This window comes from Chelonus insularis, unplaced genomic scaffold, assembly GCF_013357705.1.
Source record: "Chelonus insularis isolate UGA/USDA-ARS -01 unplaced genomic scaffold, ASM1335770v1 contig_25_pilon, whole genome shotgun sequence".
Taxonomy (NCBI): domain Eukaryota; kingdom Metazoa; phylum Arthropoda; class Insecta; order Hymenoptera; family Braconidae; genus Chelonus; species Chelonus insularis.
The window spans coordinates 971127-1030228 of record NW_023276451.1 but is presented as its reverse complement, the minus strand read 5'-3'; the positions used below and the strand labels follow the sequence as shown (position 1 = coordinate 1030228).

General features: G+C 29.5%; 4 protein-coding genes across 14 annotated transcripts; 1 reads left to right on the top strand and 3 right to left on the bottom strand.

The window, feature by feature from the left end:
* Positions 1-1112: 1112 nt before the first annotated feature.
* On the bottom strand, positions 1113-17763 carry LOC118064863 (uncharacterized). 4 transcript variants are annotated; one of them, XM_035079761.1, is made up of 13 exons: positions 16814-17763; positions 16008-16418; positions 15754-15949; positions 15516-15680; positions 10126-10253; positions 9918-10043; positions 8523-8877; positions 8260-8431; positions 8061-8160; positions 7796-7982; positions 7578-7715; positions 7157-7414; positions 1113-6505 (listed from the first exon to the last, which is right to left on the bottom strand). In XM_035079761.1, exons 2-13 carry the CDS (start codon positions 16389-16391, stop codon positions 1725-1727), a joined length of 6990 nt encoding a protein of 2329 aa, XP_034935652.1. In that variant the 5' UTR covers positions 16392-16418; positions 16814-17763; the 3' UTR covers positions 1113-1724. The 4 variants fall into 4 exon arrangements, with proteins under 4 accessions (XP_034935652.1, XP_034935653.1, XP_034935654.1 ...); XM_035079762.1 differs by having other exon boundaries at positions 7808-7982; XM_035079763.1 differs by lacking the exon at positions 7578-7715 and having other exon boundaries at positions 7808-7982.
* Positions 17764-17913: 150 nt separating this feature from the next.
* LOC118064864 (uncharacterized) lies at positions 17914-20275 on the bottom strand. Of its 2 annotated transcripts, none has more exons than XM_035079766.1 (6): positions 19871-20275; positions 19488-19643; positions 19152-19370; positions 18856-19063; positions 18512-18766; positions 17914-18406 (listed from the first exon to the last, which is right to left on the bottom strand). In XM_035079766.1, exons 1-6 carry the CDS (start codon positions 19943-19945, stop codon positions 18315-18317), a joined length of 1005 nt encoding a protein of 334 aa, XP_034935657.1. In that variant the 5' UTR covers positions 19946-20275; the 3' UTR covers positions 17914-18314. The 2 variants fall into 2 exon arrangements, with proteins under 2 accessions (XP_034935657.1, XP_034935658.1); XM_035079767.1 differs by having other exon boundaries at positions 19736-20274.
* A 1864-nt stretch (positions 20276-22139) lies between these two features.
* On the top strand, positions 22140-26434 carry GlyS (glycogen [starch] synthase). Its single transcript, XM_035079750.1, has 11 exons — positions 22140-22368; positions 23037-23188; positions 23359-23543; positions 23718-23914; positions 24009-24201; positions 24293-24555; positions 24629-24976; positions 25085-25217; positions 25289-25675; positions 25818-26021; positions 26083-26434. Exons 2-11 carry the CDS (start codon positions 23050-23052, stop codon positions 26113-26115), a joined length of 2082 nt encoding a protein of 693 aa, XP_034935641.1. The 5' UTR covers positions 22140-22368; positions 23037-23049; the 3' UTR covers positions 26116-26434.
* A 1763-nt stretch (positions 26435-28197) lies between these two features.
* On the bottom strand, positions 28198-58861 carry Wdr62 (WD repeat domain 62). 7 transcript variants are annotated; one of them, XM_035079706.1, is made up of 19 exons: positions 58745-58861; positions 58593-58658; positions 53435-53586; positions 51217-51333; positions 45665-45756; positions 42051-42273; positions 37886-40186; positions 37353-37421; positions 37039-37152; positions 35540-36000; positions 35304-35454; positions 35128-35233; positions 32218-32352; positions 31848-31999; positions 31331-31538; positions 31134-31257; positions 30869-31053; positions 30692-30712; positions 28198-29788 (listed from the first exon to the last, which is right to left on the bottom strand). In XM_035079706.1, exons 4-19 carry the CDS (start codon positions 51283-51285, stop codon positions 29409-29411), a joined length of 4791 nt encoding a protein of 1596 aa, XP_034935597.1. In that variant the 5' UTR covers positions 51286-51333; positions 53435-53586; positions 58593-58658; positions 58745-58861; the 3' UTR covers positions 28198-29408. The 7 variants fall into 7 exon arrangements, with proteins under 7 accessions (XP_034935597.1, XP_034935592.1, XP_034935594.1 ...); XM_035079701.1 differs by lacking the exons at positions 32218-32352; positions 51217-51333 and having other exon boundaries at positions 32893-35233; XM_035079703.1 differs by lacking the exon at positions 51217-51333 and having other exon boundaries at positions 58593-58855.
* Between the last annotated feature and the right edge of the window lie 241 nt (positions 58862-59102).

Below are 59102 nucleotides of genomic sequence, written 5' to 3'. Positions count from 1 at the left end.
ATATTTTTCACAAATAAAATAAAATGTTACTTAACATTATTCTGCAAATAATAAACGGTTTGAAATAAAAAATTTTAGTTATGTAATAAGAGAGTTTATTGATGTGTATTTAAATATAAAATGTCAATGCAAGTAAACTAATTTAGAATATAAAAAGAAAGCTAACGTCAACAAAAAAGAATTATAGAGAATTTGATTAATTTTCTTTATGATGTAATTTGAAGATGATTTTTTTATAAAATTTGAATATTTTCAATGAAAAAATTGATTCAAAAAGTATAACAGAATCATTGAAAAAATTACTTTATTCAAATCTCTAATTAAAAATAATACACGTTATCTTTGACAGATAAAAAATCTAAACAATAATTTTATTGGTCATTTAATTAAAATATAAATAAAGTAAGATTTTATTATAATATTCAATAATTGAATATTCTTTGAATTACACAACAAATTGAATATATTGAATGAATTTTTTTTTTCAATTTTTATTTGATATATTTCTTCTCTTCTTTACAATCTTTTATATAATGCTATTATGTTCAAATATAATATATATATATGTATATATATATATATATTTTACAGTCTTATTCATTTTCACAAAATCAATAGTTAATTATAGAATCCTAAATATTTACAATAACAAAAAATGCCATTCATTTAATGTATATTAATTCTGCAGAATCCTCCATATATCTCTATTGATATATCTCTGAAATTTTCTCAAATTTATTATAATTAAATATATATACTATTATTAACAATCGCATAACCAACAATATCGTCTAGTATTCGATGCATTCTAATGTTAACCCAAGTCAAAAATGTTCAACACTCAATTAACACTTAAATTCGCAATCTATGGAACAATCTTAATACTTTCGGCACAATTTGATCAACATGATTATTGTTAAATTTTATTACATTACATTATTACAATAATATTTTATATTTAATATACAGTTTTTGTATAGTCTTTTCATGGGTTTGTATTCAATGTATTTATTTTTTATTTCAATTATATTCAATAATTGAAATTTTAATTTTTAATGAATATAATTTTTTAAACCTATATTATTCAAGTAGTAATTGAAAAAGTGCTTTAATAATTACAATACATAGTTTAATTAAAAAATAAAATTAAAACAGATATCATCCACTTGCAAAAAACAAATAATTTAGATGATATTTTACATAGAAGTACCAATTATTACTCCACAATCATTTTAATTACACCAATACTTAATTAAAAACGAGTGTACTACAATCAATGTAAATTTTACCGAAAAAATTGCAGTTATTTTCCATTGACTGTTCGATAGAAAAATTACAAGCCATTGTGTAACATTGAACGAAATTGAAAAAGATAGTTTGGAAAATTATAACTTGAGCGTTGTTTAATTATTATTGTTGTATCTCTAGTCGTGTTATTTATATTCAAATATGATAAAACACTCTGATTTATTACCACACTTTTAGTGGCATAACGACTTGTTATCTAGCAAGCCTTCAATTACCAGAATTACTGTTTAACAGAGAAAAATCAGATCATTTTTCAAATTACTGAATAGTATTTTACTCACTTGAAATATAATATTTATTCACATTGCATATAAACTTTATTAGAAGAATTTAAGAGATTAGGCCATTTGAAAGTTTTTATCAGCTTTGTGGTGAAAATCTTATGAATACAATGACTTTATTAATGACAATTAAAACTACGATCTCTTGGACTGATCAGAATCAAAACTAGTAGGTGAATAAAGACCTAACTTTAGTCCCAATTCTTTCGGCCTTCTCGTCGTATTTCTGATAGGAAAAGGATTAAACTGAGTCTTCGGACTTGGTGTGTCATTAAATTTTGCTCTACCAACTCTATTAGAATTCTCTAAAGGTTCCAAAGTCATAGAGGTTTTGCGATAGGTGATAGAGTCTCTGACTGGAACTTCTGTATATTTCAACGATCCATGCTTCTCTGTGAATTCTGGATGAGAAACTGATTCTGCTGGTCCTGCAGCTTGTAAACTTGGCGATAGTTTAGTAGTATAGGTGTTGATAGAGCCAAAGTCTCGGCTAGTGAACTGATAGTTTGGTGAGTGTGCTTGTGAATTTCGTCGTCGTAAAGGTACGTAAGATCCAACTTCACTTTCACTTTCAGATATTTGATAACTCTGCCGCTCGTAGTTATTCTCTGGGGTTTTAGGATAAACAAAATCTGTTGCGAGAACATTCTTTTGGCTAAAAGTATTAGATTTATCATAAGAGAATTCAGAAGGTGATGTCAAACTCTTGAGTACAGGAGATTTTTCAGAATAATACGAAACTCCTCGATCTAATTCAAGTAGTCCTGGTTGATAAGATTCAAGAGGGAAATTATTTTCATGGATTCGCTGACTGGGTAATGGCTCATCATCATATCTAACGCGAAATTCAAGTATTTCCTTTGATAAAATCTGTCTCTTTAAATCAATGTCATAAGTTCTTGAACTATTGGCAACATCATCATCAAATTCAAAGTCTGAACCAAGTGACTTTTTGTATGAGTGAACGGCAAATGGATTGTTGGAAGATTTATGAGATAAAATTCTTAAAGCTTGAAAATCGTATGGCTTATAGGAGGATGAGGAGGTGGAGCTATGAGGACATTCTAAAGGCGAGGTCTCAAATGGTTTTTCCGGCTTAGTAGGATATTCTAGTGAGGATAGTACTTCTGAAAAGGATAAAGACTCAGTCGTATAAGCATTTGGTGAAATCAACTTTTGTGTTATAGTGGACGGCGTAGTCACTGGAAAAACACGCGCAGACGATATCTTATCCAATTTTTCCAATTCACGATAAATGTCTATATCACTTTTCGGAGACAAGTTTTGCAGTTCGTATTTTGTCGAATTTACTCGAAAGTCGTGTGTACTTTCACTGTACTGTGGAAACTTTTCTGATTGAATAACAGAGTCTTGAATAGAACCAAGATCACTTCTTGTATCAATTGAATCGTTAGACGAGTTGTAAGAAAATACATTTGTTGAGATACTAGAAATATCTGGAGCTTCTAAATCACTTTGATTCTGACTCAAAGATTTTTCACAATAGCTCGGACATGCTGGCGATCGTCTGTCAAAATTCACTAATAATCTAGATAGTTCATCATTTATTTGTTTATCAATTAAAGCTTCTCTGGTATCTAAATAATCATCAACAATTATCTCATCGGTATCTACGGGATTTATTGGCAAATCATTATCATCTATAATAGAAAGTTTTAAAAGTTCATCGTTTATTTTAGCATCAAACTCTGAACCAGTTGTTGTCATTTGGTCGAAATCCTTAAAATTAATTCTAGCTAATTCTTCATTTATTTCATGCTCATTAAATCCCATCTTCTCTAAGATAGGACTGAAAATTTTTGATATCTCTTCATTAATTGGACTTATGGTTATTTCTTTTGATATTTCCTCTAAATCTGGAAGACATTTTTTTGCTTGACATGTAAGTATTTTATGCAGAATAGCTGAATTTTCTTGAATTATTTTTAATGCTCTATCATTACTACTTCTACGTCCATTTTCGCCTCTCTTACGTGGCTTTACTTTAGTCCAAACACCTAATTTTGCTTCCTTATCATCATCTGGTTCTCCATTTGCTTTTTTTTGAGTGTAATTTTTTAAAATACTATCACTATTCTCATCGATTTGAATCTTGGGTTCTACAACATATCCTTTTCGTCCATCAGTGATACTGATACTTGGAATATCTATTCTATACTTGGAAAATTGACTAGCAGAATCACTAAATGTATCCTGACGTCTTGCTTCTAAATTTTTCAAATCTTCCCAATCATATCCAGTTGCTCTTGTGATATTAGCATCTGTTGTTGATAGAGTTTCTGATGAAGAAGCTTCTAAATGCCTTAAATCTGCTAAAATATCACTACTTCGTTTTTTGTTAGAAAAGAAATCTTCAGCAGAAGCTGATAATTTCATTTCACCAAATCTTTTATCCAAACTACTACAGCTTCTTTCAACAGGCTTCGATTCAGTGTGCAATAAAAAATTATTAGTTTTACCGTCGTTATGAAAATCCGACAATTTCAAATGTTTTAAATGGATGTCAAATCCTTCTCTTTTTCCATCCATTGAGAAAGATTTATTTTTATCATCTCCAACAACAAATTCTTCCTGTATATTTTCGCTAAAATACTTTCTACTTTTTTTTTCTTTTTCATAATCTGTTTCTTTTTTACCTTGCTGTGTTTTTTTGCTCAATGTGGCAGCTAACTCTGCTTCAAATGGTCTTCCCGAGTCGTAATCATCGTCACTCTTGGATATTTTTATATCAGAAGTTTGTGAAAATGATGAACTGTTAATGTCTTTTAAATATAAACTTGGTTTTATAGAATTTTCAGAAGTAATATTCGAATATTTGACATCAAATTTATTCTCATTATCAACGCTGATTTTATAACTTGAATTACTTCCTCGGTTTGGAGAAGAAGATTTTTTGCTATTCGGATTAGAAATTGGATAGAAAGGAGAAATAACTGAAGTATTACCTGGTGATTCAGGTATATCATCAATCCCTCCATAATTACTCGTGTACTTGATAGAGTTGGCACTTATTGGTGATTGAAGTCCAGAACTAAATGACCTTTCAGAATATTTAGTTTTATTAGGACTGTTGTAAGAATCGCTAGAGCTACTGACTATTAACTTTGATGGACTTGGATCAGATTTATTTTTCAACGAATCAGTGCTTATAGAAGTGGATGGAGTAGATTTATCAAAAGATGGTCTCGTTATTTCAGATTGTGAGTCTCCTTGCAATCTTAGCTGTCGAATTTCTGAATCATTTGAAGCAAGTGTTAATGTTTTTGAAGTTGAACATGTGGAAGAGTGTTCAGACTTATCAGCGTCAAATTTACATGAATCCGGCCTCATTGGCGTTCGAGGACTCGTAGCCATACTGGAGACTTTTGAATCTGGTCCCATTGTCTCTCCAGAACTGAATGATACATTACTCTCCGGTGTTTTGGGGCTCCTCTTTTTATCCTGAAATACATTCAAATCTTGAGAATACGAATCTAATGTAAATGTATGATTTCTATCTTTTAAATCTTCAGATACAATTTTTTCTCTTCTTGAAAAATCTTCTTTCTCTTTATTTAAATGTATTATTCGATCAGAAGCCATGTCAAATTCTGATAGTCGAGTTGTTTTAAACTCTGGAGTTGTATCAGATCTACTTAATTCAGATACTGAATCAGATTTATAAAATTCTAATGTTCGATTAGGTCTTAGTAATTCTGGTAATGTATCAGCTTTTTTGAATTCTGGTATTCTATCAAATTTAATTACCTCTGGTTTATTATCAAATTTCTTTAATTCTAATATTCTTTCGGGTTTATTTAAGTGTAACGTTGAATCAGATTTATCTAGTTTTAATGTTTGATCAGATCTAATTACCTCTGGAGTTATATCTGCTTTATCCAAGTCTGAAATATGATCAAATTTATTTAACTTCAACTCTCGATCAGACTTATAATCTGAATCAATTAATTTACTAAGCTTTTGTTCAACGGTGACAGGAGAAATTGGCAAATGACCAATAACATATGAACATGGATAATAGGATCTTTTTTCATTACCAACATCCAATTCTGTTTCAGAAGTATTAGGATGTTTTATAGCACCATCAATTATGTCAGATTTTGACGAAATAGGAACTTTAGACGAAGTGCTTATTTCAAAATCTGATAAAAAGTTTGATGAATGTGATGAATATTTTAATTCCTCATTATCTGTCTTTTCTTTCAAGCTAATTATGGATGACTCTGTACTTAAACTTGGCTCAGCAGTCTTTTTAGTTTTTTCAACATTCACAGTTAATTCTGTAATGTCATCTTTTAGTAATTCTAACGATTTTTCTTTCAAATTTTCAAAATCATCATTAAATTTAACTTCATTATCTACTTTTGTTTCAAAATTATGTAAAAAATCGTCAGACATTGGTTTCACAATGCTCTTTTCAGCAGCTTGTTGAAAAGATTCATCTATTAGATCTTTCCCATCCTCATTCTCAAGTTCACTCTTTTCATCGAGTGACACATGAGAAATTTCAAGGCTATTATCATCAGCAGAAAGTCTTCTTATCTGATCAGTAATTTTAGCTATCGAAATTTCATCTAAATTTTCTTCACTCATTTCATCCGCCGTCTGTGTAGAATGTTGAGGGCAATCTTTAGAATTTTGTACTGAATGAATTAAAATTTTTCCAGGGATGGGAGATGATCCAGGTTGGGGACTCTTGTCATCATCAGAAGCCATAACGTAGTAATCAGATGTAGAAGTAGGTTCTTCACTATCACTAAGATGTTCAATTTCATCACAAAGCTCTGTAGAAGTGCTATCACTGTCACTGTCAATACTTTCTCTCCTTGATGATTTTGTGCTGGTTGGTAAATTTTCAGAGGATTGAAACGACTCTGACTCTCCCTCATCTGTCACTGAAACCATAACAAATCGATAAGTTTGGAGCAAAACAAACTATTTTCTACTTTAAATTAGAGTGCATGCTATAAAAATTATATAAAATGTATTAACACTTATTTTTAACAGTTGCAAAATCAGAAATGAGTTAAATAAGTTGTTAAAGTCACGATATTAACGATTATATCACTAAACTAGTGATATAGGCAATGCAATAATCAGACTCGACAACACGAGCGGACATTGACCTCTCCTACCACGCCTCTATCAATACTGGGTGAATTTCTAGTGTTTAGATAGTAAACTAGGAAACTTTCTATTACTTATCATGCAAGCTTCCGTAAAAGTTGTAGGACCACAACCTAAGCTATCGACCAACGTAAAAGCTCTACTCCGAGTTTCCAATTGGCAATCTCAACTTTACCAGCAATGGATAAATGAAGTTGCGGGAAAATTTTATGAAACTGTGTTTGTAATTTAAAAGTTTTATGAGAGTTCTTTATAGAAAAAAATAAACATAATAATGGATTATCAATAATTAAAAATTTAAACAAAGACACTTTTTTTATCGAAAGATTTATAAGTAACTAAGTTGTTTTCTAGTTGAATATGTAAATTATAAAATTAATCATTATTATTAAACTAATGCAATAGATTAAAATATTTACCAGCTGGTTCATTTTTCGGATCCTTTAATTTTTTCAAATCCTTCATGTCTTTCCAGTGAATCGTGATACCTTGTTTTTCTCGACGAGCCTGATTTTTAGAACCATGAAGCGAATTGATCCGTATTTTTTGGGGTATTGAACCCGGAGGAGGCCGTAGCTGTCTAGTTTTGGAGCTGACTAAAGCACTTTTTCCAACTAAGAGGTGGTTCATCGCTTGAGATGAGGAAGTTGAGACCATTGTCTGCCTCGCACACGCAGCTATAGAAAATTTATAATAATAAGTGATTTTTCTACATTTTCGAATAAATCTATAAATAATTTATATGGCAACCAATCAAAGTACTATGGGACTGCGATTATCTATAAATGGATTGATAGTTCATTGATTGAAATATTTGATTCTCAAGGGGTGATTTTTTACCAGAAAGAATTATATGAGCTTGTCGTTGACGCTCTCTTATCTTGGCATATTGTTTTTTTAAAGAACCAATGTCTAAAGCTATTTTTTCTCCTTCATTGGGATTAAGCATCTGTAAAGTATTTGATGCTGATCGACGATCTAAAATTAAACAGGGGATAAATTAAAAGGGAAGAAAATTCCTAAAAAGATGTAATTTAAAAAGAAAAAAGAATATTAACAATTGTGAAAACCTTTCTTAAACCGCTGCGGAACACCTAACACTGCCGTAGCAACAGCCATCTTTTCATCATCTTCAGTATCAGTATCTTCATCATCACTTAATTTTCTGGTCCAAGGAGTTATATTATATCTATGTTTTTCTCTTAAGTTCGTAATACCTTGTAAATTACCCATATTTACAATCGTCTGCATAAATAATATTTCACAAATTATGTATCAAAAAAAAAAGAAATTAGCTATTTACATAGAATTTTTTTCACCAACCTGTATCAAATTATTTGTGTCAGTAAACTCGAGCATCTCTTTCATCAAAACACCCATGATACTATAAAACTCATCAGCAGAAGTGACGGTCATGATTCGACTGAAAGATCAAAGTAACAAGACATCAATATAGTTTAGTGTAACTTAATTTCTAAATCTTTCAAAAGAGATAATATTGAAAAACTTCTCAAGTACGCACTCGGCAATCCCTTCCCAAATTGCCAGAGAAACTTTCAACAAAACTTCATCGCCTTCAAGAAAAATAAGATCCCAAACTCTCAAAACTGCATCTTGAGGTAAGCAGTGACAAAAAAGTGTAAGAAACCACTGCATGGTGAAGACATTTGTTAAAGGAGGTTCATAACTGCTTCCTATGATAGATAAATTATAAATTAGTTCAATACTTTTTTAAACTTTTTAGCCAACAGCATTTAACTAAGACGATAAATTAAAAATAAATACCTGTAGCTTTGTCTTTTATGTCAGATTGAAGAGATTCTAAATGTTTTGATAACTTAGGCAGCCTCTGTTTCAAAAGATCTCGAAAAACAGCCATATCAATAGATAATCCCCGGAGGTTATCAGCATAATATCCTTCTGGTAGGACTCCTTCGATGAGATAAATCATCACTTTCACTGCAGCTGCTTCATTTCTATCAATTACTTGAAGAACAAGAGCAGCAAGTACATTTAAACCTTGACAATAGCCAACAGCTTTATTCCATCGTGCATAACCCAATAATACACGACGCAGCACTGCTTGATTATCTCGGCCAGCTGCACCACAGAATAAACTGCATCCTGTTCTATGCAAATCCTGAAATAAAACAATAAATATGTAAATATTTTATTCAGAATTATCAAAGAATGAAACTAATTTTAATCGAAAATATAGTATGGTTTTCACTATTGAACTAAAAAAATCATTGACAATATTTTTTTATCATCTATAAAAAGTTCTTTTCATAAGAGGGAATACATTTTAACGATTATTTTTGATACAAATGTATTACTCTATTTTCTGAACAATGGGACATGTTGGATTCATCAAAATATATTAGAGATCTTAAAATCATCCGTTGATATTTCAAAATGTAAAGAAAGAAATCACATAACTTTATATTCGCAGTAAGTCTACAAATATGCAAAATGTTTGACGTGACTAGATAAATGAAATAAGAGCTAGTTGAGCATAATGAAAACTAATGTGGAAGTTAATCTCTTTCCCTTTGAATACTAAATAGAATTAATTGTTTAGGATGATACTGTAAAATTTATAGAAGCGTGTTACTGGATTGCATGGTAAACTCTACTACAAGTAATAAAACAAGTGTTGTATAACACGATAAAAATATATTGTACCTAGCAGGAACAATATCTATATACATTTCTAACATATACTTGACCTTTATTTTTGTAAAAATACAATACCATAAAAATATTATCCTTCAAAAAAAGTTCTATCGTGAATTCTTATTTATTTTCTTTATATTTTTTGAATCAACAATAACAATAAGCTAACATTAAAGTGGTTTTAATAAAATGCAAAAGATTTTCTTTGCAACTGGTTTGAAATTATTCTAATGCGATTATTGAATGAGGCTTCACTATTATTTCTTCGACTTACATTTCTCCTCCGAACTAAATTACATCTCAAATCAATATCTCATCTCCAACTTACATTTCACAAAATATTTCAATCAAGACATATTACATGACGTGACAATTACAAAAAATGAAGAAGAATAAAAATTTGTTCAAGTATGACCTGGTTATTTTAACCTCAAGACTTTATAAACTTAAAGAGAAGCTCTTGACCACTTTAGTGAAGAATCCTCATTAAGTTGAAGGGTTTACCTTGACGATTTGTATACCGAGCTCTTCGTCATCTGGATTTGTCCATTCATTGAAACAGAGTTTCTCTGCCTGTTTCCAGTCTACTCCACGTTGCTCTAAATGACGCTCAGCTAGTGTAAGCCACAGCTATATGCATATAAATATTATTATTATTCAAGTATTTAAAAGAATCAGCTGTTAATGAAACTTTGTTTTTTAAAGAACTTACTCTTTTACGAAACTCTTCAGGAATTCCTTCAGGAAGTCGTGCAACCATTCTCATAGCATCGAGCCATTGTCTGAATCCGCTTTCGCCTGGTTGAGGCATCAAACTGAAGCGCATTCTCATATCCTCACCTGTCAATAAATATTTCATTTTATTAAAATCAATTGAAAGCTTACCACTTATCTAGCTATATCTGTCACTACATATAAATTTGATTGACGTTATTTATGCTTAATGATCATTCTAATTAATTGATGTCTAGAGATACTCATTCGGTAAATTTAATTATCAAAAAAGAATTCAAATTCTAAAAAAACATCTATCAACTAGTGATGGTCAATGAATATACCATTAGTAATGTAATAAAATCGATTTTTCTGCTCTGCCAATTATCATATTTAATGAAAGTAGTATAAATATAGAATAAATATTTTCATATAAATAGATGACGGAAATAACTTAATATACAACAATATATTAAGAGATACTCGATTGGAACTTTCCAAGTATATCGATCATCCACTTGAATTGTATGGGTGTCAAAAGTCTATATTCTACATCAGCACTTTGATCTTATCCTAATCTAATAATCATAATGATACCATTTACTAAATATTCAACGAAACTCATGAATCTTAACTTTGACCACTTGTGCTCAAATTATTTCAAAAGAAAAACCTGTTTATAGCTTGTGCAAATAAAGTGAAAAATTAGAGAATTTAATTTAAAGCTTCATATAATAGGTCAACTCTACAATTTGTTAAGCACGCCTCATTTAAGCTATTTGACCCGAGTGGGTAATATTCAAAAGTATTGCACAATTATTTTTCCTTTTTTTTTAATTACTTTTTATTGATTATAATTCTTTTCTCTTTTACTTTCTTCAATTCCCTCTTTTTTTTCTTTTTAAAATCTCGAGAGTGTATGAAGTACTCTTCATGGTAATCTTTTCGATGTCATCACTTGCAGAATGACGTTGAATATTTTGAATTTACAGTTTTACGATTGAAAATATAAAGTGAGAAGTAGCGAATAATATTAGATTTAATACTAGAAAAACTACAACTTGTAGAATATTGAAATACAACATAAATCCAGCAAATATACATGAAAATATCAATATATTGCTTGACCTATGTTTTCCATTTATAGTACATTTGTAAATACGTTCAGCTTCACATTCAAATAAGACTAAAAAATATTGAGTCAGTTTATTTCAACAGAATAGTCAATAAATAAATTTATCCTTGTTCAGTTATGAATTTTTTTGTGTTTTTATCACGTTTTATTTATGTATTTTTTTTTTAATTTTTGTATCCAATGTAGTGTGCAGCAAGTTAAAAAAATATCTTTAAATATCTTGGAAAAATGTAAAATAAATGTAAATATTATACTGAGAGAATATTTTCAGTCAAGTACAAAAAAATCAGAATTTTTCTATTCTCATCATGGAACAAATCATTTTGTTTCTGATATTGGCATGAGAACTCTACACACTTCATATATTCTCTTTTGTTTTAATATGCATCATATTTTTTTATTTATAAAATACAATATCCTTTTTTCTAAATTCTTTATCATTTTTATTTCACAAAGCAAATGAAATTGAATAAAAACTGGTAAGTCGTTGTTAGCAAACAATTTTAACCATTAATAAATTTTAATAAAACTCTTTCATAAAAGTATCACCTTCGTCATCATCTTCCTCTTGGTACTTGGAAGCAGTACCAGCAACGTTCGCGGCTCCGGACGCGAGGCTTTTGAGGGAATTAAAAAATCCACTCATTCTCCTATCAAAGTCTCTTCTCCTTTGTCTTCATTTTTTTTTTATTAATTTATCACTTTAATCCAATACTAGCCATTGTCACATTTCATTGTTCTTGATAATTTAGTACCATAAAATTTTAAAATTCTTGAGAATTCAGTGATGCTTTCTTAACCACATGTCGTTACAAAGTAGTACAATCAAGTAGTAAAGTCAACAAAACGTCGGCAAGTTGGAGATTTCATCAAACACCTCGACCTTCACTTTCTTTCTGGAAGTTAAAATTGATTGCTATTGACCCGGACAAGACTAACAACCAAGTCCAAGTCACGCATATTTTTTCCAACATGAAAAAAGTCAGTAAAGAGGTCATGTAAATTATCTACTAAAGAATAAACAAATTGATAGTGTAAATAAAATATTGAATGAATAAATTTTAAGTAGATATCTGTTGAATAATTTATTCAATAAGCTTTTATTTACTTTGAACATTAATTTTCTATTTCAAACAATAGTCATCTTCTGTATAATTATCACAATAAAATTGATGTATATCTCTGTTGGATTTTATTTTCCTTTTTTTCCTGACTACATCTATTTTTTTGTAATCATTCCCCTTGGTGTGGCATAAAACTAATCTACACCCGGCAGAAATCACTCCTCATGTTGATAACCTCGCTCTATTTTCTTTAATATTGTCAGATAATTTTCATTTTACATTATTATCAACAGTTTCTTCAAGTTATCCTTCAAGAGATAGTTTATAACTTTTTAATGAGTACTTAATTTTCTTACTCACTAACTACTAACACTTGGAAGAGTGATAGTGATAGAAATGTTAATTTCTGAGTTATTTATAGAGTTTTATCCATTTTTAGAACAACTGAAATTTTTGTTACATTTGGTTGGTTATATTCTTTTAGCCAAACAATTACATTTGTTAAAAATAATCACAATAGAAAGTATAAACAATGTGCGGTGAATTTTTTATATCATACTTTCTGCTTCAATTCTTTTATTTTTATCACAAAAAAATACTTCGATAACCATATGACTTTGAGTTACTTTTCAAAATATCTATTTATCATCTTAGTAGTTTATTCTTGACACTTCTTGACTGTAAAATAATTAAAAGCCAATGACTTTTATAAATTCTAACAATCAATATTTAATTGATAAATATTTTATTTTCATAAAGTAGATGGTATAAAGTACATGCGATTATTATTCATAAAATTAATCATATAATAATCCAGTATGAACAATATTAGCCACTTGAAAATTCATATTTCATTTTTATTCAATGCACGCCTTCAGTTACTTTCAATTTTAGAAGCAATCCGCGACGCATTGCTGTATCGATTCTACGTTATTGATGAACAGTTGTGTTATCTCACGTCTTTTAGATAAAACAAAATACTGAACTAAAAAATAAAATCACCCACACATAATATTATAACCATAATTCACAAAAATAAATACACTGCAATATCTTGGGAAATTTAGAACTAAACGTGCTGTATGTGATGGTATCGTTGAGTCAGCTGAGAGCAGAGAAAGAGAGGGATTTATCAAGACTAGTAATACATAACGCGCGCGCACAACCCCAGTTGGGCTTCAACTGTTGGAAGGGTGGCTTTCCTCTAGTGCCGTCCAACTAACTGTGGTATCATTTGAAATTCTTTCAACTACCCCAGATATACAGCTTTTTACGCAGGCGCTTTGTATCACATTTTCCCTTTCACATATCTAGTTAATGCACTTTCTACTATTTTTCTCCATTTAATTTATTCATTTCTTGTTTTAAAATTGCTGTGCTTATTCTGTTGATTGTTTGTTTCTGAGCATTTATTTCAATTGAATAATAAAGAAAGCCGATTAAACAAATAGAGAAAACAATGTTGATACTAATTTCCTTTTTATGGTAAGGAAACGTATTTTCATAATAGCCTTCTAAGGGACTTATGATAATGGAACACTTAATATATCTTAATTAAAAATATCATTAAAAGGGGTGTCTATTAATCGGTTGGAATATTAAATTAGAAATTACTCGAATGTAAAACCAAACTTAACAAAACCAAATTTATGACTGATACCCACATCAATGAACTAAAATTTTTGTAGGTCAATCTTGAATAAACTTCCCTCTCTTTTCATCTATTGATACACACATGTTCTCTTGTTATATATATTCGATTTATTTTTCCATTTTTACTGGTAAAGTTTTAAATTGAAATAAAACATATTTATAATTTGAAATAAAACTTTTGAATACTTATAAAATTGTATTTGAATTTTCATCATTACTATGATTTAGGTTTGAAATTCAAAACTTTCCTTAAAAACATCTATAATTATTTTGTAATAAACTTCCGAACAAGATTGCTCACAATTTTGTCGATAATCAGTAGATCAACTGAGAAAGGAGAAAGTTTTAGAAAAGTAAAGTCAGCAACTTATAATGAAGATAAATTTAAATTGAGAGACTGTAATTATAGAGATTTAGAAAAGTGATGATAGAAAATAACTAAGTATCAAACTTAATGAGAAACATACGCTATAAAAGGCTGTTCAATTTTGGTAATACACAAGCATGCGTGTTATAAATTATTTGAACCAAAAGTATCATTATTGATCTCTGTAACACACTCCACGTGCACGAAACTCGCTTTATCCTCTTACCGCGTGGTACTAACACCGGAATTTTGTTTATGCACTTCATTACTGAACTGAATTGACTGATAAATATTGTGGTTTTAGTTAACCCACGTATTTTACGTCCTAATCTGCATGAAATATCACTAAAATTGATAACGATTGAAAAACCACTTGATTAAATTTTACTACTTTTTGATCAATAATTCAATTTCATTAACTATGAAAATTAATATGTAAAATAAACAATCGGGATTAACTATGAAATGAGTTCTTACTTTTGGAAATGCGAAAGTAACTGAGATGATAATTGTAGGAAACCCGCAATGCAGGGGCCATTGATTCAAAGTATTTGGACAGAATAAAGAATTGTCTGAAATTGCGCTTTTTAAACTACTGTTAAGTGCCATTTGCATTCTATCCATTAAACTTGAAGCTTTTTTAAATTTTTAGTTGGAATACTAAATAGATGAAAAACTAATTAAAATAGCAGTAAACCTTAAAGTTTAATAACGAGATGTTGCTCTTTGATGGATTTTAAATTAAATATATACCATATTTCTATTTTCTTATTTCGAATTACGAATAAATATAGATTCAAAATCCTAATGAAACTGCAGTATCAAAGAGTAGAAATGTTTGACCTCACTTTACTCGTCAAAGGTAATCGATTGATCGTATTTTAATATGAATTCTTTAATAAACTGATTCGAATGGGTTTATCAAACCTAATGATAAAAAGTATTGAATATCTAATACCAAAGAGAAATAAATGCATGGTAACTTGTGCTCACGTGAGAATTTAAGAGGGTCAGTTAATTATTATATCGTGACATACTGCAGTATAATAAAAAAAACCTTAAAATGTGAATAAATCATTAAAAAAAAAATTATCCAGTTGAAAAATTTTTATACGTGTGATGATTATCCGATAATACTGTTTGAAAATACTGATAAATAAAATTCATACTTCTTTTATTGCTATAAGCTTGAAGATGAGCAGTGATTACGTCGTATTGTCTGTCACGTTTGGTCCGTAGATAATCTCTCCTTCGTAACTGACGAATAAGCAAACCTCCAGCATGATTAATATGAACGCGCAAAGTTTCCAACACTACGTTCAGTTCTTCTTGACCTAAAATTAAAACAAATAATGAAACTTTTAAAATCCGTATACGCAAATAGTAAATTCAAGAATTAGTTCTCACTTTTCAATTCAAGACGAGCTTTTTGAAGATAATGATGATGGGGACTTGGTCGAGAAGATGAAACAGTCGAATCACTATCTGAACGTCCGTGGCAATCATGCCTCGGGTATCTGTAGATGTCTAGCAATAACTGATCTACCAAAGATGAAACTAGAATTTCTTCGTTTGATTCTTTGACACTTGGCAATGGATAGCTCTGTAAGAAAAATTTTTATTTCTAATTGCAAAATAACTAAACGGAACAAAAAAGATACCTTTCTTCTTTCTAACGTAGAACAAGCATTTCCATTATAATTAACAGTACAAATGTTGGATTTATTCTGGACTGATGAATAAAAAGAAGCCAACTTTTGTTTATGTTTTTCTTTTAATGATATATTTCTGTTAAGCAGCATGAAGTCTGGAGTCTCAAGAGTTTCTTGAGCCAAATTAGGAATTTTTTTAGGACATTCTGGTAAAACTTGACTAAGTTCATTTATACAAAAATGTCCCATATTTTGATGGGTTATTATAAGATCACCAAAAATTTTTTCATTTTCTATACAGTAGCATTTCATTCGATAACTTAACTCTCCTCCCATATCACGTGGCATTATGACGTGATTTATTTTTTTAAGTTTTTTCAATTTCAACTGCATTGAATTAATCTTGTTTGTTACCTTTAACTTTTATTAAATATTGATAAATTAAAAATAATCATGAGAACAGGGAATTGACGTTCTTACCTGTAAAAAAAATAAATAAAATATAACTGGTATAATGATTATAATTGTTATATCAAATAAAATAAATATTTTTCAAAAATAAACTTTGTATAAAAAATGTTCGATGGTTATTAAAAGTGAACATAGTATAAAGTATATAAACAATCGACGAATGATAATATGTTGAAGAACTTTTCTGATGTAGAATTAATATTTTTTTTAGGAATAAGTCAAGTGTAAGTTGTATACTAAAGTTTCCTTAACTGTTCTAATAAATTAAAATAGAATAACGATATATCATAAAGAAGAGTGGGTGTTTTAACAACTAATCATCCACAGAGAAGATAAATGGCTACCTTGACCTTCCTTCAATCACAATGTTTGAGCTTGCAATCATTTACAAAAGCACCTCTTTTTAAACTTCATTTTAGTTATCAATTTAATTTACTGTAATATTAAACCTTATAAATATTATGTTACATTCTTATGATATTACTAGTGAAGATTAACCGCAAACACTTAATAAATTTTATTGTCACTGCCCATATTTTAGATCCAATTTATAGTAATGGAAAAAATTATTGGAAAACAAAAATAATATAGCCGAGATGACGATTTTAAATATTTTATATTTGTTTCTTTTTATAATTATTATGAACACTGTAATTTATTTCATTTCCATTCGTTTGATGAGTAGCACTTGTCACTGTGAAAATTTTAATCTATAATAATTATAATTGTAATTTACTGGCCACTCTCGGTTTCTACCATTCAAATATAAGAAGTTAATTCCTTCGCGGTATTCAGACTACAACTGGAAGTGACTACGATAAAAAAAATATTTTATTATGTGTTGTACTTACACGTACAAAGAAAAAGAAATAGAAAGAAGAGAGAAAGAGAGAGAAAAAACAAAGCTTAATTGTGTAGACAAACGATTGAGTAAGAAATTTATTGCAGAAGTTAATTATTTGAAGGCTGTCAATAGAATGTTATCAGAAATTGAACGAAAAAAATGAAGACAAAAAAATTTAGCTACATAATTTTTCGAAAATATACAATAACAGAAAGTAATTAAGATTACAGACCAAATATTTGGACGTTAAATTGAAAAACAAAAAAAAATTTAATCAAAATTTCTTCGAGTTTTTGTAAAATTTTGTACTTCAGTTATATTGGTGTAAATTTTAGTTGGTATAAAAATAGAATGAAGAAAAGTTTGATAAAATAAAATGAATAGTAATGAAAATGTGTTCGATAAATCTTACTTAACTGTCAACTATCAATTGACTTTTACCTTGTGTCAAGAGGTAGTGAATATAAAAAATTAGACGTACAGGTGTGCTTCTATTATAATCGCCACGTTACAAATGGCTCATTGACCCCTCCCCGCTCAGAAAAAGAGGAAGGGAACCCGTATCTATACTTCCCATTGCTTGATAAAAAAATACCGTGGTCAACATTGCTATTTATATTGACACGCAGTTAGTTAATATTCAGATATGACCATATTTCTTATCATTATGAATTAAATTCTATTCTTGCCTCAAGGACTTAATATGTAATGAATATAATTAATGCTTATCTACGTTATTATAAACATAGGAAAAGAAAAATTACAAAATTTAAACTTTTTAGTATTTATGATTATGTTTTTTATGTTAAAAAATATTCAACTTAAAGAACTCAGTTTGTAGAAACAAAAAAAAAGAATAACAAAATTTATATTAATAACGATTCACGGTTTTGCTTAAGCAGTTAACAACAAATAACTTCACAAGTTATATCAAGAATTAGAAAATGCATCTGTTAATTTTTTGTTTATCTAGAAGTGTTGTAAATAAAGTCCATTCATCTCTATGTAAGCTCTGTGTATTCAGTGAACCCATGATTTGGGGAGCCTAGAAGAAGAACGCCTACGCTACAATCTTTAGATGCAGTAATGATATCTAAAAATAACTTAAGGAATAAAATAAATATAAAAACTTATTACAATCAAGTTAGATTGATACTTTGAGAAAAAAAATGGAGTAATTTTTCATCAAAAAGGATACATTCGTCATAAGAAGATACATCTAAATCTTGGATGTCACCTTTATGTCGATAAACTTCTCCAAGATATTCGTGATAATTTGGATAGCGTCTATAACGCCTTAAAATACCACCATCACATACAGAATAAAGAGTACTTCCATTGGAAGTATATCGAAGTTTCCAAACTGGACAATCGTTGTGCTCTTTCAATAATTGTTGAACTCCTGAATCCGGAACATAGGCAGAAACGAGATCTCCACCACTTAACATCAAACCTTTGTTAGAAAATATTATTTAAATAGTTTGAAAAATGTCTAAAATAATACAACATTGATGTATGGTCAGGAATAGGGTATCCTCTTACTGTAAAAGCCATCATCATCGATTTTAGTGAAAGGTTCTGGAGTAACACAAACACAATTGACTGAATGTCCAGTTTGAAATGCATGAAGAACTCTTCCATCAGGAGAAGATACTTTACAGGTTCCATCGGAGCCACCAGTTAATATAGAATTTTGCCATGGCCATGACGATGGTAGAAAACAGATATCTCGTATAATTGAACCATGTAACTGTAATAAACCCATAAAGAATTCATTAATAATTAATGAATAATTGATTATTAACAGATAGCAGATGCTCAATAATGCTTTAACATACGTCATAAATAAAATCTAATGGCAAAGGCATTCGTAAATCCACCAGAGTAAGACCTTTGCCATTTACAGCTACGGATATTGCTAAATTTGGTCTTGACGGATCTGTTGCAAGTCCAGTTCGGTCTTTTCCACCGAATGCACAATTGTCGTACGCCAGGAGCTGTTCACCTTTTTCTACATCTATTACAACTAGTCTTCGAGCATTCGTAACTGCAATCACCTGTATTATATAATTTAATAACTTAATTACATCTTAAGTGTTAGTGATAGATAATTAACAGTATTTTAACTCAATAAAAGTGATCAAAATAATTTAATAAGTAGTAAAATTATATACCCGTGAACCATCAGACGTAAATCGAACTGCATTAACATTTTTAGCTTGTGTAATGTAATGCGGTGTTATCTGATAGCACAGGACGGACTCCATTCGAAGAGCAGAATAAAAAATAATTTTTCCATCGTATCCACCAGAACAGAATAAATATCTATCCTGTAAACAAAGAATTTCTTTTTAAATTAAATGAAATTAATGGGTGAATATTAATTTCGAAGTGACGATATATATTAAATAATGACATTTACATAACGATGATAACCCGTTTTATTGCTTTCCTGGCTTACTCGATATCAAAAGAGCAATGATGTATTGCGAAGTAGTTGATGGAACTGGAACTTATAGTTCTAAAAATAAACATTTCTGTAAATATAATGTTATACCCGTGGACTGAATGCGACGCTCCTCACGCTACCCTGATGATACTTCAAGAATTTGGGGCTTCCTTCTTGTTGCATGGTTAATATTTATTTTTCCTGTTTTGGTTAGACACCAAAACAATACGCAATTTCTAACTGTTCTTTCCGGGATATCTTAAATTTATTTGTCGTGCACTTTGCGAATAATTTCTACTCAATATTGACATTGTAGAAATTTGTTTGATGACTAAACTACACAATTGTTTGAATAATTGCTCGTAAGTTCAATAATGTCACTAAGAAAATGAGAAAACTCGGATAAAAAAAATATTTACATTTTCTGCGTTCACAAACTATCAGCTGGATACTTCAATATATCAACACTTTACTTTCTGTTTGAGGTTGGTAGACACTGGCACACATGGCCAGAGTAAATCTTGCATCAATAGATGTGGATGAAATAAGAAAAACATTTCATGTGGTTTGTGACTGTAAAGAAAAATTTTAAAAAATGCAGCTAATTTTTTATGCTTTATTAATATTTTAAAACTCATTAACCATCAAGTATCTGATCAATTTTATTTATTATCATTACTTATAATACTGATTTGATTAAAATCATTTGAATTTGGCACATTAGTAACTCACCAAAAAATGATAAGGTATAGAGAACTCCAAAAGGGGCGGATTCCGGTTTTCTGAAGTTTTAGTTAGTATTCCAACAATGTAATGTCGCTACTCGTTTATTCATAATGTGCCGATAATAGTAGATCAGAAAGTGTTGGCTAACTACCGATGGGTACGGTCGCAAGTAGTGATGCATTTTGTTTTTAGAAAATTGATTTTTGTTTGAATTCTTTTAGCTATATTTCTCTTAATAAGGGAGAAGGCAGAATAAGCAAGCAATCATTCTAATCAAAGTTGAACATAACTGCTAAAAATTATCCAAAGTCCGTTAAAAACAAATCTATCTAATCTCAGTCGGTAATTCTTCATATGGTATAGGGGAGGCATGCATGAAGTCGAGTGTACTCTATCCACCAACTATCCACCAACGTTATGAAAAGGATGTATTTAATCATTTTACTCAACCATTTTACTTCAAATTCCATTGGTAAAAAATTCCTGTCATATCAAAACTTCATATAGTACCAACAGTTTTGACAAGAATTGCTCTGGTCAATAAGGATTTCATCATTACAACATGCCATTCGATTGATATCTTCAATCATTTTTTGCACAAATTTCATTATCATTTGAACCTCGAGCTAGTTAACTATTTTCTAAGAAACCTAGAAAAATTTATATTTCAATACAAAGCGTCAGGTAAATATTCTGATAAATTGGATTGGGGTTCCAGTGCACTTTTGAATTCAAAGTTATCGAAAAAATTTTACTTAAACATTCTTAACAAAAGAGAAAATTTTAAAAATATTTAAATACTGTCATGACGTAGCTCTAGATTGTCATCAAACCCAAATACGTCATCAAAGCTTCTAATATAAGAATAACATCTGTTTACTCTATACCTTCAATCTCTCGGACTTTTCAATAAGTCAGTCAAACCTTTTTACCTGAAAAAGGACGGAAATTCTTTGTATTTTTAAAAATAAAATCAGAACCTGTCATTAATTTTACTCGACAATCAGACTTGTAGGTAGCTTGAGTTTTTTTGTCCCTTTAAATCACCAACTCGATAAACTGATAAATTTTCTGATACCTGAATCTCTTTTTCAAATTTCACTTTTCATCTTTATACCTGTTTTGCTTTTCTTTCTTTTTAAAATTAGAGCTGTTAACTCTAGTTTTTATTATTTAACTGAGTCCGTTATGTCACTTGGTAAAAATGAATTTTTTTGTATTTTTTAGTCATTTTAATTACAAATTAATAAAAAAAATAAAGAAAAACGCGTGTATGACCCTAGAAAAACGTTTTACCTTTTGATTAAGACCTAAATCGTTGATAGTACTTATTTTTCATAGAATAATCTGAGGACAAAATTTTGTTCTTTTTTTGAGTCAAAACTCGAACACAGCCTAACCTTAAATTACTTCTCAATTTCATTTTTAATTATTATATTGAGCTAAATCGCATCGTAAACCAAATTGAAAACTTGCCAACAGCATTAGGAAGACGCGCCATCTATTTAAGATATTTATGAAAGTTTGAATGAATGTGAGTGTGTATATGCATATACACACGTACAGGAATAGACACACGTGGTACGAGTTTGTTCATACATGAGCCGAAAGCAGCCGAATCTTTCGGCTGCTTTGACCTTTCATGAGCCCTGATGACCTTCAGATCTCAGAATTGGAAAACCGATCGTGGTGTGCACTCGTGTCTTAGTTTGCCAGTTTCAAAATACCTTTCTTCCATCTCATTGCTGTCAAGGATTGTTTGTAAACGTTTGATCTTCAACAATTATTTGTAATCAATTGTTCGTTCAATTACTCTTTTTATGTTATTTCTATTCCGTAATTAAGTTCAATTATAATCTTTCTGAGTTTTAATTAATTGGGTAATTAATTTATTTTACTTTTCGTTTATTGTAGTATAAGTGACTCCAATTTCGATAATTAATTAACTAATTTATTTATATCTGTAATTTTTGAATGGAAACTATTTTGGAATATGATTAAACAATTTATAAAAAGGATATTTTTCATTTTATAATAATCATCTTTAAAAAGTAAATGTGACATTGACATTCAGAATAAATTTAGTATTTCATTAATAACTTGTATTTATAGTTGATGTTGCTAAATGTCAAATATCCGCATTGCAAATTCTTCGTAACTTTTTTTAATTAAATATTTTCGATTATAAGAATATATATATATATACATATTATATTATATTATTTTTATTCATATCTTTGTGTGTGAAGGCTATATTAAAATTATGTAATTACAAATAATTTACCAATGTTATCAAAATTTTGTTATATAAATTATCAAATTAATATACGTGAATTAATTCATTAGTTATCAATGCTAAAGGTCAAGATTTTTTATTTTTATAATTAATCATTTTTCTGTCATCGATTTATTGTTTCATTAATCATCAGACGAACGTAGATTATACGTTTTCATTTTATTAGATCGGTAACTGTTTATGTTTTTTCTTATTTTATAAGCTTTTGTTATAATATAGAAGTATTATTAAATGTTGAAATTATTATTCTAGAATAAACAGCAAAATGTCTCGAGAGCGGGCTTCACGAAGATTTTATAGGATGGACAGTTGCAACGACCTCGCTATGTATATGGATCGAGGTCAATCTGCAGAACAAGAAAGCCGATGGTCCTTTGAAGTTGCGTGGGAAGTCGCTAACAAAGGTACAGAAGACAATAAGAAATATAATATAAACCTTCAATGTTAATACGATTGTGGAAGATGTCACAAAAAGATAATCTTGAAAAGAAAATAATATAATTATTAAACTATCATCAAAAAAATTAAATGGTTTTTTTAAAATACTAGCATTAATAGTTCACCAATATTTCAGTTGGTGGAATTTACACTGTAATCAGATCTAAGGCATATGTTTCAACTGAAGAAATGGGAGACCAATACTGTATGATTGGTCCTTATAAAGAGCAATGTGCAAGAACTGAAGTTGAAGAAGCTGAATTTCCACATTACAGTCCACTGTACAAAGCTGTACAAGTGTTGAGAGATCAAGGATACAAAGTGAGTAATTTTATAATACACATGATATTACTTGGGACAAAAATTCAATGTGATAAGTACCTCTTTCTCTGTAACCTTGAAGGATAAATGTTGTGGCTTAACAGAGTACTTATATTCTACTTTCATTTTCGATCATCAATTTTATCAATGAATTTTTACTTCCAATTCATTCAGGTTATTACTGGAACGTGGTTAGTTGACGGCAATCCTCAGGTAATTTTATTTGATATCGGAAGTGCAGCCTGGAAACTGGATGAATATAAACAAGAACTTTGGGATACTTGCAACCTTGGTATCCCTCATTTAGATATTGAAGCAAATGATGCAATAATTATGGGATTTCTTGTCTGCCAGTTTATTTCTGAATTCAAGTACAGTATTAAAAATAAATTTTTTATCAACAAAAAACCAATAGTCACTTTGATTACTTTATTAATCTTTTATTTACTCTAATAATTTATTTAGAAAAGCTGCTGAAGAATACTCTGCTTCACAGCCGAAAATTTTAGTGCACTGTCATGAATGGCAAGCAGGACTTGCCATTGTTGCTTTAAGAACAAGGCATGTGGATGTAGCAACAGTTTTTACTACTCATGCAACTCTCTTGGGAAGATATCTTTGTGCTGGAAAAACAGATTTTTATAACAATTTGGACAAGGTAACATGTTCTCTCAATTTTCTATTGTTCATGTTTAAGAATAAAATAAATTTTTTATAAGTTTCAAATTAGATTACGCTTTTTTCTATAGTTCAACGTTGATGAAGAAGCAGGAAAACGTCAGATTTATCATAGATATTGCATGGAACGAGCCGCTTCACATCTTTGCCACGTTTTTACTACAGTCTCTGACATTACTGGAATAGAAGCTGAACATTTACTTAAACGTAAACCGGATATTATTACTCCAAACGGCTTGAATGTAAAAAAATTCTCTGCACTTCACGAGTTTCAGAATTTACATGCTGTAAGCAAAGAAAAAATTCATGAGTTCGTTCGAGGTCATTTCTATGGGTAATTTTGATTAATTAATTAACTTCTCATTATTATCTGTACAAAGAAGTTATTGTATTATATTTTTTTTTAGACATTTTGACTTTGATCTGGATAAAACTTTGTACTTCTTTACTGCTGGTCGTTATGAGTTTGGAAACAAGGGAGCTGATATTTTCATAGAAGCACTAGCAAGACTCAACCATTATTTAAAAACTTCGAAGCCAGACGTTACTGTTGTTGCATTTTTAATTTTCCCCGCGCGCACAAATAATTTCAATGTCGAATCTTTACGAGGTCATGCTGTTACTAAATCATTGAGAGACACTATTCATGTAATTCAACAGAATATTGGAAAAAGAATGTACGAAACATGTTTAACTGGAAGATTGCCTGATGTATCAGAAATGCTATTGAAAGATGAAGTTATTAAGATTAAAAGGTATTATTAAAAGACGCTTGAAAATTATTCAAAATATTAACAAATAGGTTGATTATCTAAATTATTTGAATTGGTTGATATTTAATGGTAATTAACATTTTTCTACAGATGTTTATATGCTCTTCAGCGAAGTGGATTACCTCCAGTGACGACGCACAACGTTGCAGATGATTGGAATGATCCGATATTAAATGCCATTAGAAGATGTAAATTATTCAACACCATCCATGATCGAGTTAAAGTAATATTAATTTTTATTAGAATAAGTAACCTAAACGAAGATAGTTTTACTGAATTAGTTATTTCTTACAGATCGTTTTTCATCCAGAATTTTTATCTTCCACAAATCCATTATTTGGTTTAGATTATGAAGAATTTGTAAGAGGTTGTCATTTAGGTGTTTTTCCATCATATTATGAACCTTGGGGATATACTCCTGCTGAATGTACAGTCATGGGAATCCCTAGTATCACAACGAACTTATCTGGGTTCGGATGTTTTATGCATGAACACATTGCTGATCCGAAGAGCTACGGTATTTATATTGTTGATCGACGTTTTATTGATGTGGAAGCAAGTGTTCAACAGTTAGCTCATTTCATGTACGATTTCGCTCGACTCAGCCGGAGACAGAGAATTATTCAGAGAAATCGAACTGAGCGACTAAGTGATATGCTTGATTGGAGAAATCTTGGAATTGTAAGTGAAAAATTATTGGCTTTCTATTCTCTGCGACGAATTGCAAATTGTAAAATATCAGCAAAAAAAATTTATGTTAGAGAAAACTAAAATTAGTATAAATACATTTGAAAGCAATATTTAATGAGGCTATTTTTTACAGTACTACCGTCAAGCACGAATTAAAGCTCTAACAAAAGTCTACCCCGAATATGCATCTGAATTGGATGATGCAAGTGTTGGCAGATTCAGTTATCCTAGGCCTTTGAGTGAGCCACCATCTCCAACTTCATCTCGACTGACAACTCCTGCCGCCTCAGTTCATAATTCTGATGACGAAGATGATGAAGTAGATGACGAAAAAGAGGTAAATTGTATTTAAATTGTGCCGCAGTGATTAAATTTAATTGTTCGTTTGTTTTTTTCAGCTTGAAGAGTTAAGTCAGACAAATGGAAGATAAAGAAATGAGTTATAAAATGAATAAAAAGACGAAGAGATTGATTAGATTTATGAAAATTTAATCCTCAATTAATATCTGACATTTTACGAGCCACACTATCACATTATAATTAATTTGCCACATTATCCATCAATAGTAATTATTTTTTCAGGAATTATTTATATCACATGTGTCATTAGCTGTTATAATTATGTTCTTTATAAAGAACGCACTGATTAGATTGTTTTTTATACCTTAGAGCAGATAATTAATCGAAAGGTTGTAAATTTTTTCATATTGTGATCAATGACTCCACGTAAATAAAATGTATGTAATTTTATGGTTGTTAAAAATGAAATTTTGTATAGATTTTTAATCTCTATGATATTCATATGTTAAAGATAATATTTGGAATTGTTATATATATATATATATATGTACGTAAGACAGATGAAAATATTTCCATTAGAATCGGCACTTGGATTAAAATATTCATTAGTAATAATTACTCATTACATCTTACATAATTTGCTATCAATTTTATCAATGTTCCATCCTCTTAGACAATAAAAATTTTTTTTGAAATAATAAAATTAATAATAATAATAATAATAATAATAATTAATAATCACAAATCTATTGACATAATATACAAGTAATATAATTGTTTTAACATCTTTTTTTTTTTTTATAAATCAATCATTTTTAATTACATACGTTTCCAGGGAAAACCTATTTACAAAAATTAGAAAAACAATTGTACATAATTATTAATACCTAACTCATTTGACAATTGATTTCAAAATAATTACAAAATAGTCAAAACAAGTAAACAATACAACAAAACGAAGATTTTTTCGAGGACGGTTGCTTTAAACATATTTAAATGAGATTCGATACATTTTCTAATATTTTGGACATTTTTTTTCATAACATATTCATTGTTTGCTTGTTTCATCCTATAATACTTTTACTATTATAAAATATCAATTACAAAATCTATACGTCAATAATTTACCCTTTCAAACATCCAAATATTCAAATATATTCGATAATGAATATGTATTTAGATTGACAATAAATATTCAGAGACAAAAAGAGGATCATTAAAATAATACATCGTTTTTTAAATTTGATTATTTTTTTTACTTGTTTAAAAATTAGTTAATTATCAAATTATATAATAAGAAAAGTGTAAACTAAAATGGCACGTGGAACATTAATAATTATTAATATGGGCTAAAATTCAGTGAAATTAACTGTACAGTAATTAATGATTAATACAACGATTAATACATTTCACATACACAAAATAGTTATAAATAAAATTGAATTATTAATTTATTTTAAATATCGTGCCACGATTAATTATTTATTATATTAAATTTTTAGTACTTTTTTCTAATATCGATTATTTTTCAATTGTTTGCTTGGTAGTTGAGCATAAGATTACTTGATCTACTTGTTTAACTAACGAGTGATTGCAAAATATTCGTATCGTCAATTATTACTTTTATTCCTCTCAAATATCCAATTATTCAATTCTTTTCATATTTACTCATTATTATTATTTGTATTGATATTACTAATATTGTTATTATTGTTTAATGTGAATCCTATTTATTCTCAAAGTTTGTAAATATTTGCATTAAAAAATATGTCAGCATCAATTCCTACCCAGTAAAAATACACACGAAAATACATAATTTTTATTGTATTTAAGAAAAAAGGGAAATTCGATGGAAAAATGTCAATTTTCATGGATTTAATATTTTCAACTATTATTAATACAGCAAAAGCGATTTTATAAAAATCAATCAGCAATTATTTCGACTAAACTGTTTATAAAAATTGTTATATACTTGAAACAATCAAGTGAAAAGATCTATTTTTTATTATTCACAGGCCAAATTAAGTTTCAGTATATTTTTCTATCAAATATATTAAATTGAATTGAGGATTTTCGGATCAAATTACTTTATTAATCAGTGAATCATTTTCAAGCTCAATTATTTAAATGTCGGAATCAATTATTGAAATCATAAATTCTTATTTAATTTGAAATTAATTTATGAAAAAATTCATTTCTAAAAATGAGTTTTAATTCATAAAATAACATTGTTTCTATTGTTTATAAGCACAAAGTATTTAATGTAATTTTTTACCGTAGAAAATAATACAATAAACATAAGTATGATGTAATCGGTACAGCCTTTGGTTATATAACAAACGAAAAACATTAATACCGTTATAATACCACTCAATACTTGCAACAGTGTATTAATTTAATAGTTTTATTTTATTTAATATTTTAATACTAACTTACGAGTCTTTAGTAATTGGCATTTGTTGGCATATGGCCTGACGCTAATTTAAAGTACTTATTTATTTTCTGACACAAATATTTTCAATAAATATGATAATTATTATTAAAATTAAAGTGTACACTACATCTGAATTTATTTGAATTCATTACTTTCTCCGTAATTTTATAATTTCAGCACGATGAAATTATTAACTCGAGAAAGTAAGTACGGATGAATTTTTTAAGAATCATTCTTTCATCAAAAAAATATGTGAGCGTATAATGTAATAAAGAAACTATGAAAATGAATGAAACCAACATGTGAAATCAGATGAACGATGAAGATAATTTATCTTTCTAACGTTAAATGGGATAATTATTTAAGTAGTGACTTGTACAATGTTTATATCTTTTACTATTTAATCATTAATTGCTTTGTTTTCATTATGGCTCAAAAATAGTTTTTTTTTATCATGTTATTGTTGGATAGTGAAAAGAAAAATGTTTGTTACTTTTTTTTTTACTATTACTTGTAGTGCAAATGATCTTTTTTTGAAGAAGTCTGTTATTAACTTTTTCATCAAATTTTTTTGAACATTTTTAACATGATCACCAATGTTGAAATAATCCACTTTCTATGCTCAATTATTGTTTGATAAAAGAAAATCTTTTTTCATGGTTTGTTTGTTGGCATTGTGATTTAAAAAGTAATATTCATTCAATGATAAGCCAAACTTCATTTCAATTTAAAAAAAATATAATTATGTTTGTTGAAAATGTTCAATAAAATTATTTTTTACATAAGTTTTATTCTTTTAAAACTGACTTTTTCCATGACGTCTATCTTATATGATTAATTATCAATTGAATTGAAATTTATAATATCATTGGCAGGGACATTTGAATATCAATAATTAAAGCCACAGATTTGTTAGTCTTGTGGCAATAAAATATACTCTCGACGTAAAGCCTAATGAAATAAACAAGCAAATCCTCGCCCGGACGGAATCTAGGCGTGATTAGGTTGAGTTCCACTCATTCTTTGTTTCATCATATTTAAAAGCAATTCCGAATATTGTTGCATTATATTGACAACTTTACCCTGATCTTGGCCCGCTAATAATTCTTGGAACGTTTCTGCGGCTTCATTGACTGCAGGCGAATCATTGTCAGTGGCTTCTTTATTCGAAGTTCCAGCTGCTACTAAACGAAGCGTTCGCATTGCTTCATTTACCGATGATTCTAGACCTTTTAACATTGTCTCCTTATCGATAGCTTCATTTGACGAAGTTCCGGAGTTATCCATCGTCAATCGTTTGTATAACTGGACTACATTGTCTGCCGTTCGTGTTAACTCATCCGCAATAGTGTTGCATAATTGAGGAGATACTGTAAAATAATAAAATTCACATAATAATTATGATAAAAGTTTATAAGTAATATAATTATTGATAAAGAAAAACTAAAGAACTAGGAAGCTGTTTGCTGCAAATTATTTTAAGAGATGTTAACACATATTTAAAAAATTTAATTATAGAAAAAATTTGAAGGCATTAATATAAATTATTTCAACATCAATTTAATGATCTACATGTGATACTTTTTCACTAATTTTTTAAACATCAATTAACCATTTAAATTTTAAATTAATTTATGTTTTAATACTTCCGTATTTAGATTAATCGAAACTCTTTACGCTCTTTTAAATAAAGAAAGGATTTCATGCATTATAGATAGACTTATCTATAAATAAATATTTATTTATAGTGAAAAATAATTATTAAGTATTTTTATGGTTACAATTAAAGCAGTTGAGTCATGCTAATTATATGATATCTAACGTATAGACCATGCATCATGCATTTTGGTATTAATAGTAACAAAAATAATTAATAATCTTATCAAATATGTATGAGATCATGCTTGATAAATGAATTGAACTTTTATCGAAATATTTCTCAACTAATTACTAAGTGATAGGGATTTGTGATTATGTAAATTAATATTAAATAATTGCCTTGGCCTAATTGATAATTAATCATTCGTTAAATTTAATTATAACGATGTAGTTTTAAACAAAAATAAATGTTTCAGACGCTGTTACCAAAAATGATGATTATGTTATGTACATGTATAAATGTAACACTATAAACTCATCACTAATTTCGAAATCTTCTTTCGTTTCTCCATTAATTATTCAATTAATACCAGCATGATCACTTACAAATTTGAATTACACTCAATATTAATATTTTCACATCACGGGATGCTTATTAGATGACGTTAGATTACCTAATCTTCTATCCGTGTTTACTGTAAGCGTACAATTAGTGTTAGACATCTTAATGTTCGTGAATATTAGTTTGTGTAATTAATTAGACAATTATTAGAATTATTTATGATTAATAAGAGTGAAATTTTTTTCTAATTGATTTCAAAGGTATTGATAGATTTGTTATTGAAACTTACACTCTGCATTGGCTATATCTACAGAACTATCCTCATCTTTACTAGGAAGTTCTTGTAGACCTTGCTCCATTTGGTTGCGACTAGAAAGCCTTAAATTGCTTTGATTAACTGCACTGACAGGTCGGCCGTTCGAAATTGTCGCAGCTGATCCTGATCGTCTTATTGTAGTTCCAGAAGAATTTAAACTAAATAATAAAATTTTAAATGAATAATTGAAGCCAAGTAAACAGTTACAGATGGAATATACTAAAGCACTGCTATTTACTTAGTTGAAAGATCTATATTGATACTCCTAGGCCGTGGAGGTAATGCTGGCTTTACACCATTGCCGTTTGAGGATGTATCCTCAGAGCTGGAATCCTCTTGGTTTCCAACTTGACTTAGATTAACTGAAAATAAATAATTACCAAGTTTAATTATCAAAGTTAATTAAATATAAACAATGTTTTTTATGCAAGTTACCACTAGAATAAGCAGACTGCATTCCACGTCTTCTTAAAACCATCGGCAAATTACTGTTAGAAGAAGAAATGGGCTTTGTTTGATGATTGATTTTATTCTGTGAGCTTATTGTTGGTCTCATCAGCCCACTCATACGATTGTTTGTCGTTGAATTAGCCCAATTTCTACCACTTGATACCATTCCTGCATCTGACTCCGAATCACTTTGCTGTAAAAGCAATTAAGAGAAATAGATTAGCTTAGGAAATACAATCTTAACTAAATCAATATTTGGTTCGGTTATTAAATTATAATTAATCGACCCAAATAAATTAAAACATAATTTTTTTTGTATGAACTTAATTTCAATCAACTATTTTTGATAGAATGATTATCATAAACTGATTTGATCGAACGAGGACTATCGTCCGGACATGGAATGTAATATAAATCATTGGTAGGGTGAGGTCTAAACTAGTTCTTTTAGAAAATCTAATTAATCAAAAATCGATATTAACTAAAAAAAAAAAAAAATTACCTGATTTAATACTCCAACGCTACTGCTTCGAGTCATGTATGTTGAATGAGATTTACTCGAATTATATCTCGTAGTCATTCCACTGGTGTGATTAACTCCAGTTCCACTTCTTGACGATGTATTAGAATTTTTGGCATTTACTTTACCTGAAACTGTACGTAAAATAAATAAGTATTTTTTCATTAGAACATTAAATAATTGTGTCTTTTTTTGTCTTCTCTGCAAGAGAAGATATTTATTAATAGAAATATAAATATTAATTGGATTAATAAATAAATAATGAAGCTCAAGCCAAACAAGACACTCTATGAAAAAATACTGAGCATTAAAATGAATAATTAACGTCATAGCAAGGTGTTAAAGAATATACCTTGAATTGGGCCATGCAGTAACCTGTTTGTCGGACCAACGGAAAGATCACTTAGAGAAATTGCTCGTCTCATTCCAGAATCATCTCCAGACTCCTTTGGATCACCATATTTTGACGAAAATCGGCCTTCTGTAGCTGTAGAAAATACGCAACACACATGCAAAATGCTCTACTAATAATCAAACTCTTTTTTAAAATTAATGTACTAAAATTAATATTTATTAGATTAATTAAATAAGTTATAAATTAAAACTGTTGATAAAAAAAACTGTGTTAGTTGAAGTAATTGATCAAAAGAAAACAAATGGAAATGGAAGAAGGAATCGACAGGAAAAATCTTTAATTGTGCTCTTGCATGATTCTCATGCTTTAAATCATTGCATAGTCACTCTCAAGATGCTTCAATGAATAAACTGAAAATTTCGTTGTACATAAAATATATATACCGAAATATCTATAGATCATTTTAATAAATAATTAATTGATTGGTTTGTGTGCTGATGATTGCTCATGTAATGCGTAAAATAAATTATAAATTATAATGAATTCATCATACTTTTTACATTTCTCACATTCATTAAACTACAGTAAGCTTTGGTGTGCTTGGGCTAAATTCTACAACATCAAGACGACATCCATAACATTTTTTCTTGTTTTTCTCTTTAATAGAGATACCTGCAAAGTGATGTTTTGAAGGCAGCACATCTTGGCTGATTGTTGGTAATGTTTTGGTCCACTTTAATTGACAACGAGAAGCAGGTGGCCAGATTCTTTTAGGAGAGTTAGCACAGCTTGATCCAGGAGTAGAAGATCCAGATTCCATTAATGATTTATCCATGGCACAATCACTGTCTTCACCTCCTGAACTTGGTCTCATTTCTCGTCTGATATTCATGATCGAATATCTTTCAATATCTTGTCGTGAGAAATTTTGATTTGGATCCTTTCCAGCTCTCCAAGCATGTCTTTCAGTAACTAAATATTGCTGTTCCCTTCTGACCAAATTTTCAAATTCTTTTGACAATAATTTGACAGTTCCTTCAATGGCTCTGCTGATCCTTATGTCAACTGTACTATTCAAAGCATCAAACTTCTTTTCAGCATCTTTATTTGAGTCTTGAGTTTGTGAGTCTGAGGTAGAAACATCGCAAGAAGAAGTTCCATTTGGTTCTAATGAATCGTAAGCTTCAAAAGTATCCTTAGTAGGAACCTGATTTTCAAATCCACTGTCAGCATCAACATCTTCAATCCTCGAAACTTCAATTTTCAATTCCTGGCATGCAATTTTATTGATGCCACTAATATTACTATTATTACGATTATTGTAATCATTATTCATCAACTTATTAGTATTATCGACATTTTTGCTTGCTTCAGGATATTGTGTTGATATCTTGTTCATTTCTTGATTATTCAAAGATTCATAGTGTTTAGAGATATTCAAAGAACAATTTTCAATAGATTTAATATCACTTTTTTCAATAGTAGCTTGTTTACTCTGGTTTTCATGAGCTAAAGACTCCTTATTTGAATATTTAGTATTCAATTCTGATGCCTGACGTGGCTGAATATCAACATTATATTTATTCCAAGCAGGTCTGGTGCGATTTCTCATGCTTTGCGTACGTGAGAAGTTCCTTTTAGGTTTCGGAGGTTTATGAGGTACAAAATTATCAAGAATTAACATTGAATGAGGTTCTTTCAGGCTATTGCTTCTCGTTCCATCAGGTCTTTGTGAGCTACGCAGTTTAGAACTATAATCCTTTGAGTCATCCACGTTAAATTCATAATAAATTGTTCGATTAGGCCTAAAATTTTCTTCTGTATAATTAATTCCATTTTTAATGGCACTCAATCTTGTATCTTGAAGAGATTTGGATCGAAAAACAGCTCGTGTGGGTGTTGGAATATTGATTGGTTTCGATTCTTCAACCTTTTCTATCATGTTTTTTGGATTTCCATTGTACGTCTCGGAATTTTGACGTTTTCTACGGTAATGAGAATCAAAAAGCATTTCTAGAGGCGCTGATTTCACAAGAGAATCTGAATCATCAGATAAAATACTCTCTGTACTTCTATGATCTTCATTTTCGCGTAGTGGAAAGGTTTGATAATCATCTGTAGCGTCAGTTAAAACACTTTCTTGACTTGCAGCCGCTTGCATCTTTCTACGAGATAAGAAAAAACTTGCACTAGAATGTCTATCATTGTCATACTGGCAGTCAAACACCTCTCCAGAAGCATCAGATAAAATACTCTCTTGAGAATCATTTAATTTTTTTCTTGGGTATGTCAGAAATGATTTATTTTCGTTGTTTGCTTCAGATAAATTTATTTGGTATTCGCTAACACACCTTCTGGGTGGGTTCTTATAATCACTCTCCAAAGAATCATCGCTGAAATTGCCATCTCCATCACCCTCATCAGATAATTCGTTCATTGCTGGCTCATTCATAGCTGGCAAGCTTTCGAAAGACTTGGCAATGTTGTTAATCTCTTCAGGATTATCATTGAGTCCAATAAAATAACTGCAAGATCTTCGTTTTTGAGCAAATTTAATGAATCCATTTGTATTTTTTTTACAAGCTTCTTTTAATGCTTTTAGTTCTTCACTAACCGGAGATTCCGGCAATGATTGATTAGGTTTATTGACAGATAATTTATATTTTTCAGTTTTCTTTAGAGTTAAAGTTAGAGGTCGACTTGTACTCAATTGTGGTCGATCATTTATTGAAGACATTGTCTTACTTTTAGGTAAGCTTTTATTATCTGGTTCTTGAAGGTTTTTAATAGTATTCCCAAAGCCAGAAGAAACGTTAGTAGAGAGTTGAGATTTTAATTGGGAATTTGAAGTTGGTTGAGGTTTTATACAAGGATTTGTTAGTATTGTATAATACACTGATTGCGCACATTTATTACCTGATCCGATTCGATTTGCTCGATGATGCCGATCTGGGATGTGAGAAGTGAGATCTGAAATACTTTGACTTGCTTTTAAAGAAGATCTATAGCCCACCTAAAATAATAATGAATTAAAACCATTAATCTTATTGAAACACATCAATAATTTATTTCAATTAACTTACACTTTGTAATTTTCGTCTCGTTTCTTCTATTCTTCTTTGTAATTCTTCACGCTTTTTCGTTGTATCTGAACTAAGTTTCGTATTTTTCGGTGCGCTTATTATTACAGTTGGGTGTGTTTTGTTCTCTTGATTTTCACCTCCTCCGCTAAATCTGTCATTTTATAAAATAACATATTATTTTTCGTGAATACATTATAATTTTATTTTTTAATCTGAAAGTAATATTTTTTACTCACCTTCCATGAAATTGTGAACTAATACTGGATTTTTTCCTATTTGTAGGCTCATCAGCACCACTTAATGACTCGAAAGCATTTTTTAAATACTTTTCACGATGTGTTTGATTAGCAACTTGATCGAACCCTTCAGAGCTTGCTTCAGATAACATAGACAAAGGATTGCGTTCAGCACTAGGTGTAGAAGCACCCCCTTCTGAATCAGAGTCATCTTGGCTTCCAGATGCGGTTGTTAATTCACTACTTCGAGTACTTTCTGCACCTCTACTCTTTTTCCCTCGCCTCATGGATCTTCGAAGCTCTTCCACGTCCATTGCATTGACTTTAAATTGATTAGAAACTGTGTCCTCTGGTGCTGGATAATACATGAGATGGTGATGAGATTTTTCAGAACCTGTCGTTCCATTTTCTCCTTCTGAATAGTCTTCCACGTCTCCATCATGCTCTGTGCTTTCATGATCCTGAACATTAGATGATAAATATACATTAATTAATGTGTTATTTAAAAGTAACAAGAGTAAAAAAACTTAGAAAATATTAAATGAGAGAATGTTTCCTTTTTAGTTTAAAATTGTCTAGATTAGTATCGACAACTTGTAGAAAAAATTCAACATTCACGTCAACACCTTTCTCTCGAATAGTATTAAATGTAAATAGACATTAAGAATTAAATGGAAAGGTGAAAATGTCTTCAGCCTGAGACTCGCCCCACAAGAACTGAAACCTGTCACCTAGAGTGCACCAAGTTAATATGTTATTCTTTCGATCGTTCATTGGTTGATTGAATAAACTTATTTGAAAAACTGCTCATATTTATTATTGATGATTTAACGACTTGTTATGTTTCACTATAAAAAATATATTTCAAGAAATAATATTTATTTATAATAATGATAAAAGACTGTTTTTTACTCATTAGCATAAATTAATAAACGAGTTTTAATTTTATGATAATACTGACAGTAATTTTTATCACTAACATGCTTTTTAAATTAAATATTCAGTTTCAGTTGGAAATAAGTATATTATTTCAGCATCATTAATCTTAATTAATAATTTATTATGAGCAGAATCACAAATTTTTTTAAATATTTTTTTTATTTCAAATGCAAGACCGATGCATATTGTTTTCAAGTCCAATTAATTTTGGATTAGCGAAAGAAAACTTTCTTTCAAAAAAAGTTTTTATAGAAATTTTATTAATTTAATTCAATTAAAAAAGTATTCATCGTCGAAAAAAATAAATAAATAACTTATTTATCAACTTATAAAAAACTTTTGTATTCATTCAGTGGGTTTTAACTTGTATCGGTATATAAAGTATAAAACTCAATATTAAAATTCAGTTAGGATTCTATTTATAAGAAATCTAATTTGAAGAGATGAAATACAGTGAAATGAATAGCAAGTGGCAAGAAAATGATGAGAAAAGGAGGAAGAAGATATAAATGAATAGTCATCAATTTTCACAGTGGTTCGACAGCTAATAGATGAAATACCTCAAATTTAAAACTGCCAAGACTGCTGTCATCAGTGTGATGTCGTGTTCTCGATTGGCGAGTCAACTCCGTGACATTGCTACCTCGCGTAACTGTTACGTTGCCACCCGTCATCTTAGCATCAAATCGCGTTTGTGCAGAAGGGAAACAAAAACAAAAAAAGTACGAAAATGAATGAAAAAAAAGATAAATAAATGAATAGGAAAAACTAACATTCAAGTACACAGGAAGTTACAGAAAATATGAGTGTATTGCAAACGTTAGCACTCATTAGTTGCGCATGAATGCTTGGTTTATTATCAACTGGTTAGTACCTGTTTTGAATCTTCCGTTAACTCTCTGTAACTATCGGGGCACAGTGCAAACACGCTCTCATCTTCCTCCTAGAAGGCGTGAATAAGCATTATCATGCCGGCATTTAAGTGCAACTATTTCGTGTGTCGAAAATTTACAAGCTGATGATAAGTGGATGAAATATATTTAAGTGCAAGAAAAAAAATTAAAAGAACGCTATGAAGTAGTTTAACGACTTAATAAAACGTTTGTTTCAGCTCATTACGCTTGATTGATAAATTTACTTAAATGTAATAAAGCTAATAAATTCAATATACTAACAATTTTTAAATTGACCTTTATATCTTTATTAAATGATAATTTTTTATGATCTTTTAATGGAATTTCTATAAAGTCTTCATTCAACTACTTATTCTGTTATTATATCAATATCGCAAAACTATTATGTGATCAAAAGAAATTAAATATCAATAAAGAATAAATAATCTTCTGACAATCTTTTAATTTTTTCTTTAGAATAATTTTAGACTTGAAGTAAATTTGATGAACATACCCTTTTAATAGTAATTGTTTCTCTCCTATAATCACTGCTGCACTTTGTTTCCGTTCCACTGTCAATCGAGCTATCTTTAGATCCACCAGCACCGCCTCCACCTCCATCAGAATCAATGGCACCTCTTGAAGGAGGGAAAGGAATGATTTCATCACTATCATAAACCGATTTAACCGTAATCCCATCAGTCTGTTGAACTCTTTGCGCCCACCTTCCTTTCGGCATATCAACTCCAAGAGATCTTACACTAGATGATAAATTTTCTTCATTACTAGCATTGGTGTTGATTTGTTTTTTCGCCCAATGAGGTAATTGACCAACACTAAATCGGTAGTCAGCCGTAGATTGCATCGTCATGTTGGCATTAGGATCAAGGAACTCTGGTGATGGTGGTCCGAAGGTTTCATTATCTAACTGAATAGCGAGGCCATTTGGCACAGGTGGTGGTCTTTTTCCAGCACGCATTGCCTGCTGAGCTAGACGAGCTTGCATCGTCACCACCATGTCATGAGGAACTCGCCAAACAAAAATACAACCGTCACCACTAGCAGATACTAAATGACGGCAATCAGGACTAAATCGTAGTCCAGTTACCAACTCAGAATGACCCAACATCGTTGCCATACACTCACCACTGTAGTAATCATAGACACATAAGGTCTTGTCTGTGCAAGAGGTTGCAACATAAATTCCTGAAGTGTCTAAAACAACTTTTATCAGCGAGCCGTCTTCTCCAACAGATCCCTTGAACGTTTTGCTGTGTTTCCCAGTTGCTACATTGTAAACTCTAATGTTCCGATCTTGGCACGCAGTTAAGACATGTTTCTGACCGGAATCCACCTCCATATCATACAATGTAGTTTTACCTTGAGCATTATGATCTCTCACGAACTGCGGGGCGCCTCCAGGAGTCATTTGCATCTGTCTAAAGATGATACTTTTATCAGCACCACATGATACCATCTGAATCTTATCACTCTGAGACGTTTGTGTGAAGAATCTCACTGCTGTTATTGAGGAGCTATGATCATCAAGCGTCTGAAGAAAATTATATCCTTCATCAACATTAAATACATGAATCAATCGATCTCTTGAGGCACTGGCCAACAATCTAGGTACTTCTGACGAGTTCTGAGTATATTTTGAATACTCTAAACATAGCACTTCAGCATCGTGAGCCTCTATAAGACATATTTCATCTAACGTAGCAACGTCATGAATTCTGATATTTCCCGATCGATCTCCTGAAGCTATGTGTCTCCCATCAGGACTAATTCTAATCGATCTCACTCCATTACGACTATCATATGAGGTATCATTTTTTTCCGCTGAACCTGCGGCAGCCAAATCTAGATCTTTCAAGTACGCCAGTTCTGGATCGACATAAAGTACTTTCAATAACTCTTTACTATATATATTACGATTATATACCCCTTGATCTTGAGGTAAATCTTTTTGTAAGTTCCATACTCTGACTGTGTCATCACTGGAACATGTAATAAAGCTACCAGGTGGCATGGCGTTGATAGAATCAGTGCTTGTTGGATACATCTCCACTCCCCAGATGCAGGCAGAATGGTATAGAAATGAATGGGACTTTCCAACACGTTTGATATCTCTTACGTCCCAAACATAAATACTGTGATCATTGTAGACACATGTTAGTTTGTTGTTCAACTCATCGAACGCCAGTGCTATCGCATCAGGGTATCTAGCGTTTGGTGGATGTTGTGACATGTGACTTATTGACAAGCCATGTGCTACATCCACACCGAGATAATGTGTACGTGGCAATGTTGTGATAAACTGCAGTGTTACGGGACTAAAACATCGTACTATTCCTTCAGCACATCCAATAAATATATATTTTTCTCCTACTGCCATGCAATTCGCGCTCGTTGTTCTCAACTCGACCCACTTGTCAAGAAGCCTTCGATTATTAAATTCACAGAGTAAGCCAGTTTTTGTGATGGCGTACGTGGAATCTGCCATTTCTCCTCGCCCACAGGCCACATCCACGAAATCATTATTTCGTTGCTCACCTAATATGGCTGATCGGCCCATCAAAGGTACTGGTTCTTTATACTTGGCACTTCGCGAATACTCCAGGTACCAAAATTTCACATGACGATTTCCTACAGTTACGAAGTAACTTCCATTTTCAGCAAATGACACGGCCTTCACCTTGCTTGACACTTTGTTTGATGCGACCTTGACGTTGTTCCGCCAGTCCCAGACATTAACAATCATGTCATGTTGTGAACCGATTGAGACTACATACTTGTTGCTAGGTGAAAATGCCTGTAATTAAAAACAAAATTTAATTAAAAATATTGTCTTTCAGAAAATAGTATGAAATCATTTCCCATATTTTGGATAAATTTCTACTTTTATTCCAACCATTGCTGAAATAGAATTGCGGTCAACTTTACGGAATCTAGCCGAGAATGCCGTTGCTCAACGACAAAGCAGTTCTTCAAGTATTGACCTTAAATGGTATATTTTTCTACCAGTTTGCCTACTGTTTTTAATCTACCACTGAAACTCTATATGATGAAGTAAATAATTTGAAGACACTTTTTTTTTTATATTTACAGCTAAAAAATATTATTGCAAGTTGCAAATAAATACTAAGAAATTAACGACTTATGTGTTTCATTTGCTGATCTAACGAAATAGATAAAAAATAATTACTTCAATTCTACTGAACCTTGAGAATGATGTAAATTTATTTTTATTCTTTTAAAATAAATATTATAGCAACAAGAATATACACAGCTCATATTATTCCTTTGCAGGATATATAGCAACCTAAATATTTTAATAGAGAAAATTGCAGTCATTTTATAAATGTGACAAATAAAGAAGTTATTTTATGTTTAATGTATACATCAAGAATAATAAAAGGAAAATGAAGCTTTTTTCATTTAATCATTATTAATGTCTTATTTAATCCTGGCATTAGAGTTTTAACACATATTGAGATTTATAAATGATAAATTATGATGTTATCCATTCTTCAGGTTTTTTTATTACTACATTCTATAAACCAAAATGACTCTCTAATGGAAATTATGGCAAGAAAAATCTATTGCTTTGTAGTTAAACTAATAATAATAACTCTACAGTTAGTTAAATTATAGGATATAAAACTAAAGATATAATTATTCTCGAAATTTTACGTCTTTTGGTGATGATTAAAATCTATTTTATAACTCTTGGCAAAGATTATGGCGATAAAATGCATATCTTTACCTAAAGCGGATTCCTGATTAGTTAAAAAGCTACTAATTGATAATAAAGTTATAGTTACTGGAATAACTGAATTAAAACCACAACTTCATTCTTATGAAAATACTACATAATAGAAAGAATGTATCACATTCATTTCTTTAAAAGAGCTAAAGTATCAAATATATTTCCTCATTATTAAAAATTCATAACAGGTTCACTAAGAATTCTTATTAATTATATGATTATAGCTGAACTTATGTAAAGCTGGAGTAATAAAATTTTGTTTTTTTTTTAATTTTCTCATTTTTATTAAAAAAAAAAATTCTCGCGGTCAACTAGCTAGAACGTAGTCAGAAACTTATGATCAACAAAAAGATGGTGTTTAACAATATTAATTAATTTTATGAAATTTATATTTAAGACATTTAATAATGTTCATGCTTGATATATTTTAATTTTGTTTACTTGTTTTTGAAAGTTTGACAACAAAATTAATTAACAATAATTTTAAAAATTTAAATATACAATCAATTTAAAATTCATAAGATTTATCAAAGACTAATAAATTCTTTTCTCAAAGTGGAAAATCCTTATTAAGAAAATCCTAAAAGTCTTGTATATTCAAAGCCACCTTATATTTTTCTTTATAAAGATTAGTGTCAGAAATGAATAATTCTATCTAAAAGTGATTGCAGATAAACTAAAACCTATCCTATCTAACAAGCAATGAGCTTACAACTGACTAAATAAATAAAGAAAAAAATTAGAAAATATTATGTGATAAATCTTTCTACAAATCCAGAACAAATATCCATCTAAAATGTTATTCCAATAGACTGCTCAACACCATCAATCAATACTTTTACCAGCGATGATCCCTGAACATGAAAAAGAGATAGAGTTTTTTGTGTTGAAATTAATCAATACTTACAACACAATTAATGCCATATTTATGAGTAGGAAATTCAGCAATTTGTATCGGATTTTGTTGATCGGATATATCCCAAACTCGAACATTTGGCATATGTCCACATTCCCCAGTAACCAGAAGTCGTCCATCTCCAGCAAGTGCAAGTGATGTCACGGTTTTCTTGCAAGCATTCACCACATGTGATTGTGTATTCTTCCGTGGATTAAATAAGACTACAGTACATCTGCAAAAAAGTGCAATATCGTTAGTATTAATGTATGATGTGAAGAGATAAGAGAAGTGTGAGAAGCTACACATGAGATCACTCAAGCATTTTATCCTTATACACGAGTTATATTATACTCTAGTTCATATAGTAAGTAAGTGTATCTACTCTTTGGCTACTCTAACAACGAGAGCCAGGATCTAGTGAGTATTTCAGAGTCGGCTTTCTCTATGAGACCACCGTCTCGTCACGCTAGTCGAGCACAGTCTCAAGTATCTGCGCTGAGAGAAGAATTTATTTGTAGTTCACCAATTTTATTTGAATTTAATCAGCTCTTATTCACAATGCAGACAATGATAGCACTGCATTTGTTCATTGTTAAATCAATAAATAAATAAATAGATCAATGTGTGAATACATAAATAAATCTTACTTTTCTAGAGCAATATTTTTCTTTTAAAAACTAAAGTAGGCTAGAATTATAATTATTGACGTAACGTAAATGTCTAGCGTAAAATCGTTATGTCGATTTACGATAATGTTTCACTAAAGTAATTAAATTATTGTTCAGCTATTTGTAGTGATAACAATGATTTTAAAGAACACTAAAATTTTATTGATTTCCGGTAGACACTTATTTATTATTTTCATGAATGACTAGTTGTAAATTTAGTCCAAAATTTTATAGCTAATAGAGATATTAAAAATAATTTGTCGTCTGTTAAGTATCTATTTAACAGAGTCATGAAATTTTATTTAATTTTTATTAAATGTTTATTCATTTTGAAAATTGTTTATTGCTGTATTCAACTTTAATGTGATACGATAAATGTTGTTTTAATAATGAAAATGATTAAAAATTATTGGATTAGATTACTTTAGAATAACTAGTTAATTCATTTTCTAAAACTGGATTATATTGAAAATAATCATTTGTCAATGTAAAAAATGTAAAAGTGAAAATTCTATCAATTAATTACCTCGTTGATTAACGTTACAACTTTTTTTAATCAAAAAACTTTCATCGAGACTGCGGAAAAAAACAATTAATAGAAGTCTCCTGAATGAGAATTTTCAACATTAATTAATGTATATATTCTGCTACACATATACTTGGTTGGAGTCATTTTTCAAAGATAACTTTAAAAGTGAATGCTTCCTGAGTAATAATTAATTAAAGTTTATATTTAAAAATTATTCTTTCAAGTTCACTCATCAACAACAGTATTTTATTTTCTAAGAATTTTCGAGTAGCAACAAATCATCAGCTCTAGATACATAAAACACTCTTTCATCAAGCTATTTGCAAAATTCAAATTGAAATATGTTATTCCCATCAAGTAGCAGTAAATTTTCCCCTCAGTAGATAAATCAATTCTCACGTTATGAGAAAACAGCTTGAGACAATTTTCACCTCTTGATCAAATTATGTAGAGCTTTGCAACATCATATCCTTAAAGTGATATCTATCGATTATTATGAGGCAAAATCTTCAGAAATTTTAACAGCTACAATTCCGCAGTTCGTGAGTCAATTATGAATTACTGGGTCAAAGGAGAAGGGGAGAGAAGCTAAAAGCTTTTCGCACGACCTCTTCCACTCTCATCTCGCCTCTCTCCAAGCTGTCGAGAGAGTTAGCAGCGCAACAAATACATCAGACTAATTTTCCACATGAAAGCAGCAGACTTTCATATATCAACATTCTACAAACGTCAATATTAAGATAATTAAAACTGTAAGTAAGGTGATGTATCATTTGAGATGCCAAGTAGAAGTTCTAGATATCAACTTAGACGAGTTGAGTTTTATTAGGACGCAATAAAAAAAGTTCCATCACGGTCTCGGTCTTGGTCTTGGCCTTGCTCTTACTCTCGTTGTGTCGATATGCGTGAGTTCATTGATCTCCCATCGATGGCAGTCAGTCAGTGAACGCAATAATCATAAAAATGATTGTGGTAATCGATTGAGGACTAGAGTATAGACTTCATTCATATTCCTCTGAATTAATTTATTAAGAATCATGTCAGTCAATTCATCAATTTTAAAAGATTGAATCCGTTTTGCTGCAAGGACAACATTTGTTATGATAATTTTTATTAAGCAATCAGGTTTACAAAGTTTTTAATGATTAATAGCAAAAAATAATAATCACTTATTTCTAGTTGATTTTATGTATAATTATGAACTTAGGTATATTTTATGTTATAAAATTGATATATTGAAGAAAATGTAGGAAATGACATCAAAACAATTTTTTTTCTTTTTAAATTATTTTGACAAGTAATTAAAACTTCTCAACAGCAAACAAAAAATAATCGCTTTTTTTACCTTTTAAAACTAGTCTGACTAAGTACTTGCATATTATATGTATTTGATCTTGTTATAGATTGAACTAGATAATAATAATTCCTGGATTTAGGTTTGTTCGCATTTCTGAGATTGTAATTTTTAATGTTCATCAGTGAACATGATTACTTTGCCAGTTTAATGAGTAGGGTCAGTAACTGGACTTTTTACATCTTTACTTATAACTCTTTGCATGTTGTATTAGAATTCACTTTTATTTTATCAATGCCGTTATATTTTATAGATTTATTGTGAATCGAGAATCCGTTATTGGCCTATGGCTGTCAGATACAGTAAAAAAAAACTACATGAAATAATTATTAAATATTCTGATACAACATTCAGTTAATTTTTGATGAGGAAAATTAAAAAATTTTTCATTCGTTAGAAATAATGGTATAATAAATATATATTATTCTTTTCCAATCAATAATTGGTAACCAAACCATGTCAGAGTTAATAAGCAGCTAAATCTTCACGTGATATTCAATTTTTTATTTTTATTGGATAACTTTTGCACTCTAATTAGTGCTATACTTTAATATTGATCATAATTTTTCAATATTATAGAATCATACCGTGAAAAAATTATTTTCTTTCTAGTCACTGGTAATTATTGATATTATTATTACCAGGTAAAAGTGGAGATAGTTATTCACAACCATCAGAGTTCGTTAAAACTATGTCAAATGATCACTATAGTGCCTACATCATTCATACTTGAATAAAACTGCTTCTCATCAACTTCTGATTGTCAAATTAAATTATGAATATTATATCAAGCTATATGAGACTATAGTTTCATTGCCTAATAGAGATATACCATGTGAACGAGACAATGAGAACAGATCAACAACTGGTACTATCAATTATTAAGAAACCTAAATTGAAATTTCCAAAGATAGCAAATCTTGTATCTATCTAGAGAATTTTCTCCTAAACTTGTTAGCGTGATAATATACTATTAATTCGTTGCATTAAATGATAAAAAACAAAAAATTAAACAAAAGTTCATAGTAAAGAGGAAATAAAGTATCAATATATTAGAAATTAATCAACTTACCCTGCAGGATAGGCAACTATCTCACTCGTAGTGTCGCAATCCAATGCTGCGTTACTCGATACAGTCACGCCCAGCACACGTTCCAGTTTTATCTGTAACAAATCATGAATTTTTTTAAATACTACTCTTTCCAATCCCTACAATTATTACTATATCCGTTGATGCGGTAGTATATCACTTCCAAGATATTTGTGAAAATATTTATTAGTACACTGATGTAATTATCAGTTGTTTTATTGTGTATTAATTGAGTATCATTGATACTTGATTTATGTTAATTCATTTATATAAAAAAATTTATAAAAAACAAATCAGTTAAGCATTTAAGATTCGCGGTGGCCTCTGACAGAATACTCAACGTGGGCTGCATCAATGTGGCTCATTCGATACGCGCTCTTGAGCGATTCACGTGGGCTGTGAACGTGGGTATGTCAAGATACGACAGGTAGATGCCAACAAAATAATACAATATCACATATAGTAGCATAAAAAACAAAAATTTTACAATGAAACTCATTCCATTCATATTATATCAGAGGCTTAGAATGAAATGCCTTCTAATCTTCTCTGTTTTTATCTAATTTCATTTCACAAATAATTAGATTAATTAAATCACTCAATTAAATAAATTATTATACGAAAGTGTTCAATGTTGCGATACGATTGGAGATGTAGAGGTTTATTCATGTTATGAATAAATAAATTTATTTATTCATTTACATTTATATCGAGGTGAAAGCAATGAGTTATTGCTGTTTAGTATTTTGGAAAATTGGGTATCACGTAATAGTATTCAAAAGAAATTCCACAATGGAAATACAATTCTATTGAATGTGAGAGCAATTATGTAATCCTGGGTATTTTTAATAATACAGTTGATTGTCAGTACAAGTGATCATTTAATCATCAAGTTTTTTTTGAGAAATAAAATATCATATAATGGATACATTTCAATACATGTACCGATATTTTATAAAAATTGATAATTTATAAATTGTTGATTGAGAAATATTAAATCTACTAAATTTAATAAAAGATAAACTTGATAAAGAATGATTTTAATTTGTTAGTAAATATTTAGGAGAAATTTTTGATGAATATTAATGATCATTTATCATTTTAATCGAAATCAAAATAATGTATGCAGTAAGTTCGACTATTATTAATAGCAGATATTAATTTACATGAAAAAATAAAATTAAATAATGATTTTTTTTGTATATAAATAAATAAATAAACTTTAAAAATTTTAATAAAAATATTTTTAGTTATTTTTTCAATTTTATTTCATGATACAATTGAATAATTTAATTATTAACTTAAGTTTTAAAATTAATATTATTTTGAAAATATTCTAAATTTGAAATATAGGCTAGTTGATTACAGAAAAAGGTGAAACTGAGTATGTAAGAAATTCTAAGTTAGAAAAATAGCATGTAAGATTCTCATGAAGTAAATTTACATAATAGTTTAAGTATTCAGAATATGCATACGAATTATTGGAAACTTTGCTTTCATTCTTTCGAATGAACACGTAACAAATTAGATTAATAAATCAATTTTAACAATAATATAGTTCAAAGTAATAATAAAATAAAAATTAGCTGCACTTAATTCTATAATTGAATTCCGATAAATAATTTCTTGGCTAAAAAAGTATTATTAAAACCCACTTAAGTTTTTTTTAATGACAAAAATAATGAAATTAGTAAAACAAAAAAAAATCCTCAATAAATTCAAACTCCAAGAATAATAAATACCAGAATTAAAAGATAATTGCAGAAGCAATTTACAAGATATATGATATTAAAAAACCATTTTTAATTCGGTGTGATAATGAGTATTACGATGATCAACATTGTAATGAGATAAGAAATAAAACAGTCTCTACCATTTTAGCGATGATCTTCATATGGCCTTGTAAATTTACTGGAGTCTAGGCATTGCATATGCGCATTATCTCTTGTCTTTATAGCACTAGTGAGTTGTGCACCTGCATATATCGGACAGATGTCTGTCAAGAAGCCAAAAGGAGGGATAGCAGAAAAGTATACACATATTAAATGCACTTGTGCATGTAAACATAAAAGAATAAAAGAGGCTGTCGAGTGACGTAAGAGGCGGCTAGACCAGCAAAGAAGCAAGGTCCTGTAAAGATTGCGCAATTCAGTCGTTGGAGAATCCTTTGAGATACCTCAAATCACAATGTACACATTTTTACTCTTCCCACATGTTTACTTATACCGACAAGCTTTACACGACAAATAATATAAATGAAATGAAAATAAAAAATATCAATAAGTTAAACTACTCCATGAAAATAAGGAATAGTAATTATGTCGTATTGTCAATCAACTTATTTATTCATGATTAGTAAGTCTTAAGAATCCATGACATTACATAAGGACGATTATAATTATTAGTATATTAATGTCTAGCAATAAAATATCATAACAAACACGCGCAATTCATTAGCTCAGAATGATGAAAACTTGCAAGAACTTTTACGAAATTTGTGGATGTACATAAGTGGAATGAGATGTTGGTTAATCAACTTTAAATTATTACAAGAAATTACGTTAGAACAGAATGAAAGGAATAAATATTTTAATTTGACCATTTAGATTCATTGATGTAAATATAAAATAATAATTAATTATTTATGGTGTTGAGGAAATTAATGAAAATAAATTATAGAAATTCAAATGATTCCTTGGTTGAAAAAATTCTGGATCTATTCATGACTAATTATAGTTAAAAAAAAATATTTTCTAATTCATAAAAATGTGTTAAAATCAATTGCATATTCCTTGTTTGATAATAAATATTCATTGTTAATTAGTTTATTATTTTGTTTATATTTTTTTTTCCTGATGAATGTAGCCATGGTATTAATTTATTAATTTATTCTCAAATAATTAAAATGTAAATAAATATATTTTTTTGCTATAATTTCTAATAAACTTGATCAATTGTTTTCTAGAACAATAGCAAGTATTGATTGGAAAAATAAAATTCATAATACGTTAGTTATGGGAATTGATAGAAAGGTTCACACTTAGTGCAATAAAGATACTGAGTTAGATAAAGGATTGGTCAATCATTTTAGAGCGACCCTAAATCATGATAAATTAATAAATAGTGATTTTATAATGAGAATACACGGATGTGATAGATTTGATCAAATGATAAAATATTGATTAAATTTTTTAATTTAAAATGAAACTAGATAGCTCCTAAAGGATATTAATATTAACAACGAAGGCAATTTAATGGTCATTAGAAATTAATTTAACTGACAGCAGATTTAATTAATTGGATAACCGATTAATCAACGAGGAAAATTGTGAAGAGATAACTGTTGTCTTTGAAACGACAAAAATGTTAATAACTGTAACTGTGGTATTGAAGATTTTATCAACACTTAGAAGTAACATTTCTAAACCAAAACTTTCTACTATAAAAAAATTTTTTATATCTTAATTAATGTTGGTAATTTAAAGATGACAAACCTTTTAGTTTAACTTTTGATTACACAAAGAAAAGTTTACAGTTGATTCTAAGATCTAACTTTGAACTGAATAAGAAATTGGCTTTCATAGCTACGTTTAATCTTAGAAAATTATTATTATTACTAGCATTCAGTCAATAAGAAAAGAAAGATTAATTTAATGAAATTCACTAGCACCTAAGAAATTTTTTTGAAACAATTAACACTTTTAAGTCAGTAAACTTGAGCACTTAGTGTCCAAGGAAATTTTTAATTAGTTCTCCAGTAAATTAAATCAATAATTTTATGAAACTAAAACTAATCAGTAAATTTTTAATGTTAAAAATGAATCTGTCAATATATTCAATTCGATGTAGAAAAACTGTTGAGAATGATTTTTTGCAAAAAAGTATTATATAATTTTTTCTAGGTTATTGACCTCAGATAGCATTAACATGAATAGATAATAAATTAACGTGCATAATTTAAAAGACTAAACTAAAATCAGGTTTTAATAATGTATCTTATGCAAGGAAGAGAAGAAAAGTAGTAATTATGAGTACGAAAAAAAGTTAGTGATTGATTAATTTGTATGGTAGTATAAAAGGTCTAAAAGGGTATAGGTAAAGGAATAAGGGATTGGTCAATCAGCTTAATGACTATGCCAAGACCAATTTACACAAACATGATCCAAATGCTCTCCTAAATGACAAGTCAGGCAAGCCACACCCGTCATAACATTTCATTAACTTGGGGAAAATTGGCTTACATAGTCTACTCCATTAAACTGTTTTTTATTCTATCCCCATCGCATCAGATAGTATCGGTAAATCTTGACAAGGGTCATAGAGTGAAGACCAATGGAATCTTGAGGCTCGCGACTCGCGACATAATTGTGTCAAGACTCACAAGAAATAATGCTTTTATCTTATAGCAATTTTATCATGAGTAGCTCAGCATCAGAGTCATAGGTCTTAAACTCATTTACCTCACAGAGTGAACGCGAGCTAGGACAGGATAGAAGTCAAGAATTAGGCCGAGTGCGGCCTACAGTCTAGAAATAATAACCTTTCTCTCGGAATCAATTGCTACGTGTGACGGTTCAGCGCGTAGGATCTTTATCAAGGCTCATAGGTAGGCCTTGTCGTCTGCAAAAGCCTGCATGGTTATATTTACATAAGTCATTGGAGTAGAGTATTTGAGTATAGTTATCACTCTACAAATATTACACCTTTTTTTTGTAAATATTCTTTGATGAAAACCTACTGTTAACAATCAAAGAATTATCTTGTCTTAGAACGTGATCTTGTTTATTTTCTATTATGATTTTTTCATTACATTACATGTTATTATTTTTTTTTTTTAGACAATTTTTTTTTCTTTTTGCATAATCATGGTCTTTCAACAGTGCATTGTTATAAGAGAAGAATTTTTCTATGCGGCAGCAGTTGGAGTAAAAAATTAGCCTCTTGACCTTAACTGCTTCTAAAGAAACCATGTTAAAAATTTCAAAAGGGCATATGATGAAAGTCTGCTCTTATAATTGTGTTAAATCAGTTCTGAATTGAATATAATGTTTTACTTCATTATCAAAAGATTCATTGAATGACAATAGTTTTTTAAAGTTAAATCTTAATAACGGTATGAAAAATTAGTTAGAGTTAAAAAATAAATGAGTTTTACTTTTTAAGAAACTTTTTGTCTTTATAAAATGTCTTTCTTTTTGAATTTCTAGAATTTTTTGTTTAATTGTCATAAATATTCTCACTAACCTTATTTCTGTTTTAGTAATAATAATACGACTGAATAAAAAAAGTTTGTAAAAAATAAGAAAGCTTTTTGTAATATAAATATAAATAATAAATATAGTGAATAATTTATTTGAATACTTTCTATAACTTTTTAGGAATAATCAAATCGGACTAAGCCAGAAATTTTATCAACAACAATGAATAATACATTTTTTTTTAAAATAAAAATAATACAATTAATTAAAAAATAATTGATTTGTTTAGTCAATATCTTGATTCAGTTATGTCTATTTTTATTCTCTCCAACGTACATTGTATGCAGGAATACTCTCCCTATCACGTATCACCGGACTGCTATTTCTTGCTCCAATGAGTGCCATTTTTTATTGTGATTATCCTCGAACTAAGCCATCAGGTTCAATATCTTCCTAGTAAAAATATTCACAATAAAACTATTTTCACACAATTTCCAAATGTTTAATAAAAATAGAAACTGATCCATTACACTTTTCACATAATTGTTAAATACCAAATGATGTGAATATTTTGTTTAAGTGAATACATATTTTTACACAAATGTTATAATGACTCTATGAGACAAATAATGAACGCATTGTCACAAGAGCCAGCCACGACGGCTAGTTTCATACTGAACTGGTCGGTTTCTCTGGTTGTGAACGCGATACCCCACTCCCTATAGCTAAGTAATCGGTACTCTGCCGATTGCCGCACGCGGCCCGGTTCTACTCACCTCTATTAATTTCTTTTTTTCCGCCCAGAGTTATTATCTGATACTCACACTTTTTTCCAGCATCAAAAGAGTCATTAACTTTAAGTACAACCATTTTACTATTTTTCCTCAAGTATTATGGTCATTTTTCACAACTGCTGTAATTCAATAATTATCTTTTTTGCATCGAACTTTGTCAAGCTATTTTTCATCTTGATTTGAATTTTGTTCAATAATATCGTTGTAAAGTAGAAACATACAATTTTATATTCTAATCCATTCTTCATAATTAAAGTTTCACTTGAAAAATTAACTGCAACTTCTAGTCATGTTGAAATAACTGTTAATTAGTCGAGACACTACCAATTATTGAAGTTTAATTTGTTAAAAATTATTTACGATGAAAAATAAATGAATATTTATAAAAATACTCAGAATTCTAGTAATTACTTGGCTTTAATTATTTAGAGAAATATTTGTAGAGTCAAGTATTATAATTATCGAACAGTTGTTCAAATCAATGACATGTCATAACAACAATCAAAAATACACCAACTACTAGAACTCTAGCTCGTTTCTTCTAATATTGTTTTGTCATTAAGAATCATTTTCTTGAAATATTTAAATATAGAATTCATCACATTAAAAGTGTATTTTATTAATCTGAGAAATTTATTCCACCATTATTTGTTAATAATAAAATAAAACAATGTCAACATATCTGATAAATTAAATGAAATAAAAAACCTTGGTTATTTCTTTGAAAGATGTCTTAAAATATCGTGTAATAATTCTACTTCATTTCAAAAGATTTTTAAATTAAAATAAAATAAACTTTTAGCTTTCTTTAATTAATTTTTCTTCTTATTTTCAAGTCTTTATCAACTCTTTTCTCAGGCTGCATTAATTATTAAACTTGACATGAATATTTGGTAGTCAAAACAACGACCTACGCATTATTTTAACTTCGACTGAATCATAAACGTCAGAATGGTAGGTTATACCACCAAGTAAACCAAAATCGTAGGTGTTACCTCTATTACACCATCAATGAAGTAACAGATATATACAATTTAATCATCATCTCCTACTATATAATCAAGTTATATATAAATATCGAATAGAATGTGAAACTGTCTTGTTTGATGATTATATGATTATCTATAAAGTTCATCGGTGATAAGTTCAGTGTGTTTCACAGATAGTTGAAGGTCACAAGCAGGAAAACAATCAATAGATCGTACCGTTACTTTGTATGGTACAGGAAATCGCATAGACGTCAAGCGCTTGAGGAACGAACGCAGCTGGTTTCTACGACCTCAGAGATAAGTTTAAAGAATTCTCTCAATATGGATACATAGTCTTCCTTAGATCCTTGTTAGAAAAAATTATTTCCCGTTCTTCGACGTATTCGTTGAATATTCTTGACTCTGAATCACACAGTTTGCCTTTTCAATAAGACATTTATTATTTTTTTTTTCCTTTTTATAGAATTTTCAGCAGATTCGATTTACTGCGTTGTGATAAAGTATTCTTAGTCATTCAAAGTCTTTCAAGCTTCCAACAAGTATAAAATCAATAAACAATGAAAATAAAGGTGATTATTCAAACACCAATTCCTCACATGTTGTTGATGATAATGGTATGAACGATGAAGAGGGCGCCTACTACCGATTTAGCAACATAAACTCTGCATCAGTTGGTAAAGTCGTGATTATTTATTTAAATATTAAGATTATCTTTATGTGAATAATATTTTTATTTATATTTATTAGTAACATCATCGTGTGAATGCTTACCCTGTCTTGTATCCTTATGTTCTCTTGACCCCTTTTCAGGCTAGGAGCCCGCAGGACTTTACTTGTCAACGGTGGATCCATCTTACTGTTGTTCTCAATCTTCCTCACTTTCGTCACGATTCCATTCTCTGCTGTATTTTATTTATTCACATCTGCAAAAATATTTTTCAAGTTATTTACATATTCAAGAGATACAACAACAATGAATGTTCATTGCATTTTAAATTAATAAAGATTATTTTAATAATTAGCACGAACTGAATTAATTTGAATGTGAAATTTGCTGATGGATATTTCAATATTTTATCTATATGGGATCACGTTGACAAATAAATTTTTATTTGAATATTAAAAATCTGCTTCTTAAACATATGAGCTATTAAAATAATTGATCAATAATTTGATAATTATTATGATTGATTCAAGTGGCAAAGTGTATATTTTCTTTGATGTTATTGTGATTTATTTAAAGAAATAAATGGAAGAGTTTATTGGTGATTTATTCGCTAAAGATATTTAATCGGAGCAATTGTATTAAGGTAAATGCTCCAATAGTTGGCAGATTAAAGCCAATAATAGATCTTATAAATCTCATGAAGACCGGCAATCTTCTACACGTATTTGTCTATCGACTAGTCAACCATTGAATCTTTTTTCTACAAAAGAATTTCCTGTGTTGTTTTTTCCTATTTAAGTTGGTTTACGGTTACTTCAAAAAAGCTAATATGACTGATAAGAGCACACTTTAACTCTTAAAAAGTCACGTGCATGTTGATGATTCACTTAAAAATCACGATATTTTAAAATTTGTGAAATGGATATTTTGAAATGCATTTTATTATTTGCAATCTTTGCTAAGAAAATTTTGATGATTTTTTTATTCATGAATCTTCAGAGAAATTGTTGGATACACTTGAATGAACGTATTCAGATGAAGTTAATTGATGAAAAAGTGAGAAAGTTAAGATTTCCATATTTAAAGATCCAAGGTGAATATAATTGATAGAGGATGAATCTGAAATGATCTGTTACAAAATTAGTGGGATCGACGCACACCTTATTTCAACTTTTGACCCTGAGTTTCCAATCTTCGCACCTATCAGCTGAGTCGATACGAATCGTTCTTCTTGACAAATGGTGCATTACCAAACGATCCATTCTATTCGTATCTACTACAAGCTGCTGTGGTAGCCACATATAGAAGCATTCTTGGTAATTGGCACGGCCGGATTTTCAGCCCAGCCACTCATTCGATTCACCAGTCCAAGTAATGATGAACCATCGTCCCACTAATTCGATGCGCTCTACACGCATCAACGAAATGCATCGATGCAAACTTGCTTTATAAATTGATAGATTATTGTCTTCAATTATTGAAGATTTCTTGTCATCAATAAATAAAATTTTATCAGCGAAATCTACGGATAGAAATGAAGTACTCAGATTTACATCTTTTAGAATGAATTAATTATTTAATTAGATGTTTAAAAACAATTTTTTTCTTGATATATTCATTAATGAAGGTCACATAAAATAATTAATTCCAGATAATACTGATTTTTTTGAGATGTCAATAATTATGTAACTAATTATTTAACGAGTTTCAAGTTAAGTTGTGCAAAACTGAATAGCTAATTTTTCTAAAATGTTTTTAATGATTTTAAAAAATAATTATGATTGGAGTTAATAGTAATAAATCAAATTAAATATGAAAATAATTAAATAAACCTTAAATAATTAAGTAATTAATTTTATACGAGTTTTGTAAAAATATACGTAGCTAATTATTTTTGTATAAATAAATAAAAAATGAATAGAATAAAATTATTGATTCTTGAAATAAAATTATGTTTAATATTTATTTAAAATAACAAAGGAGTTATTGTTCAGCATTAAAATGAAAAAAATTCATCTCCGTTATTAACAAAATTTCAAATGCTAAGCAATACTCCCAGAGCATTATATTCTGCAAGCATAACAGTATAAAAGAGTAAAGCATCATTCGCTTTCGCCCTTTTAATGAATTTAATTAAATGTTATCAACCAAATAGTCATTAATTATTCATCTCTGTGAATTTTTAATTAACTACCGTTGTTTCAACAACAGTTGTAAAGGGAATGTGTAAACAAAATATTTTTTCTGATTTGGAAAAGTTGTTTATCAATTAAAAGAAATTAGTAAATTATTTATTTTTTAATTTTTCAACCTAATAAACAAAAATGAAAATTAAAAATGATGAAATACAGTAATTTAATTAATTTTATCATCGTTTTACTGCCAATAAAATTTGTTTTTCAACTGGTTCATTAGTATTCCCTAAACAGAAACAGCGTATTTACTATTAGAAGTCTAGAAAACAAGCATTTAAACAATCTTAAAAATACCAATACGTTTTACAAATAAGCAGTTGGCTTCATCACATTGATATCCACTTCTTCAGGTGGGAAAATAAGAAGAAGGCAAGAAAAAATGGTGATTTAAGTGAGTAGTAAGCAGTGCACGTAGAATGAACGTGCTGCATGTGAACTTACATGTTCAGTAGACTGTCATGGTCATTGGAGACCATGTACGTAAGAGAAAAGACGAATAACATTGTAGTGGATTCCAAAAAAGTCGATTAGATGTGTCTGTACTTTTGTGTAGGCAGTAACAACATGCATATGCATTGAATAAAAGACGAATTCCATGCCGGAGAAATTCTTTTAAATACGAGGGTGTGCTCTATGTATTCTATAAAGGCAAGACGCCTTTCTCTCAAGGATAAAGTGCAAAGTAAAGACAAATGGAAAGACAAATTGGTCTTATAGCAAACTCCGGCACCTCATTACTGTTTGATGTGTATAAACCTCGCACGTGTGTTATGGGAATAAAATGTCCAGGAAAAGTCCCGTCTACTTGTATACAAGCATGTAGAGAAATGCACCAGGTCATCTCAATTCTCACGCTCTCGATACCGCTTCTCCTTTACTGCCTTCATGAAGACTTCAACTTCTATCTTTATATTACTTGATAAAAAAATTTTTATAATATTTCTTTTACATCTCATAAAATACTGCTGAAGATCAATAAACTTATCAGATGAATTAAATTTTATTCCAATTCGATGAAAATACTGTGAAATCAATAGGATTAAGAGCTTTTAAAGGTCTAAATAGATTTTCTTACCAGTTGATAGCTAGGTAGGTATATTGAAAAACTGGTTAAATCAGTAATGCATAATATGAATTTTAATTTATTCTAAAAAATTTTCTATGAAGTTATACATTTAGAAGAATTTTTTTAATCAATTTCTCTATGACATATAAGCTATTTTAGCTGATAGAGCAGGAATAGCTTTCATGATTCTTGCTGAGAGAAATGTAGGGTGATTAATGAGTAAAAAATTACATTTGAAGAATTTCAATGATGATTATTGGCCTTGGTAGGTAGGTTGTAATTTAATTTTTGAAAAACAGAGTAAAACTACCATGTGTTGAAGTTAATGTTATAATTTTATAAAGCAGCTTAATTTTATTGGCCCCGAAGAAAATTTGATTTTGCTCTCTTTTAACTTATACAATAACTTTAAATTTAAACTTTAATACGTCCTTAGACACATATATGAAGTTGCAATGAACGGGTTTCCTCTTTAACTCAAGCTTAAGCTAATATGTATTTTAATTCAATACTGAAGATAACAATGAAGAACTTGAATTATTTAGAAATGTTCAGAAAATATAGATCAAGGTTTACAAACAATTCTGGTTTGCTCTTTTTTGAGAATCGTGTATCTTTGTATCAGACTAATCAAATAGATTGATTTGTAGAAAATGAAAAAAAAAATCATTACTATGGTACATTAAATAATTTTCAGTGAATAATGAATTTGTCAAGAAGTTTCGCAGGATTTTTAATAACTTCAATTATTAGAATTTTAATTGTTAAGATTTTCGGAGTTTACGCAATTGTCAACTGTAATAAAAAGATATCACAAAAACTTTGACCAGTCTATGATACCTGAAAAAAACTTTCCAACTATGTATTAATGTTTTATCGAAAATTATATTCAATAAAAAGTAAGCGTAGTTACTTTATCGAACATAAAAGAAAGAAATAAATTATATACCTTCCATAAAACATTTATCCATGTACTTAAGGTAATTGTGTACTAAAAAGAGCGAGTTCTCTGGTAAACTTAATAACACATACCAACCATCTGTTATTATGTCAAAAATGTCAAGAATGTACTAAGTATAAAAAAATTATTTTGTTTAGTACGTACAATTTGGAATTAAAATGAACTATCTATCTTTCATTTCTCTAAGAAGCCAGATCAAGTCAAAAAACTCATCAATTGATTCAAGAAAATTTTTCAAGCCATCGATGAAAGCATATAATAAAAAGTAACAAGATTATACAACTAATCTAAAGATCGTCAGACCAGTTGCCTGAAGTTTCAAGGTCCTTTTAAGTAATTGATCCTGAATTAAAAAGAAATAAAGGTTTAGATAAATAACTAGTTTTTTTAAATAAAATCAATTGAAAAAACAACAAAAATCATCATGTTAAAAGCTTTAGTTCAATCAATGTATGACCAGTTCAATGGCATGTCTTTGGTATTTAAGCCATAGTCTATTCTTATTTCAGGTATCTATTTCCATTTGAATACTCCTATATGTCATATTGTGCTGAACTTAAGAAACAAAAGCTTAGGACACCTAACATAAATTCACCACACATTCACGAGTTTTGAAGAGTTATCCTTTCCAACACAATGGCTATATATAATAAGTCACTAATGGACAGAAAAGTATAGCTTTGTATCCTATCAGACATGCTCTTAATCATCTGAGATAATGGAAATTATCAAATAACCCACAGAAGCAGTGATAGTCAATTACTTGATTGTTAAATAGCAAATATTTCAAACATTTGCTCGTGATGCCAATTCATTGATTTTTCCCTCGACTCTTCAAGTCTGGAAGTGAAGCAGGTGAGTTTTTAAACGATGAGGAGAATGAAAAAGAAAAGAAAAAAAGAAAGACGCGTGGTTATGTTTTTTGCAATGATTAAAGTAAGGTTAGGTGGTTCGATATATCATTATATGCAATTTCATATGTAGATAATTTTTTGTCCTATGAATTATTTTTATTCAATAATTTATATGGACTTTTGTACCTTGACTTTTACTACGTACAGTAGACCCAACCACTAGGTTAGAATGTTGACGGCATTTATTGGACGCTATAATATACAAATTTATCCTCTTTCTTTCCTTATAACACTTGTTAAATATGCACTCACTAAATACGCTTGAATCATATACTCACTTGTATTCCCCCCACGATTCACTCAAAAAGCATGAGGATAAATAAAAAAAATATAATAAAATTGACAAAACGAATACACACAGCGACAAAACTATCGACTAACAACCGCGCGAGTCGCCAAGAAGACTGAAGCCATCGTCTGAGTTTCAGGAATATAAAGATCTTTAGACTTACGCCATCTGTTTTTAACTCCATTTTTTTCTCAATCGATACCAATTTCTTCTTTACCAATAGCTAATTTATTACCTTATAGTCGATAAAGGGAATAGTGTTTATATCGGTTATGAACTGAGTCGATAATACAGAAAACATTGTTATTATAATTAGAGGAAATCAAGTTCTATTCTCTACGTCATTC

What these genes read in the sequence shown, in the direction of transcription:
- LOC118064864 (XM_035079766.1), bottom strand. Translation starts at nt 19,945, where the DNA reads ATGCAACAAGAAGGAAGCCCCAAATTCTTGAAGTATCATCAGGGTAGC. An exon ending in GCGTCGCATTCAGTCCACGG is followed by an intron (nt 19,644 to 19,870) that starts GTATAACATTAT and finishes CTTTGTTTACAG; the next exon opens with GATAGATATTTATTCTGTTC. An exon ending in CGATGATGATGGCTTTTACA is followed by an intron (nt 18,767 to 18,855) that starts GTAAGAGGATAC and finishes TTTCTAACAAAG; the next exon opens with GTTTGATGTTAAGTGGTGGA.
- LOC118064863 (XM_035079761.1), bottom strand. Translation starts at nt 16,391, where the DNA reads ATGCAGTTGAAATTGAAAAAACTTAAAAAAATAAATCACGTCATAATG. An exon ending in CTACGTTAGAAAGAAGAAAG is followed by an intron (nt 15,950 to 16,007) that starts GTATCTTTTTTG and finishes TTTTTCTTACAG; the next exon opens with AGCTATCCATTGCCAAGTGT. An exon ending in ATTTGGGAAGGGATTGCCGA is followed by an intron (nt 8,161 to 8,259) that starts GTGCGTACTTGA and finishes TTGATCTTTCAG; the next exon opens with TCGAATCATGACCGTCACTT.
- GlyS (XM_035079750.1), top strand. Translation starts at nt 23,050, where the DNA reads ATGTCTCGAGAGCGGGCTTCACGAAGATTTTATAGGATGGACAGTTGC. An exon ending in CAGTTTATTTCTGAATTCAA is followed by an intron (nt 23,915 to 24,008) that starts GTACAGTATTAA and finishes TAATTTATTTAG; the next exon opens with AAAAGCTGCTGAAGAATACT. An exon ending in GTTCGAGGTCATTTCTATGG is followed by an intron (nt 24,556 to 24,628) that starts GTAATTTTGATT and finishes ATTTTTTTTTAG; the next exon opens with ACATTTTGACTTTGATCTGG.
- Wdr62 (XM_035079701.1), bottom strand. Translation starts at nt 53,515, where the DNA reads ATGGATCCACCGTTGACAAGTAAAGTCCTGCGGGCTCCTAGCCTGAAA. An exon ending in AATATGGCATTAATTGTGTT is followed by an intron (nt 40,187 to 42,050) that starts GTAAGTATTGAT and finishes TTTTAATTACAG; the next exon opens with GCATTTTCACCTAGCAACAA. An exon ending in GCGTTGGAGTATTAAATCAG is followed by an intron (nt 31,539 to 31,847) that starts GTAATTTTTTTT and finishes TTGCTTTTACAG; the next exon opens with CAAAGTGATTCGGAGTCAGA.